General features: G+C 39.4%; 1 protein-coding gene and 1 long non-coding RNA gene across 6 annotated transcripts; one reads left to right on the top strand and one right to left on the bottom strand.

Moving 5' to 3' along the window:
• Positions 1 to 6,401: 6,401 nt before the first annotated feature.
• Positions 6,402 to 9,900, bottom strand: LOC141789266 (uncharacterized). Of its 2 annotated transcripts, XR_012598191.1 has the most exons (6): positions 9,768 to 9,900; positions 8,332 to 8,515; positions 7,792 to 7,881; positions 7,546 to 7,704; positions 7,266 to 7,382; positions 6,402 to 7,146 (listed from the first exon to the last, which is right to left on the bottom strand). It is a non-coding gene; the product is annotated as an uncharacterized LOC141789266 (long non-coding RNA). The 2 variants fall into 2 exon arrangements; XR_012598190.1 differs by lacking the exon at positions 9,768 to 9,900 and having other exon boundaries at positions 8,332 to 9,751.
• Positions 9,901 to 18,787: 8,887 nt separating this feature from the next.
• atp11b (ATPase phospholipid transporting 11B) lies at positions 18,788 to 71,293 on the top strand. Of its 4 annotated transcripts, none has more exons than XM_074669187.1 (32): positions 18,788 to 19,155; positions 28,276 to 28,392; positions 29,490 to 29,579; positions 31,682 to 31,762; positions 32,121 to 32,228; positions 34,336 to 34,464; positions 35,083 to 35,186; positions 36,083 to 36,130; positions 36,568 to 36,632; positions 37,140 to 37,221; positions 37,312 to 37,462; positions 38,735 to 38,932; positions 39,235 to 39,393; positions 39,696 to 39,883; positions 41,946 to 42,014; positions 42,192 to 42,265; positions 42,480 to 42,583; positions 43,759 to 43,940; positions 45,895 to 46,098; positions 46,465 to 46,618; positions 46,715 to 46,817; positions 46,919 to 47,064; positions 47,516 to 47,575; positions 47,949 to 48,076; positions 48,438 to 48,576; positions 49,070 to 49,093; positions 50,295 to 50,360; positions 50,938 to 51,041; positions 52,251 to 52,416; positions 53,653 to 53,738; positions 60,776 to 60,921; positions 65,906 to 71,293. In XM_074669187.1, the coding sequence occupies exons 1-31, from the start codon at positions 19,129 to 19,131 to the stop codon at positions 60,882 to 60,884; spliced, it is 3,465 nt and encodes a 1,154-aa protein (XP_074525288.1). In that variant the 5' UTR covers positions 18,788 to 19,128; the 3' UTR covers positions 60,885 to 60,921; positions 65,906 to 71,293. The 4 variants fall into 4 exon arrangements, with proteins under 4 accessions (XP_074525288.1, XP_074525289.1, XP_074525286.1 ...); XM_074669188.1 differs by lacking the exon at positions 65,906 to 71,293 and adding an exon at positions 58,199 to 58,335 and having other exon boundaries at positions 60,776 to 60,889; XM_074669185.1 differs by lacking the exon at positions 53,653 to 53,738.
• The last annotated feature ends 796 nt before the right edge of the window (positions 71,294 to 72,089 follow it).

Below are 72,089 nucleotides of genomic sequence, written 5' to 3'. Positions count from 1 at the left end.
TATATTTCACTTGTCGTATATTATAATCTATATTTCTAAAGTTAATTAAGCTGAATGTTACAAAACATCGTGAATCAGTTTACACAACAATGTATTAGCCATTGTTACCCATGTCTATCAAAAGTAACCATGAATTTAAATGTACATATGAATATCAAACCAAGTTGTATAAGTTTAATTTTATTGGATATCTCAACATTGATATCCATCAAAATGTAAAATACATAAAAAGGGCCTGAGTTCCCCCAAATCCAAATAATCACACCTGATTCTAGAGAGGTAATGACAGAAACATTAAAAAAATATAAATAAATAAATAGATAAATAAATAAGTAAGTAAATAGATAAAATGTTATTACCCATGGTTGAGCCTTTAAATTTTATGATATGAAGAGTATTCAGACTTTAAAGAGTACCAAACAGAAATTACAGATAAAATACAATACTGAGCTAATATCACATTAAACTTTTACTTCTACTGTATATTGCACCTTCTTTTTTTTGAAGATCAACTTGGTAAACATTTTTTTTTCTTAATTATTTTTGCCAGAGACTGGAGTCAAAGCACTTGCACAATTTGACACCCTTTATACTCTCTTCATTATTTACCTGTTTTCTCATCTACTTGGTCTCAAACACCTGTCCTATTATATATTTTTTTGTCTTTTAATACACATCTGAACTATCCTTTTTTGTAATTTTGTAAAATAATTCACAAATTTGTCATCAATCATTCATTTTCCCCTGTTTGGACAAACATGTCTAGTCAAGTAATAATTTCAAAAGCCTCAACAGAATTAGGTATTTACAAAATAAAGAGAGTCCACTAAGAGACTCTGTTCTCTTTGAAGCAGGCCCCACACCCTCATACACCTACACACACATACACGTGTATATACAGACACTTTTCAAAAGCCCCTGTCCCCCCTCACTGCCCTGCTGTGTCTTTGATAGTGGAAGAAGTTTGGCCGCATGCTGCCTCTTCAGAAGAAAAGTTATGTGGGTAGAGTGAGGGACAGAGAGGAAAAGAGGAGAAGAGGGAGAAGTAGGTAAAGCGAATGTTTGGTCTGTGCCTGATGGAGGCTTCAGATAAACATGCTGGTGTGTCTGCTTCCAAACGCACACCTGATTCTGTATGTAGCAAAGGAGAGATGCACAGGGAACCATACATTTTATTTCTTCTTTTACCTCTCTTCTACTCTAACAATCTCAACTTAGGTGGCACCAACTCCTCATAGATCCACTTCTCAATATGTGTGTTAAGTCTGTCCTGATTTCCAGGTGTGCCTCTGTACTTCCAGTCTAAGGCAATATCCCACAAAGAGATGAAAAACATTAATAAATGCTTTTAAAATAACCTTTCAGAGCTTATATAAACAGTTTTAGATGGAGTTTTTAACCAACCGGTTTACTTTGCGTAGTTTTGATGGTTATTAAAAAGTATTCAAGTCAAGCAGCAGTATGTCTTTGATTCCACACTGAAAAAAAAGTTTTAAGTTGTTTAAAAAGCAGTGAAACTTCCTTAGTGGGTGAGGTTAGAAACACAACAGAGCAGAAATTCAAAGTGAGAATAGATTTCAGATAAAAAAAAGTCATTTTTGTTGGCTCCCAAGCTTATGGCTAACAATATATACTATATTGATATGCCTAACTTTCAGTGCAAATTGCTTCTAGAGGTTGAAAAATGACCTTTTGAGTAAATCAAAAATTCCCTTTCTAAAAATTTCCATCTGGGTATGACCTGGAAATGTCATTTGGTTTGACCCTTTGGCTTGAAATTGGTCAGATTACTTCCCATTGTGATAATCTGTCATTAAATCAGTTGAACAAATCTGCTCCCACAACCGACTCTGAGTGTGACTTTTAGACCTAGTTTAAAGAAAAGGTTATCACTGTCCCTCCTACGCACAAGTTCAGAATCAGGAAGCTTAAGATGCTGTGAGTTTGTGTCCATTAATTTCATCCACATACCTTCTGATCATACAATTTATGGCTTCATGCTTGTGCTGATATTCTCCCATTCTGTGCACGCTCACACACATACACACTCAGACACAGTAGCAGTAGTAGTATCAGGCCTTACTTCAGTCGGCGCTGATAAGAGAAGTTGTGAAACCAACTGTGCAAATCTTTCCACTTCAGCTCAAACTCAGTCTCATATCAAAGCTGTGGAGCGATAACGGCAGCCTCTCTCCCACACACAGTTTAAGATAGACTCTGAAACTCTGTTGGTGGTCTCTCTTTCCCCCTCTTGTCGGCTTCTCTCTTAGATTAGCTCACTGACTGACTGGTATGTGTGTCTCAATCACCAGACGTTGTAGTCAGACTTTAACAGGCCAAATCAGATTTTTCATGTTTTGTCAACAGTGACTGCTGGTGGTATTCTTATGTCGACATTAACTGCAAATATCTGAATGAGTGAACATCATATATGCATATTCAATTACAAATTTCAAGAGTTTGAGTTAAAAGTGTAAATTATGTATGAAAATTAGCACATCTCTCAATGTACAGCTATAGTGCATCTTTTATTAATACAACTGTTTTTTCACCAAAGTTAACGACACTTCTTCTATCCTGCAGTTTAAACAACTGAGCTACAAGTGATACAAGAAGTGTGTTATCACCAACCAGCATTCAAGCAAATCCCTTGAAGATCCTAATCATGGCCTCTGATGAAAAAATATGTCCCTCTGCACAAACAGGATGTATGATCCACTCCTACTTTTTGATGCATAGCAAATGTGAAGTTCAGAGTGTGTGTCAGGCTGCAGGTGTGCCCTGTGTGTGTGTATATGTGTGAGACATTCTCTCTTGGTGCTGGAGCAGAACAAACATGGATTAGAGCCACGCCATCATGCAGGTACCAACAACTACCTGTCCACAAACACACACTCATGCACACTCGCTCCTGTACCGAAACAGCCAGCTGCCGCGGCTTACATGATGTCAGGGCCATTAAAGTCATGTTGCTGGAGAGGGCAGAGAGGCAGATGAAAGGCCTGTCGTTTAAACTGAGCGGACTATTAGGAGGCTTAGAAGCGCTGATGGATGGACAGGTTTGCTGCCTCAGGCATGGAGGCTGCAGAGGCCTGTAAGGTAGACAGGGTGTTAAATAAATAGTGTGATGAGTCACTAATGCTGCAGCATGAATCTTGCACCACACAGTCAAAAACAAGATGTTTGCTCATTTACAGAGACAAGGACAGAAAATGCTGCAAGTCTAGCTCAGCAAGTACAATTTATCACTCTGATGCTGGCTAAGTCTTTCACAAACTCCCTCAGCTGTCTTACTCTTGATCTAATCAATCCTTTAAAAGTTCAACCAGGGGTCCTCCTGATAAGATTATCACATTTCTACATTTCGACATGCACACCTGTGACCTGGCTGGCCGCTGCATGACGCTCACACTGCTTTTGCACTCAGTCAACTTTTGTGTCAAATTCTTCTATCAAATTGTGCCAGTGGTTTAACAAGCAGCCAAAGAGTGTCATCAATTTTCCTTATTCTAGAGACATTTGAAGCATGACCGTTTTCTATCTTCAGAATGCGGCTGTGAATACGTCTTCCACATGCATTCTACACCTGAGCACAATTTATGTGCGCATAAACTCTAATCAAACTTTCTATTTAAAGCAACCATTTCTACTCAACCTTGTCCTTTGCATGCTTTGAGTATATTCTACAGACTACTGCACTTGAAATAAGGTATGCTTATGAAAGCAGAACCTCTACTTATAAATGAAAGCTTCCAGTATTTATCTTTATGGCTGGTCCTAAAGATTGCTAAGTGAAAACAAATAAGACCTTAGCTGCCTCCAAAACACACCGCTGCCACGTCATCATGTCCAAACCTATAAAGACACTCAAGACCGAAGCAGCTGCCATTCAGTTAGGCACAAGCTGGAGAGCAAAGAGAAGGACAGAAGCAGAGACAGGGGATAGGGGCCCGGAATGACCAAGGTCGGCAGGGGCCGCCATTGCCATGGAAACATCAAACAAACACACTAAAATGTATTCACACAGGCAGAGGCATGTTGTGGACTGAAGAGTTACCAAGGTAACCTTATACAAAACACATACAACTCATCAGGAAGGGTCTGGATGTGTTACTCTGGGGTTGGTTTCAAACATGCAAACTGTATCTTTTGTCAAACTGCTCATAATTCCTTTAATTAAATGGAAAAACTGATACATAGCAAAAATGATAGGATAAACTGAAAGTTCAGAAATCAAACACTAGAGGGCAGGATATACTCACTGTTTCTGCACATCACATTGACGTGGTCAGCCCAAAAGACAAGAGTCTTTTTTTTTTTTTTCACCGGGATACTGGATGAATTATAATAACAGGAGAATAATACCACTAATGTGCTTAATCTGTTTTCATACATTTCTTTTTCTTTTTTTTTCAAATTCAAAAAAATTGTGCACTATGGTGTCACTGTCATAATAAGCACTGGATGCATTTAGGATAAGAGTCCTGAATATTCAGGCATTTGTGGAAACAGGACAACCCACTGTAACCATTCGGTACACTGAGCCTGTGCACACTGGGTTGCAGGTGAGCATGGAGTACTGATTTTGCAGCACACAGGAACCTGTCAGTGCAGTTTGATCTTAGCTGCTTATACATATTTTTTCTTCTGCAACAAATTGTAACCAGATTTATTGATATTGCTCATTCCCTCTGCTTTATTTTGAATCCCCCCCAAAAATCAGTGCCTTCACTACTTAGAAAGACGGATGTAGGTGCACCTGGCTTTCATCCTGGACTCACTGGTGTTCAGTTTTGGTAGGTACCTGCACAAAACCTGCTTTTTCTGAAAAAAACTTTTGGACTCTAGAAAGTTACTTGTTACTCAAAAAATTGATCTCCACCCCTTCGTCTTCTTCTGATCACAAACTTCAGGCCAAGTCTGTTGAATTTTGATAAACTGAAAAACAATCCACAATCCTTTGCCTGCCTCTTGTTCTTCATCTTCCCGGTGAAAAATCCTTTCCCACTTTACATCTAATATTTATAAAGACACAGGTTCATTATGGTTGATCTATCTAAGACACACACACACACACACACACACACACACACACACACACACACACACACACACACACACACACACACACACACACACACACATTTTTTACAACCATGGCCAGGTCCAGTGAAGTGGATGAGGAGCCGCCTTCCTCCGCTCTGTTCGGGTCACGGACTAAGGAGGTCAGGGTGTAAGGTAAAGAATTAGTAGCTGCTTAGGAAACCCAATACCACCCACCTGGACACACACACACACACACACACACACACACACACACACACACACACACACACACACACACACACACAAACTCACACACACATATGTTCTTAGGGCACCTTGCATCAGATGACCAGTGTCAGTCAGATGTAGAAAGATTCCCTCATTGCATAAAACACTTTATGTTCTTGACTTTTCCTTTTCAGCACAATTTTTTACCTCAAGTTTGAGTAAAATGTGTATTTAAGCAACTTTTGGTGACTTTGGCCCCACACAAACCCTGATAAAATTCATTTTTGGGATCTTAAGGCCTTTGCACACTGAGTCTGTTTTTTCTTTTTTGTTCTGCATGCTCAAAAGAAACTTGATCGTTTGTTGTGTCAGTCATGTTTGCACAGTAACTTCTGTCATCATTTTTCGTGACATATATTTAATCTTCGCATTTGTTCCTCTTCCACAGGCTTCCAGAAAACAAACTCTTCTCACAACTCACTCACTAGCTCAGCCACTGGTAGGTCACTGTTAAAGGAATGCTCGGTTATCAGCCTCCTCTGTCCCCTGTGCAGTGCCTTCAGTCCATCATTAGGGATGTCATTAAGGTCTGGAGGGACATCAATACTGCCCTCATTCGCACAGCAGACCGGAACCGCCAGATTGCTGATTGCCATCAAAAATCCTTTTCTGCTGGGTCAGAAAGTTTGGTAATCTTCAAAAGTTAAAGAGTTAAAGGCTGATTCCAGGGAGCTTTTGCTGCAAACCCTTGGTCAGTTTGAGATCTGTTTTGTTAGAAGTCCCACTGCAGTTAGGCCCAGGTTTTGGTTATATTTCTGTACATACAGAAATGCAGCAATATCTTACCTCTTTACTGATCCTATCCTGAATATGTGTCAGTGGTTTCTTTTAATAAATAACTATCTCATCCTGCTTTTTTGTTACAGTATAACTTGGCAAAACTTTTGGCTGAGATAAGAGCTAAAACTTAAGTTAAAGAAACTGCACTGCTTTTCATAACCGAAAGTCAAAAGACAGAAATCTCCATTGACTAATCCAAGAAATTGTCTCATTGAATCTCTACAAAACACAAGGAGAACCACTGGTAGCACAGTTTACAACTTAACAGATGAAACAGATCAGGGCAGGGCACACGAACACAAAAGAAAAACGAATAAGGATGGGAAACAGCACTAGAAATGAGATGTGCTTACAGAAAACAATAAAACAAGTCCAATGTATCACAGACAGGCACTAACAGGCAAAGAAGAAAAACCAGGAAAACCAGATGGAAAAAAGCCCGTTTATGTAGCAAGTGTTTCAGGCATTGAACTAATCAAAATAAACTGTCGGCCTTTATACCAATGGTTTTATTTAACTTAATTAGTTGTAACAAGGCACCGGCATGAGTTTTAGTCTGCTTCATAATCAGCAAATTTCTTAACAGTAACTTTAGATAAACAATTTACTAACAAGTGTCATAAAACAATACAAAGCTAAATCTCACAGAATTGAGATTGGCCCCCACACAGGAGTGGTCATGCTTACAGTGATATCCAAAATTGAATAAATGCACATAAAAAGGAGATCAAAATGAATAAAGAATCCAGGTATTTTTGTGTCTTTTTCATTATTTTACTTCCATGACAAGCTGGTTTTGGTTTCAAAAGACAGAAAATTCAAGCAGACCAAGCAGCATAGAAACAAAGCCAATTTTTGCTGATGGAGCTGAGTTACACAGGCTTGTTTCGCAACATTCAGGAACAGAGAACCGTGATAGATCACTACTGAAGACTTGATAGATTAAAGCACCCAATTTCAGCTCAGTGTCACCTTCACAGAGGCTTGCAGATGCACAGCCCTGGAGTGGATACGTTACACCATTGCGAGTCACTGCGGATGAATAAAAAGAAGTTAGTCTTTCCATTTTGTTCTATTCTTAAAAGCACCACTAGAGGAGAGCAGTGAAACATTCAGTGAGACAGGCTAAGAAATGCATCATGAGGACTCACCGTTTACAAAGATACAACGGTCCTCAATGCCCACACACTGATGTTTCACCAGTTCAGACTCAGACCATGGATAACTGGTGTAACACTGCAGGCCGTTTGGTTTCTGTTCATCAAGATCTGAAAGAGGAAGAAAGACATGTGACTCAAATTCACATGGGGATGTCTACTGGAGATATTACATCTTAGTGTTGTGTGTACCTGTGTGTATATATTTTAAAATTTGCAAAGAAAGTTTTAAAGCAGTACATTCCTGGCAGAGAAAACAATAAAGTATGATTACAAGGGATATCTTTGCCGTTGCAGTGGTCCGTTGAACAGCACTGAAGAGATGCAGTCTGCCTCATACTATCAATGCCCAGTGATAATGATTGGTTGCAGTTGGAAGACGGTATACAGATCCTTCTGGTAATATTCTCTGCCAGACGACTGAATCTAAAATCTTAGCACAAAAAGTTAAAGGGTACATGGACCCATGGAGGATCTTTCATCTTAAATTAACACAATAAATGAATCAAAAAACACTTACCTTGGAAGGCAAATGTTAAACATTGCTCGTCAGATTTACAAGGATACTGTTCTAAAAAGGAGGAATCCTGCACACACTTCAGAGCATCAGCTGTAGAGCGGCGGAAAGAGAGACAAAATATGTGCACTAATGAAAAACACATGCTTTGGCAGCATTGCAGGGCTGCTGTAATGGAAAGAAAATATTTCATCGGTTGCAGCGGTTGTTTTATAAAAGAGTTAAAAATGCCAACAGAGATAAACATGCAGACTTTGGTCTCAGCTTGTTTGGCTCTTTAAAGCCTGATCAGGGAGGGACCGGACCGCCCTGCTTCTTCACCGGGTTTTGTTCACCCTGTGGAGATTCCACTCCTTACAACCAGCAGTTCACAAAACATGATCCCAAACTGAACAAGAGATGAACCAGACAAATCACTCTGCTGTCTGTAAACCAACTCTAACCTTACTCATATCTGTACGTGATAGTTTTGAACCAAATCATTCGAGGTTGAATCAAAGCTCTAACACATGCATTAAGTCTGATGGGAAAGAGGTAAGTTACCAGTGCTGAAAAGCATCCAGATGAGAGGAACAAACAGAGTCAGCTTCATCATGATGACGAAGGAGAACAGACTGAGAAAATGTATTTAATGCTGATCGCTATAGTTCAAATGAGGGGAATCCCTCCCTCTGTGGGCGTCACCAACAGGAACTCTGCAAAACATGTTTATAATCCATGCCTGGAGCTGGAACAAAACGGTAAAAAACTGGAATAAAAAAGGAGAAAGTGTGTGACTTCAGAAACCATGTAGAGAAGAAAGGGAACAGTGAAGTTCACCCTCGAACTGAGGACGTTGTATTACTCCGAAACATGGCTGAAGTTATTTATGGGGATGATGAAGTAAACATATAAAAAATGTTTCCACACACTCTGTTACCCCGAGCAGTGCAAGTCAGGAATTGCAGGATGTTCGCCTGATTGGACGAGAGGCCCGTAGAGCCTCTCATGAAAGCTGTTCTCTGTTTTCTGGAGAGAGAATGGACTGACGGTACACAGCCCACAGCTCTTTCACAGCGGGATACAAAATGTTTGACATGGGATTCCAATGCATGCCTTAAACTGAAAAAAAAGAATGTGACTGAAATTTTATCAGGGAGGGCATCGGTTATCCCCAGCAGAGCTGTCAATCAGTTTGTCCTGTAGGAGTTTTAAAATCTGAACCCCATGGACAACTTGAAGACCAACTATCAAGATAATTCTACACTGTACAATGTATGTTATTTATGGAAAAATAGTTATTCAAATCAGACCTTATCCCACTGTTTTACTACAATTTATGCATGGCTTTAAAAAAAAGAAAATGTAATGCATCACCCTTCTACAGTCTATGCCTCTGCCATTTTGACTTTTTCCATATTCTTCTGCCTGTCACCTCTGCCACCAGGTTGGTGTGATGCAGCACAAAAACAGACAGACTTTCATACAAACAATCCACAGAAAAAAAAGTCACATTATAATAACTGGGCATTTTTTCTCCCTTGTATTTTCACTACTTCCTGAAAGAATTAAATCTTGTGTCTGACTGACATATCTAGAAATAGCTTTTTTTTTTACAAATGAGGCAGACAGGGGGAATACATCAAACACACCCTTTCCAACACTGTGTTTATGAAGCAGCTGACAGCTACCAGTGAATCAGTTTGGAGACAAACAGTGAGGTCATATAGCCTGTTCACATCCTCTGAATAAAACTGAACACCACAAAACAAGCAACCAACCGTTTAAAAACACAGGTACTGAATACAACGGGGCTAAAAGTTTAGCGTGAATACATTAGCGTCAGCTAACGGTTAGCATTTTCTCGAACGCCTATACAGACATGATGTTAAAGCAGGGCAAATACGCTGAAACAGGCGGTTTGATGCTGCTTTTGTGTAGTTCTGATTAAGCGTAACTAACATTAAAGTTTGTTACGTTAAGACGGTATATGTACTAACAGTCAGTAGCCTCCCGTGCTTCAATTTGAGCAGGAGAGAGTGTGTGAGGAGAAGTGCTGATCCAGACCAGGATTGCCAACTGTCCCGTATTAGCCGGGACGTCCCGTAATAGAGCCAAAAGAGGCGCGTCCCGTACGGGCAGTTGTTTGTCCCAGCCGTACAGGTAAAGTCAAGATGCTCTCTCTGTGCGCCATGCATTGTGTGCCTGGCTGTCTGCCATGGCCGTGCTAACGGTCGTGTGATCCAGTCCCAGTGCGTGCGCGCTGTACTGTGTAGCGAACATAGACCGTACGGTAGCGAGAGACAACGCCCACCCCCATCCCATCCCATCCCATCCCATCCCATCCCACCCCACCCCGCGAGTTACACAAAGCTGTTATTTTAATGTATTTTCCACAGTATCTGCACCAGACTTGCGTGAACTAAATATGTTGTGCAACGACTTTTCTCCTCTGCTGTGCTCCACCGTAATCATAGACTGTATAACAAATGGACATAATCTCCCCTATCTGTTTCTGAACCACATTTTTTAAGTAAATTGGCTGGCATGACCATGTAGGAAGTGGGGCAGGCTTTGAGTCTCCATACTAACTGCTATAAGGTGCCCTCCAGTCATGTGAGGTGAGCTGTGCCTCTGATTGGGCAAACTCAGAATCTTCATATCTTCTTAACTGACGGTTAGAAAAAGATATGCCCCCCTATAATGTGGGCCAACAGTGATTAGCGATTCAGACAGGAGATATTTTTCAACCAGGCTGTAAATATGTTTATTTCTGCCATTGAAAGCAGCTTTTGTGACTTGGTGTGTATGTGACTTCTGGTATTTCTGGAGCCAGCCCCAAGCAGACACTCGAGAGACAGCAGATTCTAGCACTTCCACACCTCATATTTTTAGATCGGTTGTCACTTGGCTTCAACACACCACAACGTGCACAGAGCACACCAGCTGGTCATGCTGGATAAATTTGGACCAGGCTGCATATGTTCTTTATTTCTGTTTCGTGATTATATTACACTGTCCTCAGAAATCAAAACATTTAAAAGTGAGACTGAAGTTAATGCATTTTTTAGAATAAAAATTGTGTGAGTATATTTTAAGACCTTTCAAAATTGTACCTAAGACATTTTATGCAATTTCAAACATTTTAGGACCTGGGAATTCAAATAATTGGATTTCAGATGTTTTAAGACTTTTTAAGACCTCCTGGATAACTTGTTTCAAAAGGGAGGGGCACTCTCTACAACCTTATTTCCTCCATGACTGTGCTAATGAGTTCCTGGGGCTCCCCCATCAATCAGTCAGCTCTATAACCTGTGCAAACAATGTCAAGATATTAAAGCTGGATGATAATTTTTTGAAAAATAGGGAGTAAAGAGGAGAATTACATCAGAAAATAAAACCTTGTTGGCGGGAAAGAGCACCTCAGCTAAAGGCAGATGCTTGTGTGCAAATGTGTTCAGCCAAGGACAGGGCATGACATGTCTGGATCAAATAAAACAAAGAATGTCACTTTGACTCCTTGCCAAGGACAAACCCTTTACTGAAAACTCATTCACTCTATAACTTTCAACGTCCAGTGTGTGTCTACAAAATACTGATTGTATTGAGGAATGATTGAATTAAAGCTCAGTGGACAAGTTCGTTTATATTTTAACCCCACTTAAAGGAACTGTGAGGACTTTCTAAGTGATCTTGAAAAAGTACCACTCTTAGATATAGGTGTGATCATAATCCACAATTTAAAATGAGATTAGAGGTTATTTCTAAACGTGTTTCTCAGCTTCCCAATCAGATCAGCCAGGATTGATTTGATATGCAGCACTTCAAAATTACAACACCATGCCGGCTGACAAAGTCAAGCTGAGAAAAGGGAGATCCGTGTTTTTCTCTGCTGAAAATTATTTCTTGGATTTGTTTACTGATTTGAACTTTCTATTGAAAGCTACCACTTCTACCTAACCTTATTCTTTGCATGATTTAAGTATATTCTGCAGACTACTGCACTTGAAAGAAGGTGCGTTTATGGAAGCAGAACCTCCACTTATAAATGAAAACTTTCATTATTTATCTTTCCGGCTACTTCTAACAATTGCTAACAAATAAGAGCTTAGCTGCCTCCAAAACACACCGCTGCAACGTCATCATGTCCAAACCTATAAAGACTCTCAAGTTCGAAGTAGCTGCCATTCAGTTAGCTGCATGCTGCAGAGCAAAGAGAAGGACAGAAGCAGAGATAGGGGATAGGGGCCCGGAAGGACCAAGGTCGGCAGGGACCGCCATTGCCATGGAAACATCAAACAAACACAGTAAAATGCATCCGCATGGGCAGAGGCATGTTGTGGACTGAAGAGTTACCAAGGTAACCTTATACAAAACATATACAACTCATCAGGTAGGGACTAGATGTGTTAATTTATGGTCGGTTTCAAACATGCAAATTGCATCTCCTATTAAACTGCTTATGACAGATGGTAAATTATAAGCAGATTTATTGACATTGCTCATTCCCTCTGCTTTATTTGGAATCTCCCCCAAAAGTCAGCACATTCACTTTTTTGGGGGGACAGATGCACAGAGCTGGTGCCCTACTTGGCTTTCATTCTGGACTCACTGGTGTTCTGTTTTGGCAGGTACCAGCACAAAAACCTGCTCCTTCTAAACAAAATATTTGGATTCCACCAAACTTCTTGGTATCACTCAAATAATTGATCCACCTTCCTCTCTTTCTCCCCCTCTCCTCCCCTTCATCCTCTTTTGATCACAAACTTCAGGCCAAGTCTGTTGAATTTTGATAAACTGAAAAACAATCCACAACCCTTTGCCTGCCTCTTGTTCTTCATCTTCCCAGTGAAAAATCCTCTCCCACTGTACATATAATATTTATAAAGACACAGGTCCATTCATGGTTGATCTACTTGAGACACACAAGCTCCCACAAACACACATTCATATATTTTTTCAACCAACCATGGCCAGACCCAGTGAAGTGGATAAGAAGCTGCCTTCCTTCGCTCTGTCCGGGTCACAGACTATGGAGGTCAGGGTGTTAGGTGAAGAATTAGTAGCTGCTTAGGAAACCCAATACCACCCACCTGGACACACACACACACACACACACACACACACACACTCACACACACACAGACACACACACACACTTTGGCCAACTTCGGGTCAGATGACATAACACCCCACTTTTGGGGACACCCAAAATTGATTGGGGTGTTTTGTGATGATTAAGAGAAACCATTGAAAGATGTGGAAGGATGCCCTCATTACACAAATCACTTTATGTTTTGATTTTTTTTTCTCCCAGTATGATTTTTTTTACCCGAAGTTTGGGGAAAAATCTTGTGTAAGCAACTTTTGGCAACCCTTGCTTTACACAAACGCTGATGGAAGTCATCTTTGAGGTCTTAGGTCCTTTTTTTCTCCAAAACTGGCACCAGTAAAAATAAATAAATAAATAAAAATTGGCCAAATCTTTCACCCTTCACTATCTTTTTCTTTGTGACCAAAGCAATCTCACACTCTTGCTAAAAGGATATGGATTTTGCCATGCCCCTAGTAGTCAGAAAACGAGCAGCAGTGTTACTGCAGAGGCTACACAGGGTGCAAAGCAATCTGTGCAAAACTCTCCCCTCTTCTCTCTTATCCTTGTAAATAAAGAAAATAAATATTATAATATTATAATATTATATAAATTAAAATCCACTAGTTAATTATAAAAGAAATACCGTACAGCTGTATAATATTCAAGAGAAGACACTTTTATCAAAAAAGGTCATTGGGAACATGTGTGTGATGTAGTTCCACACATAGCCACTAGGGGCACATGCCGGATTTTACACAGGCTTAGTGTGCATTCACCAACAAAGTCTGAAAAAAAAAAGTCATTTTTGGGGAAAGTGAACATTTTAATCTATGAGATGCTTGCTGGAGCATGTCCAATGCTGAAATCATTTTTTGTCCCCAAATGGAAAGCTGTCCCCCAATCAGCTGGGGTGTATTCTGAAAATGACCCCACTTTTGGGTTGAGTAAACACATGCACACGCAGACACACACACTCTTCAGGTTGTAGTTTGTGTTGCAATGAAACACATTTCATTACCATTATATACTGTTTGCAGTTGTAACACAACAGCTTATCCAGCAGAGGGAGACACACACACACACACACACACACACACACACACACACACACACACACACACACACACACACACACACACACACACACACACACACACACACACACACACACACACACACACACTAGATCTGCTGCACAGTTCTGGATTTGGTACATTATTAGGACAGTAAATTAAAAAATGCACTCATAAATGTGCCCTGAAATAAACTATTTTCTTGTATGGAAGACATTTTTATTTTCCTTCGTACATCATTTAACAACAACAAAAAGTGCACCAGCCTATCCCTTAGATGCTTACTGAAAACAGCATTGTGTATATTTTTTTATTTTTCTGGTCACTTTGTATTGATTCAGCCATTGCAATCCAGCTTAAAAGCCAATCCATTTATGTTTTATTTTCCTAAGAGCCTTGGTGACCCTTTCTGCCGGGCTGTTCAGAGTCCCACAGAGAGACAGATATTCATGCTAATGCAATGAGACAGGCACTAATATACATACATAAAAAGTGGTCGCTGAGGCAGTGCAGGGAACCATCACATAGAAATAGAGGGTCTAGGCAGACAGGGAGAACTTGCCCTAAGCCTATTAGTACTATTAGTGATACTCTGCAGTAATGATTGAAAGCCACTTAGTGCTGGTGTATTTACCAAGAGGATCAGCCACAGCATGGTTAAACAGGCCTTATGGATTACCTCAGTCCAATACTGAGACGCAGAAGCTCACAAGGAAGGAAGAGAAGGGGAGCCAAGAAGGAATACCTGCTTATTTTATAAATAAACCCATAAAAACTATTGGGTTTCATGAGTTTAAATCTGATATTGAGCCTGTGAAAAAAAGGGAAACTAGCGATATCTCAAGATTGCATCAAAGGACAGGTATTTCTATCCTTTGTACATCTGTGCAAGACCCTGATTTTGTATATATTTCTTACATCATGTTTTTTTTCCTCAATGGCTTGTTTGTTCCAGGGTTTTATGTATGTATTATTAACTTAGCATGCATTTCTGAAATAATTTTATTTCAAGGGTTAAATGAAAGCCATATAGGAAACCTTGTTCCTTGTCATCATTTAAAAAAAAAAAGTAATTAAAAATGACTCCACGAGCTTGCCAAAGTACATTAGCTAATTCTCTGAATTCTATTATTTTTTATTTACCTTTATTTGTCTTTATTTAACCAGGTTTTACCCATTGAGATTTAAAAAAAAAAAAAACATTTTCAAGGGAGACCTGGCCAAGACAGGCAGCGACAAAAACAGAGTTACAGATAGAAAACACAAAACAGGTCGAAGCAACAAAACATAAGATTATGGATTAAAATCTAAGACTTATTCTGGAAATCGGTTGTTCAAACAGCCAAGCTAAAATATCAACATCTTTTAGGCATTTCTGTTTTGATATTTGGTACTCAGTACAATCACCTTTTTACTTTTTAAAAAAAAATCAATTTATGTACTTTATGCCCTATATAAACCAAGAAAGCATGATATCTTGTACTTTCAGTAGTCCATTGACTCTGGTCCACTCAGAAATGATTTCTACTTTAATCTGAGGAGTATGATGATAAATTTCAACCCTTTAGCTCACAGCATCCAATATAACAGGCACTTGAAAGATAGAAGTATAACAGGAGTTTAATTTGATGCAGAACTTGGAAGGCAGCCAAGCATCGTCCAGTGTCTTGCTATCCATTTCCATGACAGACATTGGGGGCACTGTGGCTCACTGGCCAGCAGTCTCCTGTCTGAGGCAGCACAAATGAGCATGAAGCATAGCATTCATCTAGCAGTAACTGTGCCTGACTGCAGCACATGATCTGAATTAAGCATCATGGAGCCTAGAGTGGAATTACTGTTGTTGTTTGGTGTGTGCAACATGGTGTAGAAATCTCAACTTAAAAGCTCTTTATAACAGGCATCATAATATTTGAAAGTATTCATGTTGAACAATTTCCTCTTACCACATATTTTACCACTTTATGTAGCCTACCATCTGCATAGAAGAATCTTGTCCAGGTTCACAAAAAAGCAAAAAAAGACAGAAAGAAAAAAAAAGCAAATCTAAGATAACTTGCACCTTCCTAATTATAAGAGAACACCTCTCATTGCAGGGTTGTCAGGGGGATTTTTCTATGTCCCTAAAAAAGTTCAGATTTGCAAAACAGGGATTCAGGCTCAGAGCCACTGAAGCACTCCTCTGTCAACCTCTCACGTGCAACTATATCTCATCCAGCTGTGGGGAGATTTCCCAGATGTTACTGCTGCTGTGGCATTATGTAAGTGGGTGTAACTGAGAGATTACCCCAGCAGTCACATGGGCAAGACCACTGGGCTCTGGGCTCACACACAAACACAGACAGATAGCGGATTACCCAAAGGATTTGCAGAGTAAAGCTGTCTTTTTAAGATGAGCTTGTGACATTTCTGCTTTGGCTGGACACACTGTGGAAAAAATACAAAGAAAAAGCATGTGACACTGGTTATTTTATGTGATGGATGAGTGGGACTCGAGCCCAAGAGGTTGCAAACATAGTGGCACAGCCAGTGCCTTACTCTGCTGACTCTTAGAGTGGCCTGAAGCTGTTTTAGTCCTGAAGATAAATGTATTTTAGAGCTGTGTAGCCTAGCTCCAGATTTTTCCACTTGTTTTTGAAAGGGCTATCATGATGGAGAAGCTGGGGGTGCTGCGTGGTTGTTTAACTTCCCCTGGTACCTTGAACAACAATGTAGGGGGAAAATGCAAATGTATGTTTCACTTTTTTAGTTTGGAAGGCTGGAAATAGTGAGAGGAATACCGCTTCACTGCTGGGCAGCTGCAGCTATTCTGCTCCATAAATAGCCACTGGATCACATTGATTACAGTGGATCATTATGGTTTGCCATTTGCTTCCCCATCAATGGAAAGGGAACATCACTTCAGTGTCTCCATTCATATACAGCATATTGAATCAATTTTAGAAAAGCACATAATACAGCCAAGCTTTACTTACTCTTCAAAGGTTTTTCTTCCCATCTGTGTGACGTCATATATTGTCTATACCATATTGACTGATTGGGATGTACTGCAGCGATGTCTCAGAGGAGGGAATGGATTCAGTGCAGGGAGGGACTCAGTATTACAAGGATGACCTCACTTTATGTGAGATGCCTTACAAGAGACATAGTGGAACAACAAGCAGAAAGCATCAGACAGAGAAAGGGATGAAAGGGCCAGGTTTAATCTTGTTTCCAGCTTTACATGATTATGTTCCTGTTTTTTCATTCTTTAAAGGAGCAAAGAAAGTAAGAGGATCTGAACAATCAAAGAACAGAGAGTAAAGGAAATGAGGAACTGTTATTCAGCTCATGCTCTGTGAGGACTTGACTGGGAAAATGAGAAACAAATTCCCTCTGGCTTAAGATATCTAAAACAACACTCAGAGTAAGCAAATCCAGCGAAGTCTCCACCCTGTTGGCAAAGGGTACTTACCAGTTTAAAAAGTGCCAAGTAGGCAATCCAGATATGACTCAGAACCCTGCATTATCACTATTTGGTGTATGCAGTATTAGCACTTTGCAATGCAGGGAACACTGCAATTTTACAGCGTTACTGCACACAACAGTAATACATGGGGTAAGCTAAAGATCTTACAGGGTAGTATAAGGAACCAAGTTTAATACAGATTTCAACAAAAATATTGCATGATGAATAGTACTTTTAATACACTTTTTGTGCTTAAACTATTAACTAAGCTGTCAAAAGATATTTTGTGTATTTTTCTTTCTTCCTTTTTTATTACTCCAAAAAGTAACACAAAAAATTGTCAAAATTCAAATCTTCTTGGCTCCAGCCCTTTAAGATTACACAAAAGATCCTTATTCAAAGTCACAATTTTACATTCAAACAAAATGCAAATAAGGTGTTAGCGCATTTTTGTATGGTCCAGATTCTTTATTTAGTTAAAGTCCTGCCGCTGACAAGGCATACATCCAAGCATTGTTCAGGATTTTGGGGTGGGGTGCTCTAATCAGATCTTAAGGGGGATACGTTACCCCAGGCAGGCCACCTCATGGTAACGCTCCCGCCACAAACCACTCACATTACAATGTGAGGCTATGTGCCAATTTGAAAATCTAAAAATTGCTCTCAGGTTATTTGTCATACAAAGGCTACATAGAAGATCTTTGCCTCGTATTTATAGTATCAAACTACTTATGTTTCTTACACGGTTGTAAATTCAGGGGTGAGGCAGATGTGGGGTACATGGTCCCTGGATCAAGGCAGCTATCTGGGGTAATGACAGGGAGCAGAAGCAGCAAAATCAGGAGGCTTCGCATGAAAGGAGAGCTGTTAAGTGACTAAATAAATACTAATAAGAGAGAAATTTAATTGGATTTCTCTGTCTTGGCCAACACAAAAAAGCTGAGGCTAATATCCCATTGTGGTCCTCTGGTGCTTAAAAATGGAGAAAAAGCAGGATAAAGAAAACAAACAAGGACACATGATATTTAGCAGGCAGGTTTAGAGTTCAGGCACTTTTTCTATAAAGTATAATAATCTGGGGTACTGGTGGGCCCAGCAGTTTAAACGCGCCCCATGTACACGACCTGTCACGACCATTGTGGAAAAACTCACTTCTATGCCCATGTGTATTTTAAAATTCATTTTATTTATTTTTATTTTTCCCACATTAATTTGCAAGTATATGGATTCTGCATGTAAACAAAATGTCTATCTATCTATCTATCTATCTATCTATCTATCTATCTATCTATCTATCTATCTATCTATCTATCTATCATATGAAATGTATCTATTTGATCTTGGATTGATAGACCATTTATCTGTCTTGCTTGTTATGCGTGGCAGTAGACAGCCAGGGGGCGTTGAGAGGCCGTTAGAGAGCAGCCGGTGTCTGCACAGAGCTGCGTCCTGGCAGAGGGAAACTGATCGTGGCAGAGCAGAGATGTAGCGTAGCTCACTGGGACTCCGTGACCAGCCGTCTGTCACTTTTACCGGGGGATTATATCTTTGACATTACCTCGGGATGGGAGCTACTGGATTTCTTTCTTTTGCACATTACTCACAGTGAATGTGGCGCGTGATGCGACTGAAAAGAACTATCTTTGGGGGGAAATGTTTATGTTTCGGGACGGTTTTGTTGGAGTAGCTAGTTGCTAGCGCTGGGCTAGCGACCAAGCTGGCTACTTCGAACGTATTTTGCAAGGATGCTACGGTGGATACGACAGCAGCTGGTAAAAACTGCTCTCTTACCTATCTCGCAACGCTGCCTCCCTTACTTATCTTCATATGGGAGTTACTTCATACGAGGCTTTGCCCACAGAAAGCGGTGTTAACTTTGTTTTGGTTAAATTTAGCAGGCTAACACCGTCAATTAGCTGTTGCCGTTGTGTACAAAACATTGTTGCCTGAATTGCAGTAATGACAGCCAGGTGTGGGTTATGTTAGCTACCTTACCAGCTAGCCACCGTTAAATACCTGACTACGGGTGACTAAGGTTGGTAAGACGGTAACATTTAACCGAGTTTTAACTTGTGTTTTGAGTTGTTGAGGAGTTCGCTAACATTTTAAACCGACTCTGTCCTTTGTCAAATAAACTTTAATTGAGAGTTGACCAAGTTAACGGCAGTTAGCTACCTGTACAACTTATACAGCGTTCCTAGCTTTATACATTAGCTTTAACTTTTACCACTACACAGACTTATTTTGAGCGATAGAGTAATAATATTCTGACAATTAATTCTAATTCTTAATTTGACTGCTGATCAGATGTATTGTTATTGTAGAGTATATCATAAATTACCTGATTCTGCCTTAGTTTACCTTTCGTGTTACTTTTGAATCAGTACAGTGATGTTTAGTTGTTACTCGGTCGTGTTAATCTTCATACAAATGTTAAAGTTTAACGTCTAAAAACTTTGGATATCTCCATATTCATAAGGAGAATCATTTATTTGCTGTTATCACCTGTTGTTTGCCTACAAACATGGCTGCACGTTGACGCATTATTTGGCAAAGACATGGAAGTAGAAAAACCGGTAAACGACAATCATTAGGAAGTGAGCGCAGTCACATTCAAACATCTGGCGTGTTTTGTCATTTTTTTTCTTTTTTGACACAATCCTTAATCTTTTTCCGCCATTAGAATATTAACATTATTTCTGTTTCAACTTTATGTGTCCCACCCTTGTGTAAACCAGCGTATAGTTGAGAAAGTCAGAAAATGAGACTTGTGTGACTGCAGAGGGGGTGTGTGAGCATGTGAGGGGGCACGCCCATATGAATGAATGAATGGGTGCACATTATGGATTAGTCATAGTTTTTAAAGTGTTGATGTCACCATCACATGTGAGTTTAATCAATGTTAAGGTGTCCCTAAGCTCCCATGTCCGCAGTACTACTTAGAATAACTTGCTAAGCTGCAAGTCAGCCTGGACAAAAAATATTCTTTCAGCTTATAAAGGTCAAGACTTCACATTAGAGCTAAAAGTGATGGCCTGCTTTGTCTAATTTGAGATAGCCCAGACCATTTGACCCATACCATATAATTGACTTGTAGCCAATTAAAAGTTTAATTAAATGCATCTTGATACAAGTTATTTAATGAAAAAGTTTGTGGGGAGACCTTTTTATGACCCTGTTATCAGCTGCAAAGCAATACAGTGGTGTTTATTCCCTCACAAATTGCTTATCTGTACCTTTCATGTGGTACTTGGAAAGAAAGAGAGGGGGAAAAGAGGTGAGGGAGGTCTAACTAACAGTCAGACAGGTTCTAATGTCAGACTTCCTCTCTCAGCTGTGCTGACATCATGCAAGTTGTGCTGCAGTTACATCATAGAAAGCCCACTATAATCACAATGCTGGCAGCAGCAGCAACTGGGAGAACCCAGAAACAACTTGTTCTGCAAGTATTCCCCATGTGGAATAAAGCACTTTAAGGTTTTTGATGTAAATGGATCCTTTTTTGCAGATTTCAACAAGTTTTGTTATTGATTAGGTTCCTCCACTGCAGTGCTAGGTCATTGCCCTAAGCCCTCATGGTATTAATGTCAACCTAGATGTACAGAACATTTGAGATGTGTGATGCAAGAGCTTAACATTGGCTAGTTTAGTAAAAAAAAAAAAAAAAAAAAACCTGAATCCCTTTCCGCCCTTTGATATGTGTGATTTGGTTTAGTTGTAGTAGTTTTTAGAAGTGATTTCCCAAAGGTGCACTCTACAAAATAAAAAGCTTCACTACAGCTGGTTTGATTTAGCTGAACTAAAATTGTGTATTGCTTTAGTACTCAAGAAGTTTTCAATGAAGCCATTGCTTGCATTAGCAAGTTGTGAGAAACTTTGATCTTATTTTGAATAAGGAGTTGAACCAAATGTTGTAAGTATGCACTTTGTTGCATTACCTGTACCTCAGTTAGATCCTGGGTTCCCTGGGTTCATTTTAGTGACAGAAAAATCAAGGAAAACTAAACCTGAGAAAAGTTAAAGCACAGGGAAACTAAGATGAATAAGTGTGTAAATTAAATTGCTTGTTGCACATATGAATCTTAGCCTGTTCATCTGAAAAATCTTAGTTGTGTAGGCCGATTGAAAATTTCTTTCCATGTTGCTGCAGCAGGTTTATAATTGAAACATGAACCCATTGATATTTAAATGTGGTCTCTGGCACCTTAGTAAAAGTCCCCTATAATGTTCAGCTCTACTTCAGGCTCCTTATTCCATGCCACATGTTGTTAGATATCTACTTGACATGCCTCCAGCCACATTAGTATTGCTGTTGTCATCAGTACTATCGTCAAAAGCAGCACCTACAGTACATGACTACAGTCTTTTGCTCTCACCATCTCTCTCCCTCTCTATTTTCCTCTCTTTGTGTTGCAGTCTTTTGCTCTGTTTTTGACTTCCTCTTCCAACCCTGTGATTAGCTCATCCTATTTGATGAAATGTTTCTCAGTCTATATTACAATTCACCGTGTTGCCTCGGCTGTGATGTATTAGTCCGTCCCCTCTGGCCAGTGTTCAGGACAGTGATTCCCCCAAGGCACTGTGGGACTTGTAGGCTTTATGGAGGGAATAATTACCTGTCTGCCTAAAAATAGATGGGAGTACAGGAGTCAGGAGACAGAAAAAGTCTAATACCAGCTGTGCTGTGGTGCAAGAGAGCGACACTGGAATTGTTACTGTACTGTTATTATTAATTATCTTATTTTCACCAATATTTTGCTAAAAACAGAGAAAAAGTCCTGCTGTGATGTCTGGGGTGAGATAGGAAATGTGAAGACTATAACTTAGAGACTGTTTGAATAGATACACTATACCTACTCTAAATTGTCTTGGAGCTCTGAAATGTTCTATTAGCCCATTAGATTTGTCTTTCTTTTCCTCGTTGAAGAGTATTATTTCAACAGGGAATTAAGAAAATTTTTGAACGAGCTTCTACTGGGATTAATCACACTGATAAATAATACTGAATGTAAATTTAACAGCCCTTCATGCGTTCTTATCTGTAAATCCGGTGTAACTACAGCCTAATTTGGTTTTCTTAAAAAATCATGAGCTGCCTTAAAGGATAAGTTCGGTTTATACAGCTTTTACATTATTTATAGAATGAAGTAGAACAAAATACTCACCCAGAAGGTTTTCTTGATCCAAGCAGTGCTTATTTAGATCCAAAATCGTGCAGCGGACGTCCGTATAATGGGATCCATCGGGGCATAGACAGCGCCGCTCCTAAAACTGCATTAATCGTCCAAAAACTCGTATTTTTCACCAATATTCCATCATGGTCCGCTCTGGGTTAGTCCTCTGCTGCAGTAGTGTCACTCCAGACAGCGCTGAACTGACAAAGACTTTGTTTACCATTGCCCCTCCGCGCATGCGCAGTGCGGCTCATTGTTTCAGGGGAAGACGGCAGGCTACATGATGACGCGCGGAGGGGCAATCGTAAACAAAGTCTTCATCAGTTCAGAGGTCAGTACAGCCACACAGCGCTGTCTGGAGTGACACAAACTGCAGCAGAGGACTAACCCGGAGCGAACCATGATGGAGTATTGGTGAAAAACACAAGTTTTTGGACGATTAATGCAGTTTTAGGAGTGGCGCTGTCTATGCCCCGATGGATCCCATTATACTGACGTCCGCTGCACGATTTTGGATCTAAATATCTCCCAAAGTACTGCTTGGATCTAGCCTTCTGGGTGAGTATTTTGTTCTGCTTCATTCTATAAACAATGGAAAAGCTGTATAAACTGAACTTATCCTTTAATATTTTCTACCAAAATGAATGAATGAATGCTCAGTCTTTGAAAACAAGAACTCATTTTTGAATTATTGAGGCTTGTTGGCTTCTGAAGGATAAGTGGTGTATGAATACTTAGATGTAAGGATTTACTACTTTTCTTTGTGGAGCTAAAGAGCCTTTGAGGATGGACTTTTAGTACACAAGATATTTCCCAGTGATGTAGGGTGTACATATTGTACATCACTTGCCAGAGATGTTGTAAGGGAAGGATTTACGGTCACTGTCATTGTTTCTTGACTGTAAATGTTTGGTAATTGAATTTGTCCCAAGCTCTGGTTCTGTAAATGGGGAACAAGTTAGCTTGGCACAATAGGTAGCACAGGTAGCTGGTGAGACATCTGCCTCTGCTTTCATGTCCCCCTCCTTTTTGCTTATACAGAACAAAGCTACACCATGACAGAAATTGCTTCCTCTGTCAAGACTTACCTGCCCTTGGCTATCTGTTGCTCAGGATTTCAACACATCACTTGTTTTTTTTGGTACATGTTAGAGAAATTTCCCTGGTATTGTCATCCATAAATTTTGCTGAGCTGATCTTTTAAAGTAAGAACAGTGGATTGTATTTGTTATGCTGAAATTACAAATGTCCTTCAGAATCACATACTTCGAGTGGGCATTAGAAATTGTAGACAGAGTAGCAGGTTTAACACTGGCCAAAAGTTAAGTTTTAATCCATCAGTAACCGTCTTGTCTGACAGCTTTGTAACTTTAGCAATCACTTGAAACTCTTTGAGCAGGAACATTTCTCAGTGTAATGTCTCTTAGTCAAAGACTCAAACACTGACAAACTTAAGCTGCATTGCAGTGTTGTTGGAACCATGGGGTAATCTGAATCCTTAATTGCACAAGGGTACATCTTTGTTACAGTAAACTTTGGCAGTTTTGTACTCAACCACATGTTAAGATAACTTAAGCTACTGTGTGCAAAGACAGAAATGACTCAACAATATGACTGATGATGGGAATGAGGCAGACTTTTTGTCTTCTTGTAGTGTCTGAAAAACTGTGTGGAGGAAAGTAAGAAGTGTTCAAGGTTTTTTTTTTTTTCTTTTCTTTTTTTTTTTTACATTGGTCATGAAAAGGTCTTCTATGTGAGATATTTACTGCAAATCTTCTTTGAGGATGTATTAGCTCGTTGATCTATGCCAATGACTCAGCAGTTACTTTGGCACCTGTGTGAATTCTACCTTAAAGACATCTTCCCAGCCTCTTGGTGTCTGCAGAAACTGTTTCTTAAAGGGTTAAAATCTTGTGATGCTTTTTGGCTCTTTATATGTAACTGCTTAACAGAAACTATGCAGCAGCTGTTGTTAAACAGTGATGGGACTACGGGGTAGTCACTACAGAAAACTAAGACGACTGTGCTTTAAGTGCACCTCCTTGATGCTCCTTTTGGAAGTTTTCATGATTTAGCTACAGTTTTTTTCAAAAAATAATCAAAGGAAAGTAAATCACTGTCACTGATTTTAGTTTAATTAGGGTTTTTGATGGTATTGATATGGTATTTTTGGGTATGTATTTTTGGTTTAATCCAATTTCTCAGTGTTACCTTGGATGTTGGCTGCTTTTTCCTGGTCAGGCTTCAGTGTGAGAGGCTGTCTGCCATGACTGAGGTCATTACACTTGACAGAGTGTTGGGCTTGATGTGTGTTTTTTGGTCCAGCTCTTATGCTACACCTCAGTATCTTTTATGAAAAATACAACAAAGTTGTATTGCCTTTAGTCAAGGCTCAAAAATACTCTTTGCCATCAAACTGTTTTTTTAATTGTATTTAGGGAAACTCAGACATTCTTCCAGGTTGTTGCCGACACTCTGAATGTAGGGTAAAAGAACTATTCAATCATAGGGTCCTAATATGTGGAAACACACAGTGTAGTTCCTGTATGTGCCACTTGACAGACCATGCTGGGACATAGAAACCAACAGAAGCAGACAATATTAAATAAAGCAGTGCATAGAGAGCTGATCATAACAGCTGGTCAGCTGCATCAGTTTTGACAGTTTTAATTCAGACAGTAGAGGTCCAACGTTAAGTTAATCGTTTATCTGGTGAAGTCCTTAAAGTGATACTCCGGGATGGAACAAGTTGGGTCCTATCACAAGGTTTAGGGCAGAAATGACCCCTACAGCAGTGTTTTTGTGCAGCAGAAGCCCAAAGCGCTCACACCAAACACCCCCTCCCTGCTCCTCTGCCGGTTTCCTCTGCACTCAGACGGGGACATTTTTTACTTGACCAAAAACACAAATAAACGGACTCCCACCGAAAAAATCTGATATCAGTCTGCATTCAAGCTTTATTTAGAGAATTTTCAGCGCGTTGCTTTCACACAAAAACACAGCTAAATAAGGCTCTAGTTCTCATCGTGTCTCTTCGTTCTGGCAGACTACCTGCGTTTGTTTATATCTGGCACGCCACGCGCACGGACTGATACACTAAGCGGCGAGCGCCTCGTAGCCAGCTGTGGCTCTACAGTGGAGGTTGGGCTGTTTTACGACACGATGAGAACTGGAGCCTTATTTAGCTGTGTTTTTGTGTGAAAGTAACGCGCTGAAAATTCTCTAAATAAAGCATGAATGCAGACCGATATTAGATTTTTTGGTGGGAGTCCGTTTATTTGTGTTTTTGGTCAAGTAAAATATGGCCCCGTCTGAATGCATAGGAAACCAGCTGACGAGCAGGGAGGGGGTGTTTGGTGTGAGCGCCCCGGGCTTCTGCTGCACAAAATCACTGCTGTAGGGGTAATTTCTGCCCTAAACCTTGTGACAGGACCCAACTTGTTCCATCCTGGAGAATCACTTTAAGTTGCTTACTATATTAATAAAGTACAGCAATGCCAAAGAAGGTCTAAGAATTACTTTGTGGTAACCAAAATTAAATTTCCAGAACTTTTACAAAATACATGCAAGTTGTAAAGCTCTTTAATATTTAGCAGGAAAAGCAGAAAGCTTGGTTTTACAGTAGCTGGCATGGGTCAAAATGGCTGGAGGCAATCTACAGTAAGCTTTGGCCGGTATGTGAATGATCAAACAGAAACATTGAAGTGAAACTCACAACCAGTGATTGGGTTGGTGTCTTTCATGTATCACCTGATGTGAGGTTGCAGTGGAAACACATGTCATCAGACTCGAGCTTTGCACGTCATGGCTAAACCAGGCTGACCTAGGCTAATGGAAAAACCCTTTTAGAGCCTGCTGTAGAAAGATGAGAGTAAAGAAGTGTCATAAAGACGCTCTGAAAGCTTTGAGAAAAGTGGACAAGGACCGATCAGCAAAAATGTAATGTCTTGATGCCGTTGTTTTTCATTCCCTTCAGTGGAGCAGTGTTTGGGGATAACAGAGTGCTCGCTGTTGGAGCAATGTGACTGCAAAAACGTAATGTTGATTTAGTAAATCAAGCACGCAATATCAGCAGAAAAATAAGACTCTTTAGCATCACTACTTCCGGTGATACTTTAATGCAACACTGCTAAAGTGATATCAGTTTGTAGAGTATGCAGTTGTCTAGCAGATGTATCAGATCTCAATGTAAGATGTGGTGGTGTTTTAATTTAGAAAACAGTATGATAGCAGCAGCAAGGACACGGAGAGAGCCTGAGATGAAGAGCTGCAGAGAGTGAAACAGAAAGGCAGTAATAGCTAACATGTGTCCCTGAACAGAGGTGAATGTGTGCGCGAGCAAGTGACGTGGCCCGGATGCATTTGTCTGTGTGTGAATGGGTGTGTGTTGGACTTGCGTCACATATCATTTGCAAATACTTTAAGCCTTTGCTTTTGGCTTTGTAGTGCTGCCAGTGACATAGAGTAGAGTTAGAGTAACGGACTATTGTGTTAGAAGCAAGCAGGAAGTTTTGAGATACTGATTATGCAATCTTGTGTTTTGTTGTGTGAGGAAATATTTGTGGGTTCACTTAAGGCTCAAATGAATGGATTAAAAATATCACACACGAGAGGATCATATTAACAACCCACTTTATAGTAGGCAGTGTTTTTTTAATATAAGAGACAACATCTGATTTCTGTTTAGATGAAAAAACATCTTAAGGCCATCGTTAACTAACTACTAACTACTTAACAGAACTCATCACAGTCAGCCAAATACTTGTACCTCAGCTTCACTTTATTTCTGTTCAGAGTCAAGAGACTTTGTCAAACCCAGCAAGTAATAATGTAGACATTGCGGTTCAGGCTTTAGTATAGTTTGGCCTAAGTTTACACATCTCTGTTACACACATCAGCCTCAGTGTTCTGAGTTAGGGCCTCTCTTTTTTCCATGTTCCTATTTTCATATATCAGCTGTGTGACACTGTAAATGATAAATTGTAATTATGTTTAAGTTTTGTTGACTAAGAAGTGAGGCTGAGGAGAAAAACTTGCTGATCAAATATGTTTCAACCCTTCTTGGAGGCTTCAAGAAATTTGTTTTCTGTTAAACTTATTCTCACAGTGCCCATATTTGAACTTCAGTAATGTAGCACTGTTTAGTGTTTACTTTCCTGTTTGTAACCGCAGTCTCAGTCTAACCTCTGCCACAGCAGAAAACAGTTGTCCACGGGGACTTGATGAACAAGCCCAAATATAAACCAACCAAACCACACAGAAGGCAGTTAATGTTACCTTGAATAGATTCCAGTGTGGTGAAGACTTTCCGAGATTATTTATGCCCCCCCTTAACAGCCATATCATAAAATATCTAGCTTAAAAATGAGATGAGAAAGTTAAAGTGTGCAATCACATCACAAGCACAAAACAGTGAAATTAAACAACCTAGCCATTTTAGGGGAAATCTTAAAGCAAGGCAGTTTTATATATCGACTTCTCTGTTACTCAACAGGATTTCAGCTTTCAACTTTTGTCAGAAACAACATGTCATCACTCCACATCAAAGTGTAGTAACACGCCTCATGAGCGCTTTGATTTCTACAAGAACTAATCTCCAAATATCAACATGTACACTATAATCTATGTAGAGAGACTTGTAATGTGATCGACCTGTTGTTTCAACATGTTCTAACTGTCCCTCCCCCCTTTCTTCTCATTTTTCTTTTATCTCTTCAGGGCTTTGACCCCCCTCATCAGAGTGATACCAGGACGGTTTATGTAGCAAATCGTTTCCCCCAGCATGGTCACTACATACCACAGCGCTTTGCTGACAACAGAATCATCTCCTCCAAGGTACCAAATGATATTGATATTCAGCAAGTGTGGATCTTTTTAAACCTGTGCAGGATTTGGTCAGATTGTAGCCGCACCTTTTCTTCTGCTGTTCTTGTTTAATTCCTTGTTGGCTCAAAAATTAAATGATTTATGTTAATTCAACAGTTATAATCTGAAATTGAGAAACATTGAGTGTTCCAAAAAAGGCCTGTTGGGATTTTTTCCAAAAGTGCAAAACATTTCAACAGAGGTACTTGACATTTAGCTCAAGCCTGAGTGTTGGCTGCAATCACGGCAGAAGACAAAGTGTCTTCTCAAGAAACTCTGCTATCTAACACAAACTTGACTAATTTTGAAAAAATAATCATGAGCCATGGTATTTTGAGAGACTTATAAGCATTGCTGGTTGCTAACATGATCCACTCACAATACACAGGTTGAATGGAAACAAGGACAAAATTCCTTGTAGGCTCCTGTCTGACACCTGTAGAGGGGACTGCCATTGATTGTTCAGTGGACTACATGAGTGATAGGAGGGTTAAGTCACGTGATGGGTTGGATTTGAATGGACTTTGAGACACAGATAAAAAATCAAAATGTGAAGTACAACTAAAAAAATTACTGAAGCAAGTTTGTTAAATTCTGTTTAAAAATTGCTTTTAGTGAAAGAACAAAACAAAAAACACGGACATGTACAATGTGATCATCTATTGACAATGTGTGATATTGTATAAGTGTGCTTACATGACCGAAATAAAAATCAATTCAATTCAATTCAATTCAATTCAAAAAGGAAAGCTTCAATTTTTTCCATCTTACATGTTAGGAGTACAACATCTTACCTGTGTTGACTTTGTAATGACATTTACTTTAAAATAATTTTACACGTCTACAAAGTAAAAGACATTTAACTCAGTATTGCAATTAAATGCATACATGGGTAAGACGTTATGATCTCTTGAAACGGCTTGTCAAAAAATGTAAATAAAGAAAAAAACATTTTTTTGGTTGCAGTTTTGTGTTTCATGTTCATATGATTCTTTGAAACTGGCTGCACCTTTTTTTCTTACCTTTTTGTGTTATGTTAATGATGTGTTTTTTCTATTCTCTTTCAGTACACAATTTGGAATTTTGTCCCTAAAAATCTATTCGAGCAGTTCAGAAGGATAGCTAACTTCTATTTTCTTATCATCTTCCTTGTACAGGTAAATACACACACAAACCCAGACACACTGATCTTTGTTTTTAGGTACATGTTGGTGGAAAGTCAACTGTGACCTCAGTTTTGCTGCCCTTAAAACAAATACATATGTCTTGTGTGTGCATGCATGAGTGACTCATAGGCTCCCAGAGAGGCAGGTCTGTCTGTGTGTTAAAACACAACACCCACGTGTTAGATAATATGTGCGTCTTAACAGCCAGCCTGAGGTGTGAGGCCATCATTGTGCATCAATCAGACGGTGCTGAAGAAGGATTTTCAGCCTTATCCTGATTTATTTGGGCCTGTGAAGTGAAGCCAAAGCAATCGACTTGACTCCATCTAAAAAGGCTCTATTTTCACCCACTCAACTTGTCAGTGCTGCTGAAGTCAGCTTAGTCTCAAATCACTGAGAGGAAGGGCTCTGTTCACCTTGGCATTGTGAAGTTGACATTTTCTTGGATGACCAGCTTAACCATTTTTAGAGTGCCATGGATGATTTCTGGACGCTCAATGTTTTTCTTAATTTAATTGATAAAAAATAAATAAATCTTATACTAGTGCAAAAAAAAAAGAATCAAAAATCAAATTCAGAGCTTGACTACATGTATGGGGCTAACCAGCAGTGACATTTACCACCACAAACAGCAAAAGCACAAAAATCCCCCCTAAAAATGTACTGACACTCCCCTATAGAAACACACACCAGAGAGTCTCTAAATGTAGCACCATTTTCTCAGCTACAGCCCTGGTGCCCACACAGTGACTCCCAAAAGAGCCATAAATGTGCTAAAAGTAAGTGTCAAAGCTCTGCCTGACTTCCTGTCTTTTATTGAAAAAGAAGAGTCTGAGAGTAGCTACGTATGGCTAATTAGCTCTGACTACCAGCATAGCACGATATGGGTGGCTTAAAATTAATTGGAAAGAATTGCACGTTACATTAAATGCATTCACACTTTGACTTTTTGAAAATGTGACAGCCTAAAGTTACAAGGCCAAGCCTCCTGCAGCCATTGCTTGCTCAACCCTCTGCTGCATTGTAACGTGGGGGGAGATAGAGTTTATGTTTCAGTTTTCCAAGAGATAGAGCTTCACTTCTGAGTAATCCAGCATCCTTTAACGTACCACAGTGTCAGAAAAGATTAAAAAACATGAACTGTTGTTTGTTTGTTAAAAGTCAACTCCAGTGAAGTGCAGTTCTGGAAAATGTATATACACTCTGTATATTTTACTTCTGTATTTTTACATGATGTGACAGAAACAGTTATTTCTTTCTAAAAATATGCTGCAGTTAGCCACATAAGTCAAATATGATCCTCACTTCCCTGGCAATAAATGGAAACACTCCCGTCCAGAGTTAAGGCACAACTAAATGCACACAACGAAAATGTTTCACTCTGGACTCACAAGATCAATAGCATGACAACACTTGTGAGACCTGTGGTGTAATATTAAGCAACAAGTTAAAATGTAATCCAGGAAATGTGATGGAGATGGAGGGGGGGCATACCGTTGCACTTCCATGTGCTGTGCTTTTCTAAAACAACACATTCTTTGATACAGGTTTTTTTTCATGCATAGGGTGTCTTCTCGTCAGAGAGACTAACCACATACCAGATACCACAGCGTCTACTTTTCAATGCCTCTCTGCTCGTTTCCTGACTCTGTGTTCTATCAGGTTAAGAAATGTGTATAAGTGTAGAAATGCATGTATGATTAAATGCAATAAAATAGTTTAAGGTGAAAGCTTTTTTAGAAGTTTTTTATAATCTTTTGATTGGTGTTAAACTTTTAAAACACAGTGTACTTCACTGATTTCCTACAGCTGAAAAACTGACACGTTTTCTCCTTTGCAACAGTAAATGTTGCTTTTGAAACTTGTAATTACCTGTGTGTAATTGTCTGAAGTTATGTGTGTGTTTGTGTGAATCTGAATCGAAACTTATGGCAGGTTTCCTGTTTGACAAATCAGCTGCTTCTTCTCTGTGTTGCTGTTCTAGTTTTATCACACATACTGCTTTACTCCGCCTCTGGAGCCATGTTTATTTCACTACACTCACAATATGATTGAATTTTTTTCCAACCCCAACTCTGTGTTTGTCTTTCCAGTTAATGATAGACACCCCAACTTCCCCTGTCACCAGCGGTCTGCCTCTCTTCTTTGTGATCACAGTAACTGCCATAAAACAGGTGAGAACACAGGCACATAATAGCTTCCTCTTTGTCAGGCTTAGGAACTAAAATGGAGAACTAATAACAAACAGTAACATTAAACTGTTACTAATCATAGTCCTTAACTTATCCAAAATGTCATATGCAACTTAGTTTAGCAATAGCTGTTGTTAATTTCAAAGATGTTTTCATCCGACCAGAAATATCGACACCACTTTAGCAAAAGTGTGTTTGGAATAGTGATAAGATATTAGAGTGATCAATAAGTAATCCAGCTCTGCATCATTCCTGCTGATCAATAAAGCAATATACCACTGTGAAGCTGGCAGCTGTCTTTTACTGAGTCTAATTGATCATTGAATTAATTTCTTTACAGGGCTATGAGGACTGGCTGAGACACAAAGCAGACAATGAGGTGAACGGAGCTCCAGTGTTTGTGGTTCGCAGTGGAAGTCTGGTCCAAACAAGATCCAAGAATATCAGGGTAATGTGGCAAAAATTGCACAGCCAAGGATTTTATTACTCCTATAACATCCCCTGCCTACATGTAGTTTAAAGTGATCAAAAAAGCGCTTCACACCTCAGCGCCAGCAGCTTTAGCTAACTTAAGCATGGATGTTAAATTCCTGGTGCTTGTGGCTTTTCTTGAGAGCAGAAAGATGATATAAAGCAGTGTTTGTGGCTAAGGAAAAAAGTTTTATATGTCAGTAGTGCAAGAAACTGGGGCATTGGTCTGTTTAACTCACAAGAGACTAGAATTTTCCATGACAGATGAATTTGTTGCAGTGAAACAAATCTGTACAAATTCCACAGCTTGTTTCATTGCAGTAGCATTAGTTGTTTTTTTTGTTCGGTTTGTCTTTTGAAGGCTATCATTTTTCTAGTGTTTCATCTGTGCACAGTGAGGATTATTTTGCAGCTATTTGCTCATTTTCAGCCAACCACTATACTTAAGGAAGCTTTTTTTTACCTTTCCTGTTTCCACCGAATTGTCTTCAAAGCCAAGATAATCCTGTTGTTCAAGGTTTTGTAATGCACACTGTACATATCCTCTGAGTTCAGACATCTAACAGACCAAGTGTCAATAGTGTGTCTGGAGTAAGTGCAACACAACCAAAATAACATTTTACTTCATAATTCTTCAAATGTGAGCATCTGAAAATAATTTAAAACTGTGGATTTTTTTTTATCATTAGCAGTTGAATTTAAAAATTCAGACTTTAAAAAATCCTATTTTCACTGGATGTTAAATAACGAAACATTTCAAGATAGTTGCTTGTAGCTTTTGAAAATCAGTAACACAGTGTCTCAAATGTTTGAACATTTCTGAAAATCAATCAAAAATATTTTAAAGAAACATCCAACTTGTGCAAAGTATGTCCAATTCTACACTCAGGACTTAGTTGATACAAACTGACCATGAATTCCTGTATCAGTTTGGCATGGCATGGAGACACTCAGCCTGTGGCTCTGCTGAGTGTTACTGATGCCAAGGTTGCTTGATAGTGGCTTTCAGATGTCTTTGTTAAGTGTGTAGCCCTAGTGGAAAGGAAAGACAGTGGTGCTAACCCTAACCCTAAACAGCGGGCCAACACTAGCAGATCATATTGAACCCTAAATCATCAGGCCTCATTGTCCTCATTGTCTCTGTTTCAGGAGTTTGTTATTAGGAATGCAATAGTTGTAACCCCTGTCTCGAAGACTTGTTAGCTTTTGATGCACTGACATAAGCTTTCACTCCTTGTGAAGCTCTCTCGAGGTTTTGAATTGTCTTTTCCTGAGTGTCCAATCCTCTCAAAGCTGCTTCTGCACCTCTCCCTTCTGGTCAACTTGCTTTCCATATGCTTACATACAATACTCTTTGAGCAGCTGGCTTTTCCAGCAGTGACCTTCTGCAGCACGCCCTCCTTGTGGAGGGTGTCAATGATTTTTTCTGTTCAACTGTCAAGTCAGCAGTCCTTCCATTGATTGTGGTTGAGTGTGCTGCACTAGAACAAGAGATATATGGTACCTGTATTGTTTGATAGATATGCGATTTTTTTACCTTTTAAACTCTTTGCCATAATTATCAAAACTGAAATACTGGAAACAGTTTATGTGATATTAGTCTAGATTAATTTAAACTGTCACTTTTCACATAAAAGATGGAAGATATTGCTTTATCAAAGTCTGTTTATTTAGCACCCATCATGTTGGCAAGTCCAAATAAGCCTTTCACAATTCATTTACAGGATTAAAGAAAACATGTTTACCAATTGAAAGGAGACCTTTAATTAAATTTGTAAAATATTGATGCATGCTTTACTTCTCAACCTTATCCAACATCAAAAGAGAGGCATAAAAAGTTATTTTCTAACCATGTACTTTACTTCCAAAACAAACTTTGTTCCAACCTTGATCATTTCTATCAAATTTTTAAAGAACTCAAATAAAAAAATACTTCATTGAAAGTAACACAAGATTGGTTTAGACAAGATCAAAACAGGCTTTCCAAAAAGTATTTGAGTACTGAAGAAGCAGTCCATTAAAATAAAGACTGAACAGTGTTTAAGCCTTTGTGTGTGAGTGTTTTTTTCTGCCTGTCTGTTCAGGTTGGGGACATTGTCCGTGTGGCTAAAGACGAGACGTTTCCTGCTGACCTGGTGTTACTGTCGTCCGATCGTGCAGAAGGCACCTGTCACATCACCACAGCCAGCCTTGATGGAGAGACCAACCTTAAGGTCTGTGTGTGTATGTGTGTGTGTGTGTGTGTGTGTGTGTGTGTGTGTGTGTGTGTGTGTGTGTGTGTGTTGGCTTTGTGTGTATATGTGGTGTGAGAACTTTACACTGCTCTTGACTGCTATTATCAGTAACTGCTCAAACAACCACTTTATAAAGTAAACAAGACAGCTATACTGCGTCAAACTGGATGAACCAATGATTTTGACTTGATGGTGCCTTTTTTGTGGTGTTAACAAACAAAATTTAGGTGAACAAACTAGCATTTGGTTGAGAAGTTTACATTCAGTGTTCGTCATCAAACACATCTTGTTAGTCCTGAAGGCTTAACTGACGTATTGGATGCATTCACTTAAAACTCACTAGTTTTCCCTGCTGCTCTCATTAGAATGTAATGCATTTTCTTACTTCCACTTCTCTTCTAGAACAGCAGCAACTGACCCAACCAGTTGTCTTAAAAATAGAAAGCCTTTGGCTCTATACGTAGATCTATGTATTAATGTGTTTGTGCTTTCTTTAGTATGAAATGTCTCCCTCACAGCTGAATAAGTACCCATCCAATATATGTATGCTTTACTTTCACTTTAAATATTTGAATATTTAAATATGTGTGTCTGTAGACTCACTTCTCTGTGGCAGAGACTTCTGTGTGTCAGTCTGTGTCCCAACTGGAGGCTCTGCAGGCAGTGGTGGAGTGTCAACAACCTGAGGCTGACCTATACAGGTAATCTGCCCTTATTTGGTTTACACTTTCAGGGTGGGGGCATGTTAAGTCCAGTGAAGAAAAAATTAAACAACATTCAAAACTGCCCAATTAAAGACACTTAAATACATCCGCTGTGTTCAGAATAAACTGAAGGTATGAGCTAGGGACACAGTTTTATGAATGAAAGGAGGACAAAAAGCAGTTTTTTTGTCATCTTAACCCTAAATTATTCTTTAATCTATCAAAGTAGGTCTAAGTGAAGGTACGTTTTATTGTCTGCACTCCACAAAGTTGACATACCCAACTTAAAAAACCAGCATGATAAATGCATGGTAGAAATACTCCACCAGAGATGTGTTATTTAAATGGATGATGGGGTGAGATGGCTCCATCACCTCTCCAGCAACCGCTTTCCCATTTGTCTGTCACAGCTGGCGACTTCAGAATCAATCAGAGTATTTTTAGATCCAGCAGTTTGTTTTGGCGGCAGTCTCCTCATGCCCCCTCTCTTCAATGCTCTTTCTTTTCACAATCACAAAGTTTAAATTTGCCTAACCAAGCTGTTACCAGCTTTCTGCAGTGATCTGATTTCTTAATAATTGTATTAACCTATAACTTGGTTCCAGAGTCAAGGCAATGTATAGGGATAAACCTCATTAAAATTCTGCTCAAGAAACCAAATTGTTTACACTTTACATGTTTATTCCATTTGTGCACTTCTTATTGAAAAATTGTTCGATACAATCCAAATCCGTTTTTACATTTCAAGTTCTTTAAATTGTCTTATATTATTTTCCTGCTGGATATTGTTTTTCTATCAGGTTTATTAGAATCAAACTACTTTTCTGTGTGCATATCGGTAATTTTCTTCTTCTGTCATATTGCTTAACTTAAATGTTCTTGGTGTTTTCCAGGTTTGTTGGTCGGATCACAGTGACTCAACATGGAGAAGAGATTGTCAGGTAAGATCAGTTTTATCCAGGTTTTAACGAATAATAATTTAAGTAATGAATTGATGGAAAATGCAAACAAAAGATACAGCTACAGATGTCATGATTAAGGTGCGCACGTCTGCTAGGTACTCTCTAGGATACATACCTTGATCTTTTCTTTAGAAATTATGAGAGGCATCTCTGTGTGAGTAGTTTTTAATGCATTGTGAAGGTTACAAAACCAGAAAACAGTTCAAAACAACAAAAGAGTTATATTAGCTGATATAAAAAGATTGTCAGAAAGATTGACAGAGTTTTAAAAGGATTTATTTTAATAAGTTATCATATGATTGCTTGAGTGCTACTTTTTTATTTTAAAGTTACACCATGTCTGATTTTTAGCAACATCATATAGCCACATCTATCTGTTCCTACATTTGTGATGCTTTTGTTTTCTGTTATGTTAGACCGCTGGGTCCTGAGAATCTGCTGCTACGAGGAGCCAGGTTGAAAAATACCAAAGAGATTTTCGGTGAGTCAATACTCATGCAATCAAAAGAAATGTTCCTCATGCAGGAAAAGCTTTGCCTGAAAGGAAAGCTGTTGTGGGGATACATTTGATCTTTCTGTGAAGTCTATAGACAAATTCAGACACAGGAAGGAAGAAGAAAATAAATTAATGTGCTCGAGAAAGCTTCTAAAAAGCTGGACAGAGCAGAAACACAGCAACGAAGCAGCTGTGGCACTGCTAAATCAGACTCAGATGACATTATGGAGAGCACGGACTGCTCATTATCAGGATAGAGATCTGATTATGTAAACACAAAACTGTTTTTGTACAGTGAATCTTTAGAAGGCTTTATAGCTGCAGTATGTCCAGATGTTTTACCATTATGTCTGTGAACACAGCTGGACCAGAGCCAGTGATCAAACATGAATAAATGTAACTGTGCTATTTTTAATGTCTGTGAGTTCATTCACAAGTGGGTTGTGTAAAAAGACCTGCTGTAACACTAACACAGAGTGTGCTGTGCTGCAGGTGTGGCAGTTTACACAGGGATGGAGTCCAAGATGGCTCTCAACTACAAGTGCAAGTCCCAGAAACGCTCTGCAGTGGAGAAGTAAGCACTTGATCTCAGAGTAAATGAAATAGTGCGATTAAAAAATATGTTTAGAGTCACATTCAACACTTAATCCTTTTCTTGTGTTAGGTCCATGAATACCTTCCTGATCATCTACCTGGTCATCCTGCTGTTTGAGGCTGTTCTCAGCACCATCCTGAAGTACGCCTGGCAGTCTGAGGAAAAATGGGATGAACCCTTCTACAATCAGAAGACTGAGCAGGAGCGAAACAGCAGCCCGGTTAGTCAGCCACACGTTAAGCATCACAAGAATGTCTTTTCATTGATTTGTTTTTCTAAGTGAAGGCAGTGAGCCCCAGAGATGAGATGAGGGGAGATATATGTCCGTGTTCCACTTCTGTCTCCTCTTTACTTTCATCTCCCTGCAAACAATAATTGGCATCTCTCACCGCTGCAGGTTTAAATTAATACAGGGAGTTTGTGAAGATAAAAACAAGAGCCCACACTTGAATCCTCACATAAACACCCACAGTCCTAGAAGGGTGAAGGTGGGGCGGTTTAAGTGTCTCTAGATTTTGTGATAAGGCATTAGAGAGGAAAGGCCAGTCTGCCAGCCTATCAGCCTACCTGCCAACACTAATCAGTCAGAGAAAATCCCTGCTGGGGAGGATGCACAGTTACCGCTTCTTCTCTTTCTCTCTGGAGACTGAAAGAAGAATACCAGCAACAAATTAATGACTTTGTTTTTGTGGTTTTGGCATAAGAGGTGGTCTAGAAAGCTGCAGGCAGTGTTACGATAGATATTCCATTCTCTTCAATTCAGATAGAGTATCCTGCTCCAGACAGCTTTTCCAGTTCAAAAATAAAGCAGTTTTTGTTTTCCATCCTCTGTTCACACCAGAAACAAACATTTTCTTGATTCTGTTTCTGACATGTTTCAGAAACCCCATTTTATAACCAAAATGAACAGATTTTTTCACACCTTATGATGCTCTTTTAGTCTTTGCTCCTCTTTCTCTTTCTCTCTCTCTCCTTTCCTGTCACACACAGTAATTAAATCCTTAATGGGAATGAATTACCCTGTCTGCTTTGATTTAGAGGGATCAGAACTGAAGCACCATCACTCCGTGTGTGGGTTAGATGTTCTATTTTTACAATCTTAATATTTTTTCTCCACTCTCTGAAGTAATTACTTGCAGTTAGAGAGTAAAATGAAGTCTGCAAAGGGGAATAAGAAATTTCCACATAGTGCAAAAGATTTTGTGCAGACTGGAAACAAAATACTGTATGTTCAAGAAAGGCAACTCAGAAACATGTTCCTATAGATTTCAGTCAAATAAGACATCAATTTGTTTCCATTTAAGGCACCTAATCGTCCACTACTGACATTTTTACCTTCTGTCCTTTCTTGTTCTTTGTCTTTCCATCTCACTCTAGCTACAATTCTTCTTTAGCCAGTCTGCACTTGTTCTGATATAAAGTCAATGTTTTAACCCCTTGTCCTCCTTTTTCTCCTTTGTGCCTTGTCTAATTTACTCTCATTCCTTTTTAGATCTTGAAGTTCATCTCAGACTTCTTGGCCTTCCTGGTCCTTTATAACTTCATCATCCCCATATCACTCTACGTTACTGTGGAGATGCAAAAGTTCCTGGGCTCCTTTTTTATTGGCTGGGATCTGGACCTTTACCATGAGGAGAGCGACCAGAAAGCTCAGGTCAACACTTCTGACCTCAATGAGGAGCTGGGACAGGTACAGAGCACAAGTGCAGTAACATCAGAACAAACACTCAAGGGGATATCCTGGCAACCAAGATTAACTCCTAGGTTTTTGCTATTTGAACGATGGGAATGGGATTTTTTTTGCCATTTTGCCGTTCACATGAAATGTTTTCCAAGTAATACACTTATTTGGTATCATGATACTTAAAATTATTTTACTCTTTTTTTCTCTGCATCATACATGCAGTAAAATTTGGCACTTATTCCGTGTGCAAAGATTTCTTCAGATAGGATAAATGGGAGCTTAAACTCTGTTCATCTCTGCTTTTGCAGGTGGAATATGTGTTTACAGATAAGACAGGTACGCTAACAGAAAACGAGATGCAGTTCCGTGAGTGTTCAATCAACGGAACAAAGTACAGGGAAGTTAACGGCAAACTGGTACCAGAGGGAATGACTGACGATTCTCCAGATGGTTCAACGCCTCAACTGGTAACGCACATATACACATAGTTCATTTATTTCCTCCAACAGTCGCACACTGCACATATGTACTGGTTTCTTTGCAGCTATTAAACTAGCAGCCATATCGTTTGAACAAATTAACCTCATATGTTAGAGATGGTTTTTGCCTCAGGACATTTATGTAATTAACATTAGATAATTGGATTAATGCACTGATGCAACAAAGATACTGTCAGAAAGCCAGGCTCTGAAATTAGATGCTTGTTACTGTAACAACAAAAGTAGAAACATCTGTTTCTTCTCCTCTCACCCTGCCTTGTGATTTCCAGATTGGCGAGGAGTTGTTGTTTCTGAAAGCGGTGGCGTTGTGTCACACGGTTCAGATCAGCTACGACCAGCCGGACTGTCTGGGTGTGGGAGGAGACCCATTCTCCCAAGTTAACGGTTTCTCTTCCAGTCACATGGAGTACTACGCCTCTTCTCCAGATGAGAAAGCTTTAGTAGAGGCGGCTAAGAGGTACGGTTCCATCAGGACTTCTCCACGATCCTTTTCAGACACTGTTGATTTTCAGCAGTTTTGTGTGGTTGCATGTGTAGGAACCTGTTTCCATTTGTCTCATTTCTCAGCAGGAATAGTAGATGTCACATAGCAGAATTAGTGACATACCTCTGCCCTAAGCAAGTGAACTGCTTAACTCTTAATAGAACCAATAAATACAGCAGCCAGTGAGGTGTGAAGATGAAACAAAGAGAAAGAAGAAAAGAGAAAAGTGTTTAAGAAATATCATCTCAACCTTCATTTGAAATGTGGTCTTGCAAAGTGCTCTCAGTAGGGCTTGTGGTTCACCAGATTGCATGAAACATTACTATCTTCTTTTTATTGCCCGTGGGGAGCCCAAATGATGCACTGAAATAAAAAATCTTTTGATGACTATTAGTAAAATAGGATTTCCAGAGCAAGTGAGACTACTGTGAGTTTAAAATATGGAGCTGTGGCTTTAGTTTAGCCGTGCCATAATGTGTCCCCATTTCTTCTTCTTCTTCTATGAATCAAGTCCCGACTCTTGACTTAAGTGTGTTTTCTTTTTCTATGTCCTCTGTTCCCACAATGTCAGTTGTTGTGGGAGACTGAAGGCTTCTGCCAGTTAGAGTGCAGGCCAGTAAGAAAGTGGCACTTTTCTCTCTCACTTGTTCATTTTTTTGTCACAGAAATATAGCTGAGGCGACACTTTCATGTCAAAAGGATGGTAGAAAGCTCTTCAGAGACACTATGTGAAAAATTGCTCAGAAAAGGAGAAAGAGCATTCATAGAAACTGGCCAGCTTCTAATTTAAAAGCTAGACAAAGGGAATCAAAGTAGTTTTGAAACTTTTAAGAGTTGACCAGTAAGGGGTGTGGTTGAATTTCACCCGTCCAAACTGTCAGACTGTGGTGGTTTACGAAACTTTCAGGATTCGTGATGCATGAAGTCGGTGATCCTGGGCAGTGTAGTTTTCACACCATCAAATTAAATTATGTCCAACAGAGAGCGGCTGACCCAGAGCCGCCATGCTCTGTTGAGCCATGAACAGTGTATCTTTGTTGATTTAAAGTGAAGGGAGACACAGTTGGAACCATGACCTCAGTAATCGAGGGTGTATGTAACACTTAGCTGATGTCAGAACAGCCTAAAAAAATGTAACTTGACATAAACTGCGCATCAACACTGTAATTTAATCACAGAGGGGGACTGTTATTTAAGCTGATCATAATTTCTTTTCTTCTAAATTGTGACATCAGAGATCATAATACACAAAAATCTTGTCTGGGAAGTTTTTCCCCAAATCATAGGCTTGGTTTGCATTGCATGTAAAAATAGGTTTATCAAATAGCAGTGAATATACATACTATTAGTCACTTCTAAACACAAAATATAGGATGTCAATTAAAAAACTATGTAAATATGTATAATTTTGCTGCTGCATTCCAGCTTGCAAAGAAAAAAGGCAAAGTTAATCCAAATGGATACAGTCACTCAGGGATGAGCCACTTACCACCTTGTTCTGTCACACTTCGTTACCTTCCTTTCACCTGCATTTCCTCGAAATTTTCCTGCAGTATAACCAAAAGTCATTATCTGAAAGGACTTTCCCTCCATTAGCCTGAGGAAGATTTATATCTGAGCGATTCACGGTTCTGTAGTCTTGGAGCAACATCCAAGCAAACTGGGCTCAAGTGCCTGACCTTGGATTTTGTGTCTCTGTGTGGTGTTTTGGTGCCAAGTGCACAGGTGTGAGAAGATGTGCAATGAAAAAAAGGGGGCAGTGCAAAAGGGAGTGGTGGGAATTTTTGTCTTGGTTATGGGCTGGGAATAGATCTTTTGGAACCATGTAGTGTAATGATTACCGTAATTCAGACAAAAACATGGATCCCTAAAAAAGCATTTATAATACAGTCATTGGGCTTTTCTATTGATCAACACACTCTCAGGGTCTAATTTTTTGTCTTTCAAAGGTCTGTTAATCCTTAAAGTATTCCTATTTCCAAGGGTCAAATTCCTTTAAGATTCCTTGCTTTAACTTCTGTCTTTCTGTCCTCAGGATCGGAGTGGCCTTCACTTGCAGCAATGGAGAAACCATGGAGATCAAAACATTTGGCAAGTCAGAGAAGTAGGTCTATCCTTCCTGTTAGTAACCGCAAAATGTCACTCATGTCACAAAAGCATGTTATTGAGACTGCAGGCAAGAATGGTTGCGTAATCCACCTGTGAAAAGGAATCTGAAACATCTGTCCTGCGTGTCTGTAGTAAAGTCATAACATAGTTGCCCGTCTTTGCTTTGTCTTAGATATAAACTTCTCCATGTGCTAGAGTTTGATGCTAACCGCAGGAGGATGAGTGTCATACTGCAGACTCCCTCAGGTAACTCCAGTAACTCTGTGTTGTTGCTTTATTGACAAAATAATCATTACAGCATTTAACTGGTAAGGCTTAAAATGAGGGATTTAGAGATAAATAGAGATAAGCTGACAAGCTGCTGGCAGTTTCTTATTAATTCATTTCACAAGGTATGTTCAAAATAATCCCTCTGTCATTTTTTTTTCTAATTTAACTTTTTGTCTTTTTGTCTCTGAAGGAGGTCAGGTACTGTTCACAAAAGGTGCAGAATCTGCCATCTTGCCTTTCACCACCAGTGGTGAGATAGAAAAGACAAGACTACATGTTGATGAGTTTGCCTTGGTAAGAATGTTTGTCTTCAAATGTTTACTTTTAGTGCTTTAATACACATTTACATAGTGGGCAGTGCTCAGCAGAAATTAAAGTTGTATGTTTCCTACACTTAGCCAACAGTGAAGACATTATTATTAATGATAAAATGAGCATTATATCTTCTTAACTGCATGCTGCCAATAATAAAGTCGGTTGGACTTGTGTAAAAATTATAATCAGGAAGGAATTTGAGTTGGTGTAGTGGTGCTAACAATTAACAGGGAAATAACGTGAGACTATCAACTACTAAAATAATACAGTATTACAAGTTATACACTCTGGAAAAAAAGAATATAGAAAATGTTAAGATATAAAGTATAAAAATATAGAAGATTTAAGAATAATTTCTGGAAAAAGAAAGTAATAATATTAATAAGGATGAGAAACAAAAGATACAAACATAATACAAGAAGACACAGAAGATAAAAGGTGCAATGTGGAGCTTTGCTCATCATTGCTTATGTTTCCAAGCAAGACAGGCAGTCTAAATTCTCATGAGACATAATAATTTTCCCAGCATACCACATGTCTTTTCAAGATATTTTATTTGCTAAAAACTCCATCGCTGACCTAAAAAGCAAAACCTTGTGCTCTGAAATGCTTCTTGTTCAGTTTTCTTTACAGTCGCGTGTCTCCACATGAGCCTTTTCCACTGTTATGGTGATTACTTTTGGCTGCTTTGTTCTCTGTTCCCATTAGACTATAAATTCTTCACTACAGCAGCCACACACACACTCACATATATATACCCACACTGTAACACACACACACACATATCCAGTCCCCACTTCATGTCATTGGACGTCAGTACCCAGGCCTCTGTGCTCTGGACTGGGTTGATTTGTGGTCGTCTACCCCTCAGGCTGGTTCCATGATTTAAAGCCAAGCTTTGATAATTTGTTTTTATGTTCTTTTTCTTTCTGCCTTCACTGCCACACATTTCCTTTTCTTCTTTTCTTATCCACATCTTCCTGACCTCCTCATGTTTACTTTTCCTCTCCACATAAACCCGTTTTTTTTCCTACATGTAACATTTTTCTCTTAATTTGTTTGTTTCTTGTAACTTAATTGATATGTTGTCATATTCTGACTCATTTCATTTTTTTTCATTCCTACCCTTATCAACCATCTTCCTCCCACTGCAGAAAGGTTTGCGGACCTTGGTGGTAGCATGTCGCCATTTCAGACCAGAGGAGTACATCGATGTGGACAGGCGTCTGAATGCTGCCCGCACTGCGCTGCAGCAGAGGGAGGAGAGACTGCAGGAGGCCTTCAGCTACATCGAGAAAGACCTGCATCTGCTGGGAGCAACGGGGGTGGAGGACAAGTACGGAGACTAATGAATAAATTGGAATTTATTAGTGTTCCTCCTCCTAAAGACTAGCTCTAGTTCCCTTAGTCGTGTTTTAGGGATTTATAAACGTTTCATGGCAGAAGGTAAACTTGATGTGAAGCGGTACATTACAAACAGAAGGCACAAAAACAATCTTACACAGTCATGTATGCATTATGTAAGAACAAGGCTTTCACAGGAATTTAAAGTTTAGAATCATATACTTTACTACAGTTACTTGCATCACATGTAAACCACTCATTGATAAAGGATGTTGACTCTTATTTAAAAGGAAATGCGGAATAACAAAAAACTGCACACAGTTTGATGTGAAACTATGCAATTCACATGTTTCCTACGTATGTTGCCTTAGGCAGTGAGTATATAACATATAGTTACTGTGCTGATAAAACATATGCACTATTTCTGCGTGGTTAGCTTTAACAACAATCTCTATGATGTTTTTTTAATGAAAGATTCCTTCCTCCCTTTCCATTTTAAGCCTTGAAGCAACATGGGTGATGTTAATCTGGCAGTTACTGAGTCCAGACTGAGTTATCTCAACAATTATTGGCTTGATAATAAATCTTGACATTTGCTCACTGCCGCCTCCAGATTAGCTTTCCTTCTATTGTGATTGTCTAAATTTTCCATTAACATCACAAGCGTAATGTCTTAGGCACAGGGAGATCTTCAGCCAAAATTTCCTAGATAATCTCATTCCCATCACTGTTAGATGTTGTTGTGTTTGATAGCAAAAGTTGGCTTGGTGATATTATAAACTAACTGGGAATCATCAGAATATATTTGCTCAACAATATTATGTGAACAATGTCATTTTGAGCCTCTTAGGATTCTCACGCAGCCACTTGAATTTGAGAGCTACTTAGCTTTGATGCCGCCTCACGGAGACAGATTAAGCTTTACTGGAGACAGTTTTGTGAAAGAGTCTCTCTCAAGTTTTAGTTTTTTAATGATACACTTGACACAGAAAGGAGTAGCTCCTAATCATAGAGGTAAAATTAATATACCACCACTTTTCATGTTGCAGTAAATAAGTGTTACAGATGAGTGAACATGAATAGTTTATTATCAAATAATTGATGTTTCATGTTCAGAATCAAGTAAAGAGTGGGCAGGAGAAGCTCCAGTGTTAGTCAGCAGAAAGAGGGAAATGTCACCTCACTGAGCCTCTGGAAATTAATGCTGATATGTGTTTGCATTCACTCACCATCTGCTCCTCACATAAGCTTCTCACTTCACTCACTCCGTTTATCTCTCTAGTGCTCCCTCTCTGTCTTTTCTCTCCGCTGCTCGGTCTCTGTTACTGGGATGAATTTCTCCTCAGGCACACATGATCACAATCAGAAGACTTCCTCTATTATGGAAGACTCTCATTCTCTTTCATTCTTTTTGAGTCTAATATGATTAATATTACATAGCGAGCTATATTAAATCAGTTACATTGTCTATCAGCCTCTTTTGTTGTGTTAAATAGAGTCATAAATAGGATAAACATTCTGGAAGAAAATCCCCACGGCTTTATTTCAGTCAGTTTAAACCTTTCTCCTCTCATTAGACATGAGTAACATGAAGGAAGCTACTCACACTATAAACCCTTGTTACATATAGTGCGAATAAAGCTAAATTATGATTACTATTTCATGCCATTGTGGTGACATTTTTGAACGATTTGTCAGAAGTGGGTTTGCACATACGGACTTATTATGAACACATGTTATATAAAAGCAAATAAAGAATTACTCCTGTATGTTTTGAGTTGTTGATACCTCACTCACTTAAAATTCTCTGGAGCTGGACCAAATCACTAGAAAATGCTGTCTGTCTTCATCAGCTTACCTACATCTTGCTAACACAACATTTTCCTTTTTCTTCACACTGACTTGAGTAACATTGTTTACATCAACCTCTCCCCTGTCTCTTTCAGACTCCAAGACAAGGTCCAGGAGACAATTGAAGCTCTGCGTCTGGCAGGGATCAAAGTATGGGTGCTGACAGGGGACAAACATGAGACTGCAGTTAGTGTCAGCCTGTCGTGTGGCCACTTCCACAGAACTATGAACATCCTGGAGCTTCTGCAGCAGCGCTCTGACAACGAGTGTGCCGAGCAGCTCCGCAGATTAGCCAGGAGGTGAGTGTGCTCGTGATTTCAGTTTTTAACTGGAGCATGTGTGCACAGTGTCTTAAAATGCATCACAAAGCATTGTATTTGTATATCATCTGCTCTCCTGACCTATTAAATTAGGAGTTTAATTTCAATAGGATACCAAGGTTGGCTGTGTTTTTTATGTTTGCATTTGGATTAAATTGTTTGGACATTTATCTGTTATGTTTTACAAAACTAAAACAAAATCAACACATTATTCTCCAGTTTTCTTCAGTATCCATTGCCGACACTTGTAGGATGCAACTAAGATTACTTAAAATGATTGAAGCTTACATATTTTAAAGAAGCTGGATGTTGTCTGACACCCGCTCTCTCTTCTCCATTGTTCAGGATAAAGGAGGACCACGTCATTCAGCACGGGTTAGTCGTGGATGGTGCGAGTCTCTCCTTAGCGTTGAGGGAGCACGAGAAGCTCTTTATGGAAGTGTGTAAAAACTGCTCGGCTGTGCTGTGCTGCCGCATGGCCCCACTGCAGAAAGCTAAGGTACCAGCTCTCTTCAATGCACAGAAGCATCACTTACACACCGTGCCAGATTCATTCCTCACACTCCAGATGCCAATGTGACTTTGTTCTCCTCAGGTGGTTCGTCTTTTAAAAACTTCCCCAGAGAAACCCATCACTTTAGCTATCGGGGATGGAGCCAATGATGTCAGTATGATACAAGAAGCTCATGTAGGCATAGGTAGGCATTTGTCATACAAAAACTAGTCTCCAATCTCAGTTGTTTTCAGCACTTCCTATATGCGCATATTAACTTATATGTGTGTGTGCATGTGCCTCTAGGTATCATGGGAAAGGAGGGTCGCCAGGCCGTGAGAAACAGTGACTATGCAATTGCCAGGTTTAAGTTCCTGGCTAAATTACTGCTGGTCCACGGTCACTTCTACTACATTCGAATAGCTACACTTGTACAGTACTTTTTCTACAAGGTAAGACAGATCTCTTTTTGATTCATTCAAAATCAAATACTCAGAGGTTGGTTTGGGGGGTCATCTTGTCACATGTGTATGTTAAAAAATAGTGCTAAAGAAATTATTTTTCTCTTGATACATTTGTTGGTTGTTTTCTAGATCAGTTGTGGTCAACCAGTTGTAGTTCAGTGTTTTGCAAAGAGCTGGATGATGTCCTCATCTGTTTTGTGATCAACCCAACAGTAATTTAGTTAACTCATAAAAATTACTCCATCAGATAGTGTGACTGTCAAAATAGCTGGAAGGTCATGTTGTGTTTGACGTCTAATTTATCTGTAGATCTTGATTGATCCGTTAAAGAATATTGTTTGGATGACAAAAACTGGATTTTAGACTTAGACTTCTCCAGCCATGTCTCCTTTCACTGCAATGTTTGTAACGTTTCTCCCACTCACTCTGTCTTTTCTAGAATGTGTGTTTTATCACGCCCCAGTTTTTATACCAGTTCTTCTGTTTGTTTTCACAACAAGTAAGTCTCTTTATCTTTCCATGTCTCCACTCACTCATATTCCATTGTGAGATTTGTTTGTGGGTTTTAATGTTGCACAGTCTCTCATTTGCTTTATCAAATGTGTCTCTTAATTATCCACCTGGTTTTAATTCTTAAATTCTTAAATTTCACATTTTGAATCAAAACTTGTGAAAAATTAAAAGGAAAACTTAAAAAATTATGACTAATATATTCTCCAAATATCTTAAACTCGATCAGGTTGTTGCCATTCTTTTGCTCCTGTATGTTTAGCTCAGTGTTTTCTTTCCCTAAGTGAGGTCAGATGAGTTTGGTCAACCTATTTCAGCTAATGGATTGGTGTTAAGTGAAATGCTGTCTCTGTCCATCACAGACTCTGTATGACAGTGTTTATCTGACACTGTACAACATCTGCTTCACCTCGCTGCCCATCCTGGTGTACAGTCTGTTTGAACAGCTGGTCCATCCACACATTCTGCAGAGTAAACCTGGCCTGTACAGGTGAGCTTACATGTAATCTATAGGGTTGTATAACAGAGATGAAGATTTTATTTGAAGCTATTTTGGTCAGTTTGTTATATATCCATATGTCTGCCATAAATAAATATCCAGGTCAGCATTAAAGTATCTTCACCAGCCATTAACACCACTGTCATGCACAGTTACTGACCTTCTCTTAAGCTTTATGCTACATTTTAAAGTTCCAATTCAGTAAAAGAAGTCTGTTGCCATATGCACCCTCATTAGTCAATTAATGAAACTTTCTTAGTCACCAACTATTAATTTCTTCACTGCAGTAAAGCAAAGTGTGCTTCAACAGAGCTTGTTCTCAAAGATACTCTGAACTGTTTGTATCCTGCAGGGACATCAGCAAGAACTCTCTGCTGTCTTTCCGGACGTTCCTGTACTGGACTCTGCTGGGCTTCTGTCATGCCTTTGTCTTCTTCTTCGGGTCGTACATACTGATGGGAGAGGACACCTCGCTTATGGGAAATGGACAGGTGTGTCTCTGGATGTGTGCGTGCTAAACTCTGAGTTCATAGAGTGACTTCATGTACATACTTCACCTGCTGGAGATTTTTTGTGAAGGATTTGAGGATAAGATTGGAGAATAGAAGGAAAGGAGACTAACAGCATTATGTGTGTGTGTTTGAATGATGTGAGTATTGATTGGGCTGGTTGTCTGCTGGTCTTTCTTCTCTCAACCCTTCAACTAATCTTGCTCTTTATCTTTGTTCATGTAGTCTTCGTGTCTAACAACCTTCTTTTCCAGTCTGCTTTTTCAGTGTCAGCATGTTTGTCTATCACTTGTTTAGAAATAACTAAAACTTCTATAATTTCTTGCTGCATTTCTCTGCCATCTCTCTCTCTCTGTTTGAGGTTTGGTATTTCAGAAAGCACTCACTCTTATTGCACCCTCTTGCTTGACTTTTTCTTCTCTCTTTTGTTGATTACTCTTTTCCTCTTCTGCCTTCACGCTGTGCATGTCTTCAGATCTTGCGAGCTAACAGGCAGCTGGTAAGAGTCTGCTCCACAGTCGAATGCATGTCTCCTTTGGGGGTTAATGAGAAGACTGTCAGGATGATTCCTCAACTTGTTTCTCTTCAGTAAATAATGTTAAGAAACTCTGTATTTTCATACTTATATTTTTTATACCTGCAATAAAACTTATTTTAATGATACTTGTAAGTTTAGTCAGTTTTGAATCTTCCGACTTCAATGTGCACTCGTTCCCTTATTCTACAGTGCTAATCACACCCTTTTCAAACCAGATATTCACATGCAAGACATGCATGTTATGACTGCAAAAGTAATAGGAAACCTTACAAATTTTTCATAAACTTAGAACAAATTTCACACAAATCTCAACTGTATGCTCATCAAAAATACAGTAATGAAAATTTCTATTTTGATAATGTTTTAGAACACTGAATGACACTACTGATATCACCTTCAGTAATTTTTTCAGTACTTTGATTGCTGTTAGATTTAGCTGGCAGGAGGAAATGGTTAAAGTGGCTTAGCTAAAGATAGCCCAGAGAAACGCTGTATTGAAAGATTTATCTAAAAAAAATAAAAATGGGAACCTGAAAGTATGTTAAGCACAACAGCTTGCATGTCATTTATTGATGCATAAATGACCCTGGCTTTCTCTTCAGCTTTACATGGTCCTCTGACTGTTTTCAGCATTTGGACTCCAACAGGGTCCTGAATTGGCTGGCAACAAAACAACGCCCCCCACAAGTCTCAGCCTATAAGTAGAGTGATTCCCATAGCATTGAGAGGGTAGTTACATAGCAAGACGGCAAGGTGTCATTACAGACATCGTAACACCACATAGGTGTTTGACCAAGGTTGAAACCCAGAGGTTTTCTGTCTGTTTAACACCTGAAACACACCAGAGCTCATCTCTTCTGACCTGTCTCTGCTCCCAGCTTTCTTATAGAGCTGTGGCTGGAGTTGAGAAATTATTGTGAAACATTTTCATAGTATGGCTGTTATTTGGACATATTTAATTCCTTGTCAAGGCCAAGAAATGTCAAACTTTCTATCCACGTTGAAATGATTTTCACCCTGGGGTGCTAAGTCAAAAAGAGAACTTCAAAGTCCCAGAGAAACACATCAGTCTTATGATTAAAATATATTGTGTTTATTTTTATATTTATGAAATCCCTATAATGAAAACCTTTTTTAAACTGGAATGTTTCTCTTTTTTTAGATGTTTGGAAACTGGACTTTTGGTACACTGGTCTTCACAGTCATGGTCATCACTGTAACATTAAAGGTAAAAACATCTGATGTCAAGTTTTTCAGCAATACAATACAATATATTACAATAATACAGGACACAACACAGTAATACAAGACAAGACATGTTATACATAAAGCTGATTGGTATTTTTCATGTATGGTGACAGCTCAATGCCAGGGTATGGAGTGTTTGGCTAACATAGTAGATAAGAAATCAGAACATCAGAAACATTTTTAATTGTTCCTGTTTTCTTTTTGGCCTTTCCATCCACAAACAGCTTCAGGTTTGAGATGAAGCTCAGCTGAGAAGCTTCGCAGCATGTTTAGATCTACACAGATACATTAGATTTTTATTGCCACAGTGACAATATGAAATACAGCTCGTTGAGAGGGGTTAGGATGATGTCAGCGGCCATTAATAGGAGCAGATTTGTCAGAGGTTGGAGTCAAGGTTGTTTTTACAGCACAGAGACAGATTGGTGTGGTTTATTGATGCCCTACCTGTCCCCATCTCAGTGTTTTACACCTAGTTTTCTCTCTTCTGTGATTTGTTGTGTGCGTGGTCTGTTTGTATGTGTGTGTGTGTGTGTGTGTGTGTGTGTGTGTAACAGCTTGCTTTAGAGACTCATTTCTGGACGTGGATGAACCATTTTGTGACCTGGGGTTCGATCGCCTTCTACTTCATCTTCTCTCTCTTTTATGGCGGCATTATTTGGTAAGAAGTGGTTCTTTCACAGATCTGTTATTTTCTCTCAACACCACACAGTCAAAGAAAAATCTCTCATTCCTGCTCAATCTCAAGTTAAGGCCAAACATAATACTGCTGAAATATCAAGTGCTTAAGGTTGTATAAATGCTTGATGGTCAGAAATAGGTTTACAGAGGGAATAAATGTATGATAAAAGCAGTTAAAGTTAACTGGACGTGCATCACATAACATTTTTCCTCATCTTTTGATGGTGGTAATAGATTTCTACTTCAAAAGCTCAAAAGGGAATATTTAGTATAAAAACATAAAAGAATGCCTAGGGCTTCATGGCTGATGCACTCCAGATTTACCCATCATATCCATTTAGGGTTAAATTACTGAGGTTTTATGAGACTTATATGCGGTTATGTTTTTTCTCTTCTGGGTGATTGCTATTTGTGGTTAGATTTTTGATAAGGGACTCATTTCAAGCAGTTCAGTGCTATGATCTGTTTATCCTCCAAGTCTTTTGTAAATTCCTGATAATAAAGACCGCATCCTTCATCCTACTGTTTTTTTAAATGTGGAAGTAAGATAAATCTGAACATACTTTTCAGGGGTCTGTTTGTATGCTTAAAAGTCCTGCCTTGGAGGGGGCTTAAGAATCAGGTTATCTAGAATTTTGAATAAAATTGAACTGTTGTGCCAATGCAGAAAAATAAACCTTTTGGCAAAAAGTGAATTTGCAGCCCCAAAATAATTTCCCAGATCTTTTCTTCTAATGCCAAACATGAATTTCCTCAAAATGGAAATAAACAAACTTTCCTACAATACAAGAATTATTCCCAAGAAGCATGGATACATTGAATAAATATCTATCAAAAACAAATAGCATTTATGTTTGTGCTGTGTTTTTATTGGCACTGGCACAAATCACAAGATGCTTTATGTGTGCTGTCTTAATGTAGTAAACTGAATATAAAAAAGGAAAACTCCGCACTATGATAGGGGCCACCCTGGTGGTATGAGAGTTTGTGGTTTGACATCCAGAGAGGTCATTAAGTTCTGTGTTGTCTGGGAATAATGAAACCATCCTGTGATGCCGGCTTCAGCCTGTTCTGATGTTAGGTGCATCACCCCCCATTGATTTCTCCTGTGAAAACAAAGCATATAAATGGTCGTCTGTTCAGTATCATTTGTAGTTTGTAACAATTTTACCCTTTCTGCCACTTCCAGGCCATTCCTCCACACCCAAGACATGTACTTTGTATTCGTACAGCTGCTGTCAAGCGGTTCAGCCTGGTTCGCCATCATCATCATCGTCATAACGTGTCTCTTTCCTGACGTGGTGAAGAAGGTCTTCTATCGACATCTGCAGCCCACCAGCACACAGAAGAGTCAGGTAACACTGGAAGAAAAAAAAAATGTCATCACTGGAGACTTTTACAGTCTGGGAACATTTACTAAGAAGTCAATCTTTTTAGTTTTTTGCGCATTCTCTTAGACAAAGTTGAGGTAGAGGTGTTCTGTTTCAAATTGGACGGGGTTTAGGGCGGGCCGTGTCACATTTATCACTTTGTTTCCCCAGAGTTTACTATTGGCCTAGTTCCAAGGTGCAGTGTATCCTCTCTTTGAGAAGGAAATATTAATCACTGTTTAAGTAGCTCTGTTTCTAAAACCCTGTTGTACAGGCTTAGATTTTCACCCTGCTTTAGGTACTATGAGAATTACAGGCGCAGGTCTCAAGTTTGTCTGGATTGTTTTTGTAGTAAAAGAGCACCGTACGAGCTGTAACTTACCAAGTTTTAGCTAACTTGCTAAATGACCAGATCCAGGAGTATATAGTGCTGAGATAATGATGTAATTAAAATTACTTTAAGAAATTAAGGTATTGTTACTGAAAAAATGATCATATAATCAAACGAACCATCTCAGATCAAGAAAAGCAGTTTCTGTGACCTGTGTTTTCATAATACCTGCTGGTCCTGGCTCCTAAAGTAAAACTCATTTAAAGTGATTAAATGTCACAGGAGAGTCTGAACACATTCCAGATGTTAAACTGTCAGGTGTGAAGTGTAAAAGATTTATTGCTTATTCCTACCTGTATCACAAAAATAGAAGTTATATTTCCTGTTATACGACAAGAGCCTGAAGGGGGAGAAATAAATGAAATGTCACCGTAACTCTAGACGGAGGGGAAATGTTCTCTGTGGTCACATTGTTGAAATAGTTCATTATTTTCTCTGTGGTCATGAGTTACCCACCTCTTTACAGGAACTGCATGGTGTTCAGTTACACACACACTCTGCTTGGCTTCCTTTTGATCCAGCACACACATACACAGTGTGCATGGTCACCTCTCAGCAGACAACCACTGTTACTGTATTGATTTGTTCAGCTTGAGACTGTTTCTACTTCCCTCCTTTCAAAACTCTCCTCTTGTTTCTCAGGGGAAAAAAATAACAGTCCTGTGGCGTCTAACTCGTTCTGGTGTGTTGTTCTTGCTCTAACCTTTGTCCTGTTTGTCTTTGTGTGTTTAGGCAGAACTCTGAAAGTAGGTTCAGTATGCTTGACCTTTAACCTCTCTGTGTCTGTATGTGTTCTTCCTCCTCTCTTCCTGTTTATTCTCTCGGCGTAGATGTATTCCAACCGCGTGGCGATAGGTGATGACTTCATCGCTCTGCAGCCTCTGTCCAGAGCCAAGAGCCAGCTGGGCAAAATTAGGTAGTGGAGATGAGACTGACTCAGCCTTAAGCTAAAATATAAAATCAGAAATATAAATTTGATAAAATAAGGTCTCAGGAGTGCTTATTCAAAGCAATATGTCTACACAAGAAGTTTTGGGGAAAAAATCCATGGATATTGCATCTATGTTGTATTCTCTTGTTTCCGTTCTTTAATGCTGCTCCAGCTAAATTTGTTTTTACTTTTTTTAGCCTGAGAACATGTCTCAGCACTTTTGACAAAAAACACAGGAGGCTTGGTCTCTTGTCTTCTCAATTTCCCATTTTACCAACACCTTTGACAATGTTTGCAATTTAATCAGTTATTTAAAGGTATTACAGTTCATAAACTCAGTGATACCATTAAGTTATCTAAAATCTAAATTTGTGCTGATATGTCATCATGCATGACATCTTAGTGTTATGAATGAAATATTGATACACCACAACATTTTTCTTCATTGGATCTACTAACTACTACCTGATGTTTCTTTAACATTAACAATTTGACAGAATTAGAAACTCTGCATAGGAAAAACAACTTTCTCTTCCAAACCAGGAATAAATTTTCTCAATTCAGTTTTAACTTCAGTTTTTCAAAAAGTAGATCTATTGCTTTATGAATCAAGCGCTCCCATTCAAAACCAGGTTTATCTCTTGAGCCTGGACTTGATAAAGTCCTTTTTTAATCTATTCAATGCTAACAGTACACTTGTGTGTTAGAGCCGTTTCTTTTCGTCAAGTTTGTGTCTGCATGCCCTGAACAAGCCAATCAGCATTCTCTGTGATTGGGATCTGGGAGGGGTTAAACATAAGTTGGAGAAAATGCAGAAGAATGTGACATCAAGCATTTCAGCCACTGCATGTGTTGCATTTTAGTGAGAGGCTTGCACAGATAATGTATTCTGAGACCTTCACACCTCCTCCCTGTCCTGTATGGTGCAGTCATTACCCCCATCGCTGCATGAACAAACTTATGAATGAATGAAGGACTAAATCTGGTAGAAGTCCTCCCTCTGCACCCGTTAGTGGCAGGGGGACATACTCAGTGTCCCAGTGTTCATGTATGAAGCTCCATTCTGACTCTGGCATCCTGCATCTGCACTATCCCACTCTCAGATCCCCTGATCACAGCTGTCTCCTGACCTCAGCTTGTGGTTTTTGTGGTACAACCACAGACTGGCATGCCACACTCGTGTCATCTTGACTTGGACCTGCATGATGCCGCCCTTTAAACAGCAGCATGATCCGTCTTCTTGACGTGTACTTGACCAAACTCCTTCAAACTGGATTCACCACTTGACAGCTTCCTTACCAGAAAGTTGTCTGCCTGTGTGGTTTTAGCAGAACAAAAGAGCAAGACTGACGGCTCACTGCAGCTGCATGACCAGCTCCTGGGCTGTACCGGGGCGTCTGGTACAGATAAATGATGCATGATGGACAGCTTTGTTCTTGGCTGATGGCTTGATGATTTTGTACAGTCATGGCAGGTATCACTGTAGAGCACTTGCAATAGCGGGAGTAGTGGGGAACAGAAAAGACCATTAACTAAAAAGCTGAGTCTTATCTTCATTAACAACTGAGGAATACTTAAGTTTTACTCGAGTAACCTTCATTTTCTGAGATTAATTTGCTTAAATCTGTCTTTTTTTGTTGGGCTTAGTTGTGCAAAGTGTTAGAGGATAAGTGTAATAATCCAATGACAAAATATTAATCTAAGACAATTTAAGTCACTAAAAGTTTCAGAAATCCCCAAGAAAGAAGGGCAAGAGATGGGAGAGTGAGTTTTTAAACATTTTGCACCTCTGTTAGGATACAACAAGCCATTTTCCCACCTGTCTCGAAGATTTTAAATTGGTATATATAACCCCAAAATGATTATGGACACTAAAAAGCAGATTTATTGACTTGTATCGCTGCTATAGTTAATTTCATAAACTTATTTTGCATGCATTGTTTTATCTGCACAGCTTTATGGCATGCCATTTCTGATTGTTGTGTTGCCGTTGTTAGGAAAGGCTGCTATGTAACTAATAAGTCAAAATATTTTTTTATTGTTATAGCTTTTAAAATAAACTTAGTTGCCAGTTTTTACAGATTTCCAACCCAAATGTTTTCTCAACATCAGTCCAACTATTACTAAGTTGTTTTCTTTTTTTCCTTCCTCTATTGAAACAGCTTTTAAGAGGTGTCGACAAAGCTATACAGCAGTAATAAGCTCAAGAGAAGTTTTTGTTAATTCTCCACCTTGTGACCTTCATAATGGTGTTGGGTTAATTGCAGTAGTTTTTGCTTGGTGGATCCAAAATGCTGGCAACTGAGTTTATGTTCCAAGTGACTAATAATGTTGGCAAAGCAGGTCCCATCCAGTTAAATCAATGAGCAGAAACAAAGTGCAGACTGAAGAGAGGACACATTATGCAAAGCAGCTCCTATTTCCTCAGTTTGAGTAAATTCTGTTTGAAATGGTCAAACTACACAAGATGCTTCTGCTAGGCTCAACACAGAGCACACATTCCTGTTAATGTGCTGTATAAATCAGTTTTTTTTAGGTTTGTTGAAAGAGTTCCAGTGTCATTCAGTCTTTTTTTTACTAATTAGATTAGAGGAGGTAATCACAACAGAACCCACAGGGCTCTCCTGGGTTTTCTGTTGTTTTCTTACTCCGAAGCTCTGATAGATTCACCAGCAGGTTAATTGGTTTGGATGCTAACAGATTTGCTCTTATCAGCATTAGAAGGATCAGTTTCCCCTGAGACGTCTTCCTCAGGCCTGCAGCTTCTTTCTGCTCATTTGTTCCTCAATTTTACATGAATTTCAAGGCTTATACTGGCCTGCCCATCAGTGTGTTGAATTGTGACTGCTTTTGTGAGAAATTAAAGCCCTCCTCTGGTGACCTCATCACCAGCTCAGATCAACTAAAGGCTGTCTTCTCGAGCAGTGATTTATGATTATCTCCCAGTCCCAATTAAAACGAGGCTTAGATCTGTCGCCAGGGAATATGACCTCGATAGCACTTCTTTTAAAAAAGCATGAGGCAGCCGGTCTTATTGGCTTTGTAGGCCAAAAAAACACACCCAGGCCTTCAATTTTAAAGCTGAGTGAAAGATTGTTTTCACGGTCACTTTTGAAGGGCTTTAAAACAGAGACCAGCATTTATTTGGTCTCTGTAAAGTGTATGCGGTAGAGCAGCGCACACTGTAAAGTGAGGGTCAGAAGTTCACTTAACTCCCTCCCTACAGTGGAGCCTGGACTGACTCGCTGACTGACTGACGGCTTGCTTCCTAACTGACTAGTTAATCTCCTGGAAGGTAAATAAGCGCCACTGAAGAATGTATCCACTGTAAAGCAGTCTCTTCGCATTTCTTCCTGTTCAATCTACAAAACACTCAGATTACAGACCTCCACAGAGATCCAAAATCCAGTCCCATCTGATTTTCTCTGTAATATTCTCATTTTAAATCAGATCCAGCAAATTTGGACATACAGCAAAATCTTTTTTATTCAATCAGGTTTTTCTTCAAACATCCCCAAAAATGACAGGGATGACATTGGCAGTGGTATAGACTTTGAGGTATTTTGGTATTTGAATTAAATGAAAATCATGTCAAAAGATACATTTTGATCAACCAACCCAGCACTGCACTTATTATTGATAAGGTATTAAAATGACAATCAAGCCAAGCACAATATCTGAATCAGCAGCTGCAATTTTGTCCATAGAGGTAAGAGAAAAAAAAAGCATTTAAAAAAAGTTCTGACATGATGCAGAGATGCTTCATTTGTTTTCTTCATAAGTTGTATTAAAACATGATAATTTAGGGCAGACCCCACTCAAGCTCCCTTGGCCAAGGTTTTAATGTTTCTTTTAGGAAAAGAAAACTAAACTGTGGCATGTTTAAAAACTTAAAACATCTGAAGATTTCAAATCTCAACAGCAAAGGCAATGGTTTTATTTTAGTGTCACACCTTGCAGCCATGAATAATAAACATTGCATAAAAGTAAGGCAATTTGCATCCAGTAGATTTTCTTTATCATAAAAATTCTTCTCGGCAATAAATCTTATACTGTTTGAAAGTCTGTTTATATCCCTTTTAAATGGTGCCACATTTTAAGGAACATGCATTTGTGAGGTGAGCAGCAGAGCTGAATATGTGGGTTGCAGCCCCGAAAAATTTTCCAGCTCTCTGCTGATGCCACACAACTTTTGCATGACTTTTAGAATAGTGAAAGAGAAGAAAACACATTAGAAATACCAAATGATCCCATTGTATCACCACAGTTGTAGGAAAGTTGGTGAACTCGGTAAGAGACGCCAGTGGATATTTTTGCAGTGCGCTGCCTTTTCTTGTTATGTTGCCGTTTTGGTGTCTGACCTGCCGACAGTCGACACGGCTGACTGACTGATGAGCTGTTGGACCAGCCAGCGAGGCTTACTGTAAGCATCTTGTGTCCTTCAGATGGAAGAGGGTGAGGGTTCAGTCGGCCCAGAATATGACCCTGTTAAAGCCCAGCGGAGCCCAGGGGAGGACAATTGGCACCTGCTAGCTGCTTATCCTCCCCCTGCTGCCCCCGGCCCAGACCCCTGCTCCCCTAGGTAGTACCATACTTCACTCCCATTGTCCCCCCCAGCATTGTGGCTTCCCTTAAGGACCAACCAACCCTGTGCACCCCCTGACAGCTGTAGCAAACCACATATGTTCTTATATTTGGTTCAAACTACCCGCACCTCCAGTCCTTCACCCATGGCTGTATGTCACAGCTGCCCCTGCACTGTCCTCCAAGCTCATGTGTAAAAATACTATTCCTGTGTGTGAGCGTATTTTACTTTCACTCCATTCATTCCAGCCCCAGATTCACCTCATCCCTCAAGCATGAGTGTCCCCATCCTGTCCTGTACGGTCTCAATTCAGCCGTCGCTGCGTCAGAGCAGATCTGGGTTCAGAGTTTAGAGAAAGAGAATGCTGTTGGCATGCTGATCTCATTGCTGTTGATGTTACTTTGTTCAACCATCTAACCCCACCTACTTCATGATAAGTCTGTATTATCACCTAAAGGATACATCATTACTTGAGTGTGAATATCTAATACCTTTAAAAGTTATTTCTGTTTGATTGTTTTTGAGGGTTATTTCTCTTCTGTTCTTTGAGGCGTTTGTGTTTTCTTTTTCTTTCTGTGCTTTCTCAGAGATCATTCTCTAAACCCCAGATTACATTTCTTGTGCACACAGTCGCTGTAAGATATTGTCAAACATACTCTGCAGTCAGAGTTGTGCAAACCAGCATAATGTTGTGTGTAATATGACAGTGAACATGAACTCTAGCTGAACTCTGCAGCTAATATGATAAATCTGGCAGGGAATGATGTCCCACATATAGATGTCACTGAAGCCTTAGCAAATTTACGACGAAACCCTCGATTCAGACATCGTTTTCTTGGAAAACCTTAGTCTACAGGAGAACTATTAATCATAAAGCTTGGCTTGGTCTCCTGTTTCTGCTGCCTCCCCAGGCACTAATAAAATTACCCGCAACAAACAGCTTCTCAGAAAGTAATCAGCTCAACAAATTCTCCTCTCCTGTTTATTTCTTGCATAAACAGCAGTGGAGAACACATTTTATTGTTGCATGACCATCGCTAACTGCATCTCCTCTACACTGACTACAGTCTCCTCTGGTTTACAAGCCCTGTGAGGGCTGATTGCTTTTTCATTGATTGACAAGCAGGCAGTATCACCCATCTATCAGCCATAGATTAAAAGCAGGATTCAATGACACATCCACACCTACAGCTGCGGATGTGTTTTTTCTTTGGTTCTGTTCATATTTAGTTACTTTCTTCAACTCCAAACTTTGTCATCAGGATTTCAGTGGTGTCTGTTGTTTTAAAGTAAGAAAAACAGACCTTATTTTATTAGAAATAAAAGCAATATGTTCTGATAAAGGAAAAAGGAAAGCCACACATTAATTATCCAGGGACACCTGACACCGCCGGAATAAATCATAGTCAGTTTGTCCTGTCTGTGTTTTGCTTTTGCCGGCCAAGAGGCAGAACCTTGGTTTCTTGCCAGCTGTAGCTCCAATTTCTGCTGCAGAGAAATCTTACAGTGACTGCATCACCGTCCAAAATCGCTGGAATATGAGGCTCGCACAGGGATTTACAGATGAGGCTCATTTTGACTATATGCCATGCTTATTTGACAAAATATGAAAGTAGATGAAAAGTGTGCTAAAAAGCAAGTTTTTGAAACATCTTACACATATTTTACCAAAATAGTCTGTATTAAAAGTGATAAAAACAATCAAGACTTGTCTTTTGGACTAATGAAAACCACACAGGTCACTTCAGTTCATGTGTTTAAGGTTAAGAAGTAGCTATGAGGCCCTTTTATGTTTGAGAGAAGGACAGTTAGGGGTTCATACTACACAAGTGTAACCTCACACTCTGTTTTCTCTTTGCTCTTGACTTTCTCTCCATCTCTCCATCTCTTTCTTCCTCTCTTCCCCCCTCGGGTGCTGACTCAGTTTAACAGCGCAACCTGATCCTGCAGGTTTCTAGGCAGCAGCTCCATTCAGCTTTCACTACCTACAGTATGCATCACTGTCTCATTGAAAAGTCTGAAGTCAGACTTCTTATTCAGCCGCTGAAGCTTTCACTCCGATGTGAATTTCTAATAAGGCCAAGGACCAACTTTATCTGCTTTACACCCACCCTCGATAAACTACTTTTTATTTCATTCATTGCTTTATTTTTCTGTGTTTACAGGATTTATTTCAGTGTTTATGTTACATTTCAGACCCCTGTGTTGCATGTTTCAAATCATTGTACCTGTGACAGCATGCAGTATCTCATCCTGCATTATCACCATGTCTGAATGTGACAGTGAACCTCAATTTCATGGAAATAATCTTCTTCTTGTCTTTCTCTGCTCACTTCTCCTTTTATCTTCCCCTTCTCCTTCCTTTTATCTTCTGTTTCTTTCTCTCTGCTACCTTCTACCGCACCCTGCTTCTCTCTCTCATCTTCCCCTCCTTCAGTCTCTATCAGCCCCCCAGGCGCAGGCCCTCAGCTGTGTGGAGTCCCTGTGCTGCTACCAACATGGGCAGAGCGGCTGTACCCGCTTGGCCCGCTTCATGGAGCAAATGACCGGGCAGTGCCAGGGCAGCGCCAGCCGCAGCAACAGGTGGGGACGACGCCGACTGCAGGAATCAATGATTATGAATCCTGATGAGCGCTCAACACCTCATGGTTTCAAAAATGTGGGCTGCAGTCCCGACAGCTATAGGCCTTAATGTGGCTCCAACTCTACTGTAAGTCCTTCTTGTTCCGATCCTTGGTTGAGCATGCGGTTTGTTGGGAAGCAGGGTTTCAGACGGTGAAGGAGACTGGTGTTAGGGTGCGGTGAGAATAACTGCAGGACAAACGAGGAGGTAGACCCTGAAGATGTGAGACTTCATGGACTGCACTTTTTGAAGTGTGTGTGCTGGGAGAGTTTGGAGTCTGGACATTTCAGTGAACCAGATAGAAATGTGTGTTGCGCTCATACCACCAGAAACACAACCGTACACCCTGTCACCAAAACCAGAAAGACCAACGTCTGACCAGATTGTAATGGCTATGGCTTCCACACAGCATGCACATGTGGATGTTTGGAGGTCTAGACAGGGAGATTTTGGTTCCCTAAAAGCCCTTACTGCAGATCTGCTGGCACCTAGCAGGTCTTATTAATAAAATATGTAACCTGTCTTGTCTGTGTAGCCCCTACATTAGGGCAGCTCTGTCTGTTAGTCCATGTGTTGTCTGTTTTCTGTCTGTTCTGTCTTTTCTTTTCCCGTCCAATCAAAAGTTGGTGCCCAATAGGAGTTAGCGTGATTGGCCCAATCTTCAAAGCACTTTAACAGACGTCTGTGTGTCATTTCACTTGATCTGTTAGCTTCTGTTAGTTTTTTCTCCTTACATTTGACTCCTCTACATGACATGCAGCCTGATACTGGTTAGCTGGTCATTACTTAACTTGTTCAAGAAACCAAATTTGTTTGTGGATATTTTAACCCATGCTTGAAGAGATGTGAAAGGGTTAGCTCCTCAAGTAGCGGTTTAATCTTGAGTTGCACTTTGCAGTTTTGTATTTTGGCATCCCTGAATGTCACAGAGCGGTTAAGCTGATGAAACTTGATGCCTGTTCGCTGCACTCCCAGTAAGTGCAGGTGAACATTTTGACTCTGCTGCAGCACCACTTTGTGATACAGGAAGATTAAGCAACAGTCACTTTTTTTTTCCTTTCATAATTATTTTTTGCCGAGGGCGGCCATAAAGAGAAGTGCACTGGGGTCACAGTTTGCTGCCTAATCTGCAGATTCTGTCGTTTTGTGTCTCTTTACGTGAATCCAAGAGTCTCAGAGGCATCATTGATTAATTGACCTGATCAACCCTTTCTGCTGAGCAATCAATACTCTTAAAAACAACTCTGGACATCTAGTATTGATTACATCAGTAATGAAGATGTAGCATTCTTGTTCTTTGTGTTGCAGCCTTGTACAGAGCCACATGGTGTGGGAACCCATGTTTGTCTGTCCATGATTTATGCGTTTGTGTGTGTGTCTGTGTGTTAGGGATGCACTGATCCTTCCCTCTCTTCAGCCCCTCTGGATAAAATCTGCAGACTCTCTGTGGTCAGTTTAGGATCAAGGTATAAAAGTCTCAAAGTAGAGATGTAAAATTGATCTTGGCTGTAACATTTTTAATCCTGCAACTTGTAAACATTTAAAGCATCATAACAAAGATCATCTATGCTGCTTACATTGTCCTCACACTGTAAAATAATCTGTTTCAATTGTTGTCAAAAAGGAAACAATTACTTTAGCTCCAGGGTCGAATCACTTCTAAATGCATGATTCACTTTAGATGAATTTCTTCCTGCAGGAATGATTGATTTGTTTTCTGACCTTGGCACAAAGTAGCCAATTGGATTCTTCCAGCTGAGCAAACAGCAGCCAATTTGTACTCCCTGATGGATAAACGTAAACAATGAACATGAGAAAAAGGCTTTGCTTGGGTGTGCTTTACACTGTAGATACTAAAAGGGCACGAATACTAAACCCGGGGCTGAATGTAAAGGGTTTGTTTCCCCCCTTGTGTCCTCTCTTAATACCCCTCTCTCCTTTCACATTGTCTCTTCTTTCTCTTTCTCCTGGTTTGACCCTCTACTTTTCTTTTTGTTTCCTTTTTATGATGAAGGAAGTAAAAGTAGAAAAAAACACAAAAAAATGAGTGAGACCCAGCCCGCATTTGGCCTTAATGCTATGAAACTGCCATAGGGGGAAACTGATTACGCCCACCCAGTCCTATATAACATGCATATCCTGGGTAGGGCATATATATCAAACATATTTACTGACATATATAGAGGAATAAGTTATTTATCTAGTATATATTGGGAGTATTTTTTGCAACGTTGAATGCCGGCCCAAGCAGGAACTGTCAACAAAATAGTTTCCCTCTGAATTATTCAAAGCCAAATAAGAAAATACAGAGCAGGTAGGCTTTTCCAAGAGCCTCTGATATTTTTGCGTAAACATTTGTACCCTAAGATGCTTCAATTTAAGAAAATATATAAGAGAGTTCTCTCAAAGGAAAATGTTTTTGCAAGAAAATGTGTTTTATCACCAAACTGAATGATCAAAAGTGTTAACATCTCTTCATCTTCTTGTACACATAGTTTGAAAACTATAAACCCTAAGATGGAGACTCAGCTGTCAATGCTAATCCTAACCCAAAGAGGCTGCTGGGAAATGTAGTCTTTGAGAGTCTAATTACATGTATCTACCATTCTCTTTTCACGTGATCCTGAAACCGTATAGAGCTTCTGAGAAGAGGCCAAATTTGAGGATGTGTTTGTTTTATCACCTGGTGTGTGATAGGTGGGTGGGGTTTATCTTCCTCACACTTCGAAACTCCATCCGTCTCATCCACTCAGGCTGAAAAACACAAGAAAGCCCTGATTTGTCTTGTTGCATGGGGGCTGCTGTTGCCTTTGTATATGATGTAGATCTGTGTGTAACTGTGCCCTCTTCACACACCTTCTGTCCTCTGTGTCTTCGTCCTTCTGTGTCTGAAATCTGCATAATGTTTCTGAATTAATTATTCATGTTCTGTACACGTCCCTGTTGAGCTGCGTCTTGACAGAATTGTGCCTGATGTGTTCTTTTCTGGGGTTCATGTTCCCATCGGCTCACCCTAAAACTGTATGGGTGCTAACGTCTTCTTTGTTCAGTCCCCACACCAAGATGCAAAGATGCTTTTTGCACTAGGATGTTGCCTGGTAGACAGTCTAGAAGCTGAAGTCGCTTGTGAGATAGTCTTTGGTCTAACCAGTGTTTAAATCAGCAGCATATTTCAGCTCCCTAGGTGACCCTGTTTACCTCTTTTAAAGGTCGTAAAGCGGTTGTTTTCGTCTAAGGTCATGAGGATTAATCGGTGGTACTGACATTTAGAGATTGAGTAAGGTGCAAGAATTAAGGTGTTGAATCTTTACGGTCTTCTCTTGTCATATATCCAAGCTGCATTCACACACACTCACACTGTCATGTGAGGATCAGGAGCAGCAGATAGAAAAGGCGGCTGTGTTTGAGCTCAGTCTTTATGCTCCTCCCTGCTGCTTCTACTCTGACCACTGACTCCTGTGCTACTTTGACGTGAATCAGCACGGAGGTGGTCGTGGGTAGTTTGTCGTGACCTTGTAGCAAGCTGTCACTTTCATGATGTATCCATGTGGTTTGACCCTCTTGTCCATTTGAATCACTGGCCTTTAGTTTGAAAATGTTTGAGCTGTTTACGAATGGAGACTGAGCTAAAGCTGTTTGTTAGTTTCCAAAGGAGAGCCAGCTCGCTAAGCTAATAACAGTAAGGGACTGTTCCATCATCATTATGCCACTAGATAAGAATATATAGATTTTAAACCACGTTTTGTTTACATATTGAGAGTCATAAAAGACTTTTCAGTAAAGTAAAGCTATGAAATGAAGAAAACAGTCCTGGTTTTCCTCAGAGTGAGTATATGAGGCAAGAATGTTGTGATGCTTGTTTTCCTGATTCATTTCTCTTTATGATGTTTGCATTGATTTTTATCCATCTCACCTCCATCAACAGCAAACCAGAGACAGAAATGAAGAAGCTTTAGCCTTGAAGAACCTTTAACTTTATTTTTGCAGAGTGGGATCTGAAACATAATGTACCAAAGAGCAAATGAGCAGACCTTAAACAGGTTAATTTAATCTGAATCCTTGAGCTGTCTCAGCTGCACACTGCTGCTGTTTTGGCTAATTAAGTTTATAAGAGATTACAGGAGATACACATGGATTAAAACATGCACTTATTTTTTTTTAGTTTGACTTTAATCAAAATCAGAGTCTCAGCATGTCCTCTAGTTGGGAAAAATAAGACCTTAGAGTTTTAATGAGTATTGATTATTATTCTCCTAAATGCCAGGCAGTCAGAGTTGGAAGTTGAGTTATCAGCAGTCTTATCTTTATTGCCAGGTTAAACATGGATGGACTGAGATGCTCCCAAAATTTTCTTTAGCAGTTATTTTTCTTCTAACAAAATTTAGTTTGTTGATGAAGATTAATATTCACAGATTCCCATATCGAATGACATAATCTAGATTTCTCATCCATGTTTTTTATATTAAAAGACAATCAATGTTTTTTCTAACCGTTAAAACATGTAGCATAAAACGTAACACCTGATTAAAGTTTTGTTGTTCTGTATCCATATCGAAGAAAAAAGGGACTTAGATGCAATTTTTTCCCTCCTCTGACTTTTAGTGCAAACATTTGTCTAATACCTCATTACTTACTTCAAAATGCACTTTTTTGGGTTATTTAAACTGAGTTCACTGTAAGAGAGTTAACCTTTGTGTGAGTGCATGGTGAGACCCTCTTCACTGCTAACACCATCTTACTCATTACTAACCCTTCACTCCTTCATCCCTCACCCTCTGCTTTTCCCAGCGTTGATGTGAACTTACACAAATGTCTAGATTAGACTACTTTAGCTGGTGACAGTGGAGCCCACTCCCCCTCTCCTCTACACCCCACCCACACAAACACAGACACAAACACACACAGTCATTCCTCTAACCCTCACTCACTGCTGCCTGCTTTCAGGTCTTGGAGCGACACGGAGAACTTCTACTCCAACGATCGCAGCATCCTGACCCTGTCACCCATCGAGGCCACCCACTGCTGACACCCAGGGGTCTTGAGCACTCAGTGAGGCAGAGCTACCGCTGCGCTATGAGTCATAATCACACCACCACATCCCCCGGCATCATTTAACGCACCTACTTCAGTTTGCAGTCGATGCTCGCGGCACAGATGGGAGCTCTCTGAGTTTATCAAACCAAAGGACCCGGCTGGTTGCAACAGGCTGAGAGCAATCAATCCATAGTACAAAAGATGAGGAGGACACAGAATTAGAGCTGCAACTGGAAGAAAATAAAACATGAAGTCTGGGGAAAGTCAATATGGGATGAAGCTGACGTCTGTAGATAATGTAGTCAACAATAATCATACTGCAGCTGCTCACAGGACGTCTGCAATCTGATCCAAAAAGAGAAAATGTCAAATGACAGGAACATGAACTCTCCACCAGAAATTAATTTATCATTTTTTGATTCAGTTGCAGACCTTTTGTTTCTTGCAACTGACGTGAAATGATCTCGTCCATAATTTTTTGAAGCAGGATGGACTTACTTCACAAATCATCCATGCTGCTTCTTAATCTGGTTTGGACTTCCAGTTTTTAGAGGCCAGCTGTCAGAAAGTAGCACAAAGCTTGACAGAATCAGACTGTATGACGTCTTAACAGCTGAGGCCCAACATGATGCTACTTCCATAAACTTCCTCTGCCCAGATGTTCGTCCTGTCTCATTCTGGTGGAAAGGGAAAAGACCAGTAGCTTTAGGAGCCATGCTTGTTCTGTAAAAACTTTTTTCCCTTTGGAGTTACAGAACTTCCTGAAAACTGTGGAAGGAGATTCATCTCTACAGCAGAACCAAAGACCAAAGGATTCAGACCGGAGTGCGAAAGAAGAAGTTTATTTTTGTGCCTGATTGTACAGAAGCTTATACTGTTGAGAGGACGTTTGTTATTGTCCGCGCTGCTTTCAGGCCTCCCTCTCCTCCGCTGGGTAGGGTCTGTTTGAAAAGCCATATATTTTCCTGAGGTGATATTGCTGGTAGCTTATCGATGGAAGCTGTTTGAGCCTGTTCTCACTCTGTTTGGAAAATTTTCCCCCCTTAAATGCCTTTTCTATTTCAGCCTGGTTAGCAGAAGCACCTCAGCATTAGAGACCTCACTGCTCTGGGAATATTTTCAGGGGACAGGATCAAATTTTCTTACGTTAAAAGTAGAAACATTCCTCCCAGTTTCCTAAAAATACCCCCGGAGAATCGGTTTAGATAATGGTCCCATTTCTTTTTCAGTGAGTAAAAATGGCCCTAATGGTGAGATGCTTTTCCAAACTGCAGCTGATGCACGTTGACCCAGACAGCAGAATGTCTCTATCTTTAGAGTGATAGCTATATATATAAATATATTTCAGCTTCAGCAGAGAGGAAACGAAAAGCAGAACATTTGCACAAGTCACATATCAAAATCACCTTTTTTTGTCTTGTTTTAAAGTCATTGTTCGTCTTTCATCGGTGAAATCATCAATCATTCTTTCACTGTTTTTGCCTTGTGTTTATATCCTCATGTTGATGAAATGTTTGTGTGTGTGGGAGTATTGGTGTTTGTGTTAATCGGCCATGCTGGTTGAAGGAAAAGTGGTACAATGCCTTTTTGTAAGGTCTGGAATGACCCCTGAGGTCAGAAGTATCTTTGTGGTATCTGTGTTTAGGGTACTGACCAAAATAACAATAATCAGGTACTATGGAGATGAGTTCAGTAAGAAAAAAACCTCAACTGGATCTTTCTGTTGTCCAAATACAGACAGTATGATTCAGAACACGTATAAGTTGTGTGCTTCTCTTGCTGCCAGATACTTGAAGCGGTTGATTTGCTGGAATACAGCAGCAGGAACATGAGAGGTGTACGTGAGGTACGGACAGAGTCTGCAGTTCAGCCCCTGAAGGAACCAAAATGGTGCAGATGTGTCTTTACACCACAGCTGTGGCATTAGGATCAGAAATCATTTGAAACTCTGTTCACATCAGAGCCCAACGGATTTATTGATCTGTCGGTGATATCAGTTTACATGTTTGATGCTATTGGCATATTTTTTCCAGTATGTCACATAGATATAAAATCTACAGAAGAGGACGCAAGTCACTAAAAAGTTGGAAGTTAGGCCAGAAAAAAAGATAAAGTCAGAATTTAAAAACTTAAAAAAAAAAAAGATTTTATTCTGTTTTTTTTTCTGACTTGTTTCTCAGAAATCTGATTGGAAAGTTGAAATTAGAGGGAAAAATAAGCTTTTTTCTGCCCTTCCAAAATATTTATTTTCCATGGCCTCTCTTCTGTAGAAACTTGCTTATCAGAACATTTAATGAAAATATATTTGTTTGGGGTGATGTAGGAAGGTCATTATGTAGTTTTTTTCAGTCTGCAGCATACAGCAGAGCGTCACAGCCAACAGAACTGATTGGAAATGTGTTATATTATTTTTTTATGATCTTACCTAAAGATTTCAACTTCTGAATATCTGTCAATATATAGAAACATTAAAAAGTTTAATTTCCATTCCAGCTCAGATATTCAAACATCAGCTGCCATATTAAGAATATGTATGGGTCTGAGGAATTCTGCATCTGTCAGGCTCTGGAGGTAACAGCGTCACTTTGGGGGAATGGTTTTATCCTCTTTGATTCACAGCTCCAGGGTTTGCCGTCCTCTCTGGAAAACACATAAACAACAATAACAAGTCTCAGTGGTTTGAGAGAAGTCAGTCAGCTTTAGAGGTTTTGTGGGAGACACAGGAGAGTACTGTAGAAACCTCTGTAGACAACAGTTTTAGACCCAATATCAAAAATGGTACGTGTGCAGATAATGCCTCAGATCACACAGATGGAGCACACAGAGTCAGTGGTTAGGATGAAAATCAGAGTCAGATGTGTTTTTTTTTTCTTTGTTAATTTTCTTGAGGGTACATTGTTGGATTTGGACCTGTTACATCCTGTCTGTTCACACAGGTGACAGTGAACATGTCTATTTATTATTTCTGTATGTTTTTTTTTCATGTGTTAAACTTTTGTTACATATCAGTTTATATTTGTTGACTGTACATGGCCTGAAAACGGCAACTCTTGATCTTGTAATGTAATGAAAAGGGTAAAACTCCATCCAAGCTCTTCTTCTGTTCCACCTGGGAGCTGTTAGCTGCACACCTGAGTTCTGCTCTGTCAAAGAACATTTAAAGGACACTTCCAGGTACACCACTCCATCCATTAAACCCGAACAGATTATGTTTTTTGTTTATGTTGTTAAGAAAAAGTCTACCTGTATACATTGACGGAAGCTGTAATCTGTACCTGGACTGAAACAAATACAGTTTTGTTTATTCTGCTGATCATGCTATTTTCCCCTGTTAAGGTCAGTTCAGGCATCATGGGAAACACTGGAAGATTGCCTGTCAGAAAGGAATCAAGGTGCATTATGGGACTTGTGGGATCCACTGTTTTCAGAGCTTTACCTATATTTTGGACCTTTAATTAGTCAACTGTTGTTTAATGATGAAGCATACATTCAGGAGTATCTCTGATCATTTTCCTTAATAACAAACACTGGATCCTACAGACTGAACAGGCTGACCTGCCTGATAAACAGACATGAAACTGAAATTTAGATGACATAATACTCTCCTTTTCTCATCCACAAACTAAAACTCCTAATGAAAAGTTAAATCTCACTAGAATTGTCTGATGTTTTATTGTAAACAAACACAAAACTCTTACCAGTTAATGAAAATGTCTAAATTCACCAGGAGCAATCACCTGAGCAATCCAAAAGAAAACCACCTTCTTTCACCCCAACAGTAAAACCTGAATTCATCCTTGCTCCTCTCTTGAATAAAGAAATCCTCTTAAGTGTGCTTTAGGACTTCCTGGATTCAGAGCTGCGACCCTGAGGAGTCATTGAATGACAGCAGAGCAGATGGCAGAGGAGCAAGTCCTCCTTGGCCCAGAGCAAGAAAGTCTGAGCTGTGCAGAAAACACCTGCAGAGTTAAAGCTGCTCTGATGCCCCCTTGTGTTCAGCTGCATCCATAACATTTAGCACAAAGTAACAAGAAGGGGAAAAAAAAGCTTCTAAAGAGACAAAAAATGATAATAATTATACTGTAATCACAAGCCACAGTTAATAAAAGGGATCTGAAAACTTGTATTTCTTAAAGGCTTGGAATAAAGATCTGAATATATCTCAGCAGAGAGGAAACCTAAACTGAGTCTGAAGAAATGAGTCAAATAATGTGGCAAACTCATCCCATCTGCAGAAACTGTAGCAAAGCTTGCGTGCTACCTCACCCAGCGGTTTCACATTAAGGGGCCAAAGTGACCGGCATCCATTGTTTCCTAATACAATAGCTCGTGACACGTAATATCCCTGTAAGCAGCTCTTTGACAAAGATATAAAAGACAGGACATGGAATGACTTGCAATCAAACTAAAAAAAAAAAGTGTGAAAGAAGCAGGAGTGAGAAATAAAAATAATTTGAGTCTTGACTACATTTTTTTTTTTTAAACAGCAGATATGACATAAACAGTCATTTCATTATTTATCTACTGAGACTGTAACCAGGAACAGATGGTGTTTCTTTTTTTTTCTACATGTCATATCAGGGTGAGCAGTACTTCACTGGTGTTTCAATTCTGTTAAAGTAGAAAAACAGGCATTATAATGTGACCTAACTATGAAGATTGATTGTGCAGAAGCACCACAGCACTGACGTCATCAAAGCTTCATCACAGGACAGATGAGCCGTTTAGAAATGAGGCCTCCTCCCTTCAGGGTATTTCTGGAAGCAGGAGATTACTCGGCCACATAATTCAAAAAATTATCATTTAATATTTGATTCAAGAGATGATCAAGTCATCTATCAGAAGCAAGTTTAATTAGATATGAAAGACAAAAAGAGCAGTTATATTCAGTCTCAGAACTTTTGAACCCAGATGTCAGAAAATGCTGACTTCAGTGCTGATGTGCTCTCTGAAATCCCAGCCAGTGGTTTGCAGACTTGAATCAAATTAATGTCTCCCTCGATCAAATCAGCTAAAAAGAGGAATGAAATGTCAATGATCAGTTTTCTGCAGCAGATTGTCCTGTGACTCAGCATCAGCCTGTGAGAGACACCCGACTGAAATCATTTTTATTGTCTGCTGTCATCAGTAAATCAGGCTGCACCCAAACGATGAATAACCCACCATCATCACTCTTCTGTTGACTGATATCTGTCGTCTATCTGTATGTCTGTCCTTCCCTCTGTCTGTAAATCTGTCTTATAGCTGATGTTTATGAAGATGCGGTTCTATTTACGAAATAAATACATTTTTAAGAAACTCTGGAGTGTGACTTCTTTTAATGGAGTGATCTGTAAAAGGGAGGAGGAGTACAGTGTTTGCAGAGATTAATACCAAACATAATGCAGTTATACAGAATCTGGTTGCTGTAACTTATATATTATTAGATTTCTTAATTCAATTTTACAAATTTAATCAACAGGAAACAAATCTGAATTAGGTTTCCACTGTTCCACAAATTGAATACTTGAGAAAGAAGTGAAAGGACAATCAATAAGAAAACACTGAGTCAAGTGTTTCAAAATTGTTTGTCAAGTCATTAATCCATTCACAAATACATTAAAACTTCTTTTCCCGTTTGCATCTTTCCCTTTCATCAGCTGCATTAGATGTTTTGGTAAATCGAAAAAAGTCGAGATATTTAACCGAAGCTCATCAGTCTTCACTGCGCATGTGCCGCGTGTCATTCTTAACGGTCGGAAATGTCTCGGTTCTGGGTGACGTTAGCATCATTTAACACCTCTGAACAGCGAAACCATAGACTGTATATATATATATATATATATATATATATATATATATATATATATATATATATATATATATATATATATATATATATATATATATATATATATATATATTTTTTTTTTTTTTTTTTTTTTTTTTTTTTTTACAGTCTATGAGCGAAACACGTTGATGTTTCACCATTTAACCGGAAAGGCTGCAGACAATTGAAACGTTTTTTTCCGTTTTTAATTTCCGTAATCATCAAAGTGGCCATTGAAATAATGCGCATACTAACCGCACGCTTCCATCACATTTTTCTTAAATT

The sequence above is a fragment of the Halichoeres trimaculatus genome, unplaced genomic scaffold, assembly GCF_033239565.1.
Source record: "Halichoeres trimaculatus isolate MK-OKI-2021-1 unplaced genomic scaffold, fHalTri1.1 fHalTri1_scaffold_4, whole genome shotgun sequence".
Lineage (NCBI taxonomy): Eukaryota > Metazoa > Chordata > Actinopteri > Labriformes > Labridae > Halichoeres > Halichoeres trimaculatus.
Note: the sequence above shows the minus strand (reverse complement) of the source record. Positions and strands in the feature narration are given on the sequence as shown.

Excerpts from the sequence above, each read along its gene's own strand:
- atp11b (XM_074669185.1), top strand. The coding sequence starts at position 19,129 with ATGCTACGGTGGATACGACAGCAGCTG. Across the intron at positions 43,941-45,894 it reads GCAACGGGGGTGGAGGACAA|ACTCCAAGACAAGGTCCAGG; the intron begins GTACGGAGACTA and ends TGTCTCTTTCAG. Across the intron at positions 47,065-47,515 it reads TACAGTACTTTTTCTACAAG|AATGTGTGTTTTATCACGCC; the intron begins GTAAGACAGATC and ends TGTCTTTTCTAG.